Source organism: Aethalodelphis obliquidens, unplaced genomic scaffold (assembly GCF_003676395.1).
Source record: "Aethalodelphis obliquidens isolate GAN/ISIS:26980383/991018 unplaced genomic scaffold, ASM367639v1 scaffold46, whole genome shotgun sequence".
Taxonomy (NCBI): domain Eukaryota; kingdom Metazoa; phylum Chordata; class Mammalia; order Artiodactyla; family Delphinidae; genus Aethalodelphis; species Aethalodelphis obliquidens.
This window is the reverse complement of record NW_020837990.1, coordinates 1062700-1124230: the sequence shown is the minus strand read 5'-3', so window position 1 is coordinate 1124230 and position 61531 is coordinate 1062700. Positions and strand designations below refer to the sequence as shown.

The window sequence follows — 61531 nt, the reverse complement described above, 5'->3', positions numbered from 1 at the left end:
ATGATGAAAAATCTGAAAGAGAAATTAAGGAAACACTCCCATTTACCATTGCAACAAAAGGAATAAAATGTCTAGGAATAGACCTACCTAAGGAGACAAAAGACATGTATGCAGAAAATTATAAGACATTGATGAAAGAAATTAAAAATGATACAAATAGGTGGAGAGATACACCATGTTCTTGGATTTGAAGAATGAACACTGTGAAAATGACTATATGACCCAAAGCAATCTACAGATTCAATGCAATCCCTATCAAACTACCACCGGCATTTTTCACAGAATAGAACAAAAAATTTCACAATTTGTATGGAAACACAAAAGGCCCTGAATAGCCAAAGGAATCTTGAGAAGGAAAAACAGTTGGAGGAATCAGGCTCCCTGACTTCAGACTATACTACAAAGCTACAGTAATCAGGACAGTATGGTATTGGCATAAAAGCAGGTACACTTTTCTAGTTAGGTACCGGAGGCTTGTAGAACATCCCTCTGCCACAACAGTCATGGCTGAGGAAAACTCCCACTTTCAAGCTCATTCAGAAACAATGCTCTAGGAGCTCTATCTGTCCCTTCACAATTCTTTCTTTCATTCCATTTCTTTGTGAGATGAACATTGGGTTCAAAAACTGGGCTCTGCATCATTAGCTGTGGGATCTTGATTAAGTCATGTAACTATTTCCTTATCTATAAAACAGGATGAGGAGACTTATCTTTTAATAGGAATTAAAGTACAGATTATGGAGTAATCTGTTATGGAGTACAGATTTTCCTTCTGAGAGACAAAAGGGAGGAGTCAAATTACCACGTTGAAAGAGTAAATCCCAGTAGGACAAGGTTTTGCCATATATTATTGTTTGTGTTTTGAAAGCAGGAAATATATCTTCCTTTGCAAAGGGGAACCCCTGTTTTGCAGTTAGACAGAGAATCCTGACATTACATGTGACAATCTATTCTGTAGCCAAAAATAGTATTGGTTAATTTTTAATCACAATCCACAGATATGTAGACAAGTTGATAACAATTTCAATTACATTTCTGACAAAATATCAGTTGACCAATACCATAAACAGAGGCGTTTGTTATTGGTGTGTATTGTGAAAGGTGAGCAGAATAGTGTAGCTGATACATTCTCAAGCATTCTCAAGAATAAAGAACCTTAGTTCAACAAAGTATTCAATTGCTATATATATGAATATTGAAAATCTAGAATAAGAGTGATTAATAAAGGAACTCTGAAAAATTCTGGAAATATTTACAAGTTTAGCATACCCACAATTTTTCTCATTCCTTCTCTGTTTTATGAAATTGTAAGTAATAAATCATTGAAACAGGAAAGGGTGCTGTGTAATGAAACCAAGAAAGAAAAAAATTGGTTAGACAGCATACCCCTCCGTGGCTTACCTTGGATGGGAAAGACACAAGAAAAGAAGTAAGTAGTGTTATCCTTAGATGGGAAAGGTTATTGTCCCATTGTCTCCAACTTGTATAGGGTTACTAAGGGCTGAGAATGACCCTCTAGTCCAAGAATAGGCCCATGGGGTTACATCATGTGCCAAAAAAAGAAAAGAAATTAGAGAAGAAATCCTGCCAAGAAGAATTTAGAAAGACAGATGAAGAAAAAAAAAGAATAGTAGGAAGAAGATAAAGTGGAGCAGGAAGAGAAGGAAAAGACAAAAATGGAGGTATAAATGGTTCAGCTCAGTTTGTAATTCTCTTCATGGTTTTCTTCAGAGCAAGTTTGACATCCTTGTTCCTGAGGCTATAAATGAGAGGGTTCAACATGGGTACTACATTGGCGTAAAACACTGAGAAAAATTTCCCCTGACCCACAGACCCAGCAAATGATGGCTTGACATGAATGAGCAGCCCAAGTCTATAGAATAGACCAGCTGTTATTATGTGGAGCCATGGTGCTGAAGGCTTTGGACCAACCTTTATCTGATGGTATGTGAAGGATATTGAAAAGAATCAAGGTATAAGAAACAGAGATAATGAAGCTAGATACCATGACAACTGTACCCACAACAACAGAAACCACAAGTTCATTGGCATAGGTGCTGCTGCAGGAGAGCTGGAGGAGGTGGAAGATGTCACACAGGTAATGGTTGATGATGTTGGAATCACAGAAGATCAGCCTGATCATACACCCTGTGTGGACCACACCACCAGCAAACCCCATCACATATGAACCAGACATAAGCAGAGAACAGACCTGAGGGGACATGGTGACTGTGTACAGCAGTGGCTTACAGATGGACACATAGTGATCACAAGCCATGGCTGTCTACATATAGCACTCAGAGTTGACAAAAAATCAGAAAAATAATAGCTAAGACATGCATCCTGTGAAGGAGATGATGTTCTTCTCTGAAATAAATCTCTTTAGCATTTTGGGGTAAAGACACATGAGTAACAGAGATCAATAAAGGACAGATTAAAGCCGAAAAAATGGATTAAAGCCGAAAAAAAATGGATTAAAGACCTAAATGTAAGGCCAGAAACTATCAAACTCTTAGAGGAAAACATAGGCAGAACACTCTATGACATAAATCACAGCAAGGTCCTTTTTGACCCACCTCCTAGAGAAATGGAAATAAAAACAAGAGTAAACAAATGGGACCTAATGAAACTTAAAAGCTTTTGCGCAGCAAAGGAAACCATAAAGAAGACCAAAAGACAACCCTCAGAATGGGAGAAAATATTTGCAAATGAAGCAACTGACAAAGGATTGATCTCCAAAATTTATAAGCAGCTCATGCAGCTTAATAACAAAAAAACAAACAACCCAATCCAAAAATGGGCAGAAGACCTAAATAGACATTTCTCCAAAGAAGATATACAGAGTGCCAACAAACACATGAAAGAATGCTCAACATCACTAATCATGAGAGAAATGCAAATCAAAACTACAATGAGATATCATCTCACACCAGTCAGAATGGCCATCATCAAAAAATCTAGAAACAATAAATGCTGGAGAGGGTGTGGAGAAAAGGGAACCCTCTTACACTGTTGGTGGGAATGTAAATTGATACAGCCACTGTGGAGAACAGTATGGAGGTTCCTTAAAAAGCTACAAATAGAACTACCATATGACCCAGCAATCCCACTACTGGGCATATACCCTGAGAAAACCATAATTCAAAAAGAGTCATGTACCAAAATGTTCATTGCAGCTCTATTTACAATAGCCCAGAGATGGAAACAACCTAAGTGTCCATCATCGGATGAATGGATAAAGAAGATGTGGCACATATATACAATGGAATATTACTCAGCCATAAAAAGAGACGAAATTGAGCTATTTGTAATGAGGTGGATAGACCTAGAGTCTGTCATACAGAGTGAAGTAAGTCAGAAGGAGAGAGACAAATACCGTATGCTAACACATATATATGGAATTAAAAAAAAAAAAATGTCATGAAAAACCTAGGGGTGAAACAGGAATAAAGACACAGACTTACTAGAGAATGGACTTGAGGCTATGGGGAGGGGGAAGGGTAAACGGTGACAAAGCGATAAAGAGGCATGGACATATATACACTACCAAACGTAAGGTAGATAGCTAGTGGGAAGCAGCCGCATAGCACAGGGAGATCAGCTCGGTGCTTTGTGACCGCCTGGAGGGGTGGGATAGGGAGGGTGGGAGGGAGGGAGACGCAAGCGGGAAGAGATATGGGAATATATGTATATATATAACTGATTCATTTTGTTGTGAAGCTGAAACTAACATACCATTGTAAAGCAATTATACTCCAATAAAGATGTTAAAAAAAAAAAAAAAGACAGATTAAAGCCGAAAAAATACGTGGGGGTGAGAAGGTGCGAATTTAGACAAATTAGATTCATCAAGCACAAACTGCCTACCACAGTGACCATGTAGTTCACCAGAAACAGGAAAAACAAGAGTAGTTGGAGTTCAGGTTGGTCTGTGAATCCCATAAGGATAAACTCAGTCACAGAGTAGGCATTTTCCATAGCCATTAATTGCACAATTGTGATCTGCAGGAACAGGGGTAGAAACTGACATTAACAATGGACTTTTCCTCTTTGTTTTCCAAGGGAGAGCTGGATCTGCTTGTTTATAATCTCACTTATATAAAGACATACATTAAGACATCCAAAAAGCAATGATTGATGATTCCTCATTTTCTCCTTTCTACCCTTACTACCATTGTTTGTCTCTGTTCAGAAATCATGCTGGTAGACTCCCAGTGTCTCTGCATGTCATTTTCTCCCTTCTCCCCTGTGTCCGTTAAGGATCAGGGCTGAAAAGAGCAATTAAACAGGTAGTGTTCCCCACAACCATTGATTTATGTAGTTTGGGGTCTGAAAAGAAAAGGGGGGGTTGATTCAACCCTCACCTTTTTTCTGAATGCCTCACTGCCATTGAACCTTAAGGCCCCTTCTGCCTTACAGTCCTAGAGGGTCAAAGTTTCTGACAATGAAGGAGGCAGTATCCACCAGCACGGTCCTCAGTCTTTGACTTGCTAAAAGAGGTATGCTGGGGAACAAGCCATAATTTCTATTTGAGAATTTACCCAGAAGGTCCTCTTCACTTGCAAGGAGGAAAGCAACCTTATATGAGCTCCAAAACAATCAGTTGATTCAAATGAGATTCTTTTCCATGCCCTATAGTTCTGGGAAAATTGATTGGAAGCACAGAAAATTATTCTCTCCCTCGTGATTTCCTTTCAAGTTAAGTGAGCCCACTGAGGGTAGAAATTACTGAGTTTGTGTTTCCATCCTGTATCATAGATCCTTGGAGACACAATGTTCTACTCAGTTTATAATTTCACAATGAGAATTCTTAACCCCCAATGCAGAAAAATGGGTGCCCCTTTTGTACTTTCTTCATCATCTCCTGGTGTCTATGCACAGTTCTAAAAAAGGAACATATGGGGCATGATCACTTGCCTTTACTAGCACTTTCCTAGAGCCTCTGGGATTGCATTAGTGAAATAGTGTATCATAGCTTTAGCACTGTCCGTGCTTATGGATTTCACCTCTGTAAAGACATGTTGTAGCAAAATGGTTAAAAGAATGGGCCCCTTAAGTCAGACTTAGTTTAAATCTGGATGTTAAACTTCTTAATTGTAAGACCATAGACAATCATATAACCTCTCTGATCCTTGTATAGTTTTATATACTTATCCCTATGTATATAAAATGAGGCTAGCAAAAGAGCTGTATCATAGGGCTGTTTTGTGGATTAAATTAGTTAAATCACCCAAAGTTTATTAGGAACATGCCTGACATATAATAGGAGCCTGAGAAGTGTTCCCATTGCTATTAATCCATATTCATTATAGCAGGATTTCTCAAATTAGCACTAATGGTATTTTGAAGTGGATAATTCTTTGTTGTGTTCTGTGTATTATAGGATAGATCACATGGTAGGGCACAAAACAAGTCTCAACAAATTTTAAAGGACAGAACTTATATCAAGCATTTTTCCAACCACATGGTATAAAACTAAAAATCAATTACATAAAGAAAAATGGGAAAACCACAAACACATGAAGACTAAACAACGTGCTACTAAAAAAGCAATTGGTCAATGAAGAAATCAAAGAGTAAATCAGAAAATACTTTGAAACAAATGAAAATGGAAACAACACAATCCAAAATCTATGGGATGCAGCAAAAGCAGTTTTAAGAGGGAAGTTTATAGTGATACAAGTCTTCCTCAAGAAAGAAGAAAAATCTCAAGTAAACAACCTAATCTACCACCTAAAATAATTAGAATAAGAAGTAAGAAAGCCCAAAGTCCAGGAGAAGGAAGGAAATAATAAAGTTCAGAGAGGAAATAAATAAAATAGAAATAGAAAAAACAACAGAAAAGATCAAGGAAACAAAGAGCTATTTTTTTGAAAGATTTAAAAAAAAAAAAAAGATAAACCACCAGCCAAGCTCACCAGGAAGAAAATATAGAAAACCCAAATAAACAAAATAAGAAAGAAGAGAAAGAACAACTGATACGACAGAGATACAAAATATCATAAGAGAATGTTGCAGTTATATGCCAAGAAATTGGACAACCTAAAAGTAATGGACAAATTTCTAGAAACATACAACCTTCCAAGATAGAATCAAGAAGAAACAGGCAATTTGAACTGACCTAGTAGTGAAATTGAATTTGCAATTAAATGTCTCCCGGCGGGGGGAAAAAAAAAAGCCCAAGACTGAACAGCTTTACAGGGGAATTCTACCAAAAATATGAAGAAGAAATAATACCTATCTTTCTCAAACTGTTCCAAAAAATGAAGAGGACAGAATATTATCAAACTCATTCTACAGGGCCACCATTACCCTGATACCAAAATCAAGCAAAGACACTACAAAAAAGGGAAGGTAGAGGCCAATATCTCTGACAAATATAGATGCAAAAATCCTCAACAAAATATTAGCAAACCAAATCCAACAATATATAAAAAGGATCATACACCATGATCAAGTTGGATTTATTCTACAGTCACAAGGATGGTTCAGCATTCACAAATCAATGTGATAAACCACATTAAGAAAAGGAAGAATATGGGCTTCCCTGGTGGCGCAGTGGTTGGGGGTCTGCCTACCGATGCAGGGGATACGGGTTCGTGACCTGGTCTGGGAGGATCCCACATGCCGCGGAGTGGCTGGGCCTGTGGGCCATGGCCACTGGGCCTGTGCGTCCAGAGCCTGTGCTTCACGACAGGAGAGGCCACAGCGGTGAGAGGCCTGCATACCGCAAAAAAAAAACAAAAAACGAAGGAATAAAAATCACACAATCATCTCAATAGACAGAAAAAACATTTGACAAAATTCAATATCCAGTCATGATAAAAAACACTTAGCAAAGTGGGTACTGAGGGAACATATCTCAACATAATAAAGGCCATTTATGATGAATCCACATGTAACATCATAATGGTGAAAAGCTGAAAGCCTTTCCTCTAAATTCAGGAACCATACAAGGATACCAGTCTTGCAACTTCTATTTAACACAGAATTGGAAGTCCTAGCCACAGCAATCACACAAGAAAAAGAAATGAGTTATCCTAATTCGAAGGGAAGAAGTAAAATTGCCACTATTTGCAGATGACATGATACATTATATAGAAAATGCTAAAGTCTGCACCCCAAAGCTATCAGAATAAATGAATTCAGCAATGTTGCAGGATACAAGATTAACATACAGAAATCTGTTGAGTTTCCATACACAATAAACTATCAGAAAAAGAAAGTAAAAAGTAATTTAAAATAGTTTGAAAAAGAATAAAATACATAGGAAGAAACTAAACCAAACTAAACCAAAGAGGTGAAAGATGTATAATATGGAAAATATAAAACACTGATAAAGGAAACTGAGTATGATACAAAGAAATGAAATGATATCCTGTGCTCTTGGATTCAAACAATTAATGTTGTTAAAATGGCCATACCACCCAAAGCAATCTAAAGATTTAATGCAATCCCTAACAAAATACCTATGATATTTTTCACAGAACTAGAAAAATTAATCCTAAAATTCACATACAACCAAAAAAGGCCCCAAACTGCCAAAGCAATCTTGAGAAAAGAAAAACAAAGCTGGATGTATTACCCTACCAGCCTTAAGACTATACTACAAAGCTAGAGTAATCAAAACAGAGTGGTGCCTGCACAAAAACAGACACACAGATCAATGAAACAGAATAGAGATTCCAGAAAAAAACCCACACATTTATTGTCAATCTACAACAAAGAAGTGAAGAATATACAGTGAAGAAATGACATTCTTTTCAACAAGTGATGCTGGGAAAACTGGACAGCTACTTGTAAAACAATGGGATGAACATTTCCTGACCATATACAAAAATAAACTGAAAATGGATTAAAGACCTAAATGTAACACATGAAACCATAAAAATCCTAGAAGAAAACATAAGCAGAACACTCTTTGACATAAACTGTAGGAATATTTTTTTACATCTGTCACCTAAGGTAAATGAAATAAAAGCAAACATAAACAAACGGGACCTAATTAAAAGCTTTTGCATAGCAAAGGAAACCATCAACAAAATGAAAAGACAACATACTGAATGGGAGAAAATATTTATAAATAATATGACTGATAACGGGTTAATATCCAACATATGTAAACAGATCATACAACTCAATATCAAAAAAACAGAAACAACACAAGTTAAAAATGGGTAGAAGTCCTGAACATTTTTCAAAAGGAGGCATATAGATGGCCAACAGACACATGAAAAGATGCTCAACATCGCTAACTGTCAGGAAAGCGCAAATCAAAACAACAAAATATCGCCTCACGCCTGTCAGAATGGCTATTATCAAAACTCTACAAATAACAAATGTTGGAGAAGATGTGGAGAAAAGAGAACACTTGTACACTGTGGGAGTGTAAATTGGTGCAGCCACCATGGAAAACAGTATGGAGGTTCCTCAAAAAAATTAAAAAATAGATCTACCATATGATCCAGCATTTCCACTGTTGGAGGTATATCTGGGAAAAAAACAAAAACACTAATTTAAAAAGATACATATGCCCCAATGTTCATAGAAGCACTATTTACAATTGCCAAGATATGGAAGCAACCCAAAGGCCCAATAGACGAATGGATAAAGATATGATAGACAGATAAAGATGGAATATTACTCAGCCATAAAAATATTGAAATTCTGCCATTTGCAGCAACACGAATGGACCTAGTGAAATAAGTCAGACAGAGAAAGACAAGTACTGTATTATATCACTTACATATGGAATCTAAAAAAATAATACAAATGAATGTATATGCAAAACAAAAACATGTTCACAGATACAGAAAACAAACTACTAGTTACCAAAGGGCAGAGGGAAGGAGGGAGGGGCAGATTACGTGTATGGGACTAAGGCTTAAAAACTACTATGTATAAAATAAATAATCAGCAAGGATATATTGTGCAGTGCAGTGAAATATAGCCATTATTTTGTAATAACTTTAAATGGAGTATAATCTATAAAAATATTGAATCACTATGTTGTGCAAATGAAACTAATATGATAGTATAAACCAACTATACTTCGTTAAAAAGGAAACATAAATCTTAAGTGTATGGCTCAATGAATTTTACCTGTATATGTATGCCCATATAAAATATAATTCAAGATACACATTTCCTAGAAAGGTTCCCTTGTTCCCCTTCTCAGTCAATACCCATCCCCTCCCCAGAGGTAACCACTATTCTTCTTGCCCTCCAAATACACCTGACATTCTAAATATACAAACAGAAAAGCGCTGGAGAAATAGGGAAATTAGAGAAAACAGCATCTACTTTAAATCTGTTTATTATCTTATTGGGTAGACAAGGTGTTATGGTCAAGTGTTGAAATCCTAAAACCCCCAAAGGTGATGATATTGGGAGATGGAGCCTTTAGGAGGTACTTAAGTCATGAAGATGGAACCCTCATAATTGGGATTAGTACCTTATGAAAAACATCTCACAGAAATCACTAGCCCCTTCCACCTTGTGAGCATATAATGAGAAGGGAGCGACCCAGAAAAGTGCCCTCACCCATTTATGCTGATACCCTAATCTTGGACTTCCAACCTCCAGAACTGTGAGAAATAAATTTCTGTTGTTGATGTCATTGAGTCTGTGGTATTTTGTTACAGCAGCCTGAATGGACTGAGGTACAGGTTTAAATAAGCGCAAAAAATATTGAAAAAAATATAGTTTATTATCATTAATATACACCTTTTTTCATCATAAATCTCATTAGATAAGTAAAACAATGTCTAACATATTTCTCCTAACTTAATGTGCAGTATTTTCCTTTAAAGTGATAAATAACAAACTATGCAGTAAGAGCTATATGCTCTTTTTAAAAATATTTGCTGTCATTGTAGATAATAACGAATGCAAGTTTTATAATAAACCAGTCAGCCCCCTTGCTAGGATCCTAAGGTACATATGTATTATTCCTTTAATGGTACTTTATTAACACCATCTTTGGCAATAAAAGGTGGAGCTACATGTATTCTCTTCAATATTAAATGAACTGGGCTGATAGAGGCTCTCAGAAACAGGTGGTAAATTGTATAGATTTTGCCATTCTCAAAGGGAACAAGAAAGGGCAAAATATAAAAAGAAAGTTGATAAGAAATATAGAACAAAAGGAAAAGATCAGAGAATCTGATGATATTTCAAGCTATATACTAGTTTGTATTAAGACATTTTATTGAATCCCGTTCCCTATAGCAGCAAGAGTATCGACAAGAATGAGAATATTTCTACAGTATTTGGCACTTCTGTGTTTAGATGAGTAAGATATAATTTTAACTTTCTGTGATTTATGATTCACCATATTTGTCCAGATTAGGAATAGCTCAGAAGATGGAAGTATGAAAAAAATTTTTTTAAAAAGGTCAGCATATTTATTCCTCTTATAAACATGTTGTTATTCAGTAAACTGATATGAGGTGCAGGAGATACAGAGGCCAAATATGAGACAAGATCAGCAATGAGGGAAGTGATAAGACAAGTCCATACCACATATAAAAATATCTGTAGAAGCAACATGGTGATAAATACAGTCTTCTTGAAAGACACCAGTAAAAATAAAAAGTTGAATTTCTTTACAATATCGCTGATTCAAATTAGAACATGGTTCTCCTCTGGATTCTTAAACAGGGATTTCCTCAGTGTAACTTTGATATCCTTGTTTCTCAAAATGTAAATCAAAGGATTGACCATGGGCACCACATTAGTATAGAAAACAGAATAAATTTTTTTCAGGTCCATAGATCCAGGAGAAGAATATTTAAGGTACATGAATGCTGCTGAACCAAAAAAAGAGAGAGCAATGATGTGGGAGCTACACGTGCTGAAGGCTTTCGATCTTCCCTGAGCAGATTTGATATGAAGAATGCTAGTAAGGGTGAAGATGTAAGAAACTAGGATGGTGAAACTGGGTACTGTGATATTAATACCCACAACAATGAGAACTACCACCTCACTGACATAAGTGCTGGTGCAAGAGACTTGGAGGAGTGGGAGGATGTCACACAAGTAATGGTTGATGTTAACATTGCAGAAGGTTCGTCTAAGCATGCACCCTGTGTGGGCAGAGGCTCCAGTAAACCCCATCACATACACAGCCAAAGATAGCACCAAACAGACCTTATGGGATATGGTGACCTTATACAGCAATGGAGTACAGATGGCCACATAGCTATCATAGGCCATTGAGGTCAACATATAGCATTCAGAGATGACAAAAAATAGAAAGAAAAACAGCTGAGTCATGCGCCCAACATACGAGATGATATTCTTCTTGAATTCAAAGTTCATCAGCATCTGAGGGGTGAAAACAGAGGAGTAACAGAGATCAATGAAGGATAAGTTGAAGACTAAATAGTACACGGGGGTGTGGAGGTGAGAATTTAGACCAATAAGAATGATCGAGCCCAGGTTGCCCACCATGGTGACAATGTAGATCATTAGAAACAGGTAAAAGAGGGGCTGCTGGAGCTCTGGATGGTCTGTTAATCCAGCAAGTATAAATTCAGTCACTAAGGAGTCATTTCTAGCCAGCATTCTCAACTTCGGAAATCTGTGAGAATAGAAGAAAACTACATTAATAGGGAACTCAGCTCTGTCCTTACAGACTCTCTTTTATATGAGCTTTACGAGAAAGAGACTCAGACTGGCAGCAATCACGTCTTCCTTTGCTTCACAGGGTCTGTAAGTACTGCAACACATACCCCTCTACATTTAAATCACTGTCTTTTGTTGCATGAGCTGCATGGGACAAACAACAGCTTTATCTTTACTGGAAGACAGAGGGATGGGGTAGCTGAGGAACAAGCCTACCTGTTGATGGGCTTTGGTGGTGGGGTTGTATCCCCATCTCTCCATCCTATTCATCTGACCAGTCACTTTTTAGTTCCTACTCATGTTTCCATCACTCTACGAGTTATCTCAGTTCCCCTGTGATGACCTTCAAGAAAGAGAGAATTCCCACAGGGCAGAGACCATAACCATATTCTGCTTCCTAGAAGGGAGTTGCTAAGAGTCTCTCGGATTTTCAGGTACTTTACTACAAGATTCCATGAAGTCAACAATTGATAACAGGTATGGAGGAGAGCCTTGGTGGCCTAAACTTTATACTTAACCATATACTGCATTGTTTCCACATATTCTCCTCCTCTATTCCATCCTAGCTGAACATAGAATGAATAAAGGAAGGTGGATGTGCTTTCCCAGGTTTTGTAGGATGGCATGAAAGCGAAATAAATTAATTTGGGTGCTGATTAAATTATCTGTTGTTAGTGAATATATATCAAGCTGTATACTTATTATGACATGTAAACTTGTACAGTATATATATTTTGACAAAAAAAATTTTTCCCCACACACACTGTATTTTATTTTTACAAGAGAGAAATAAACTGACACCAAGTATTGTAAATGGATGCAAACAATGATTGCAATTACCAAACACGAAACACTCTCATACTATGTCATAATATTGACATTCAGTCCAGTGATCCTCCACTGTAACAGCTCCTTTACTTTGCAGTGAAAATTGATTTGTATATTTTTTGCCTCTGAGTCCTTGTGGGACTTTTTTTTTTTTTATTCAAACAGAAAGTCACAAAAATTGTAATCATCCTCAGCAGTTCACTCAGTCCCATGTAATTAATTTTTTTAATCTCGATCTTTTGTTAGCACTTTTATGAATTCATCAGTTTTCCATTAGAGTTTTGAAAATGCTTATTCATTCAGTTCAGCAGTATAGTCAGTTACCAAAAACCTGTACTTGTCAGAGTCTTTTCCATGAATTCCTTGAAGATGAAACCCTTTTATAGGAACATTTTTGTGAAAGCATCAGAGTACACCCAGAACTGTCTGTAAATGACAAAAGACTTAAAAATGACCACGGTTAAAGACTTGATGAAAGTTCATAATAATGCAATTGACAAGGAAATTTAGTTATTTCTGAGATATACATTTTAAAGTAATAACTAGAATTATGACTTATAACATTATACCAGAACATATAAGATTTTTAGAAATTTCATGTAAGGTCTGAAACATTTATATTAACATATTTCCATACAAATAACTCTGGCAACCATAGACACTACAGAATTAAACATAGCCAAAATCCTAGCCAGGATACCAAAAATTCTCACCCTAATAGCCATTAACTAAGTGGTTAGTACCTGAGACAGCACATTATCTTTCAACAAAATATTACAAAACAAAGAAACAGTCTTAAGAGGTAATGCAAGCCACAGAACCAGACTCAGATAAGAATGAGATGTAGAAGTTATTGAACAGGAAATTAAAATGTCTATAATGAACATCTTAAGGACTCTAAGGGAAAAATAGACAACGTGTAAGAATCAATGGGTAAACAGAGAGATGGAAACTCTAACAAAAACTATCAAAAGAAAATGCTAGAAATAAAAGGCACAGTAACATAAATGAAGCATTCCTTCTATGTGCTCATCAAAACCCAACACAGTTTAGAAAAAGAACCAGTGGCTTGAAGATCAGTCAATTGAAACTTCCCAAAATCAAATCCAAAGAGAAAAAGAGTGAAAAACAGGACATTCAGAAACTCTGAAACAACTTCAAAAGTGAAAAAATATGCATAATTGGAATATCAGAAGGTGAGAGTGAACGGCTGATCCTCCTCTTCCTTACATTTTCTTGAGAAGTGATTTATATAACTAAGTTAATTTACACTTTTAAATCATTTACATTTCTTTTTTGATTTCTTACTATTATCTCCATAGCTTTATATGTTGTTTGCCCTTATGAGGATTTGGCATCAATAACTAACACAGATTTCATTCAGGAGAACACCCTTTTACGCAAAGTCTTACTCAGTGCAACTTGGACATCTTTGTTCCTCATACTGTAAATGAAAAGATTCATCATTGGCCCCACAATGGTGTAAAAAACTGTGGATACTTTATCTCGATTCAGAGACACAGCAGGAAAAGGCTTCAGTTACATGAATGCTGATGATCCAAAGAAAAGAGAAAGCAGAATTATGTGAGAGCTGCAGGTACTGAAGGCTTTGGACCCACCCGCTGTAGAACAGATGCAGAGGATGTTGGAGAGGATCAAGGTATAATAAATGGAGTTGGTGAGACTGGGCACTATGACATTGGCACCCACCACAACAAAAACCACCAGCTCATTGATGTAGGTGCTTGCGCAGGAGAGCTGGAGGAGAGGAGGAATGTCACACATGTAATGATCGATGATGTTACCATCACAGAAGGAGTCTCAGCATGCACCCAGTGTGGGCCATGGTACCCACAAGCCCCATCGCGTATGCAGCCACCATCTGCGTGAGGCAGACCTGATGGGACATGGAGACCTTGTAAAGCAGGGGCTTACAGAAAGCCACATATCGATCATAGGCCATTGACGTCAAAATACAGCACTTTTCAATAACAAAGAAGGAGAAGAAACAAAGCTGAACCATGCACTCTGCTTAAGAGATGACGTTTTGGTTTACAAATCTCATCAGTATTTTAGGGGTGATGACAGAGGAGTGGCAGAGATCAATGAAGGAAAAGTTGAAGAGAAAGTAGTACATGGGAGTGTGCAGGTGAGAGTTCAGACCAATCAGAATAATCAAGCCAGTGTTCCCCACCACGGTGACCAGATATATTCCTAGGAAAATGAAAAAGAGAGGCAGCTGGAGTTCTGGCTGTTGTGTTAAACCCAGCAGGATAAACTCAGTCACTGAAGAGTCGTTCCCTGGGGCCATTCTTCCCTAGGACATATCTGTGGGAACAGGACAAAGGGTAACATTAAAATGAGTACCCAGCTCTCTCCACCCAATCCCACTATAATGAGGTTGAGACCCAGAATAGGAGAATGAACCCAAGCCAACCCTCTGTGTGCCTTTGTTTTCTCCTTTGTGTAAAGGCTGAGGGAATTTTTAAAGATAATATATATCAAAAACACTAACGGGCAAGTTCTACAGGGATAAGATTCAGTAACCCTGTGACCACTCATGACTACAGCATCTTTGCTCCACTTCTGCTTTGATAGCTTACCAGGCCCACCTAATGATCAATGACTGTCTCAGCAGAGAGAAGGTGTGTCATTTCAGGGAGTCCTTGGCTTTCTGAGATGAGGTTTGGAAGAATAACATGACAGATAAAATTCAACACTCACCCTTTCACATGGGGACCTCAATCCTGCTGGATTAACTGAGCTCAGAGAAATAAAGTAACTTCCATCCTCCCAGACTGTCCGACTTCCACAAGCTCTCAGAAAGGTCCCTGCTGAATGCGACATAGACTCAGATCAAAGTTGCTAAGCTCAGAGAAAAGAATATAAGTTCCATCCTCCCTGAATGTCATAAAGAGGACTTCCACAGGCTCTCAGAAAGGTCTCAATGTCTCTCCCTGACTGCCTAGACTCAGATCAAAAGGCAGATTTGGGTCAATACAGGAAGTTTTCAAATGCCAAAATCAAGGTCAGCTCACTATGAGAGGCCATTAGGAACCATTCGACATTTTTACTTCTTTTCTGACACAGGATTGAAATAATCTAAGTGCAAGCTTAGAGTAATATGGCAATGGCTGGCAGAATGGACTGGCATAAGAGAGACTGGAGGCAAGGTGACTCGCAAGAGGCAATTACAATAGTCAATGAATGATAAAAAATTCCCTGAATTAACAGTGCTATTGTGAGCAATTCCAAGAAACAAACACATGCAAGAGACACTGAAAGGAAAGAGTCATCAGAACTTCTCACAAAGGGGATAGAAGTAGACCCAAAAAATCCCAAAGATATTAGCCTAGGTGCTTGGTTAAATTATGGTGTTAACTACAAACAGAGAGAATTCAGAAAGAATGGAAATATTCATAAACAATAGGCATTCAGCTTTGAACATGGTGATCTTGAGTTGCCAGCTGGACAAGCAAGTCGAAGTATACAACCTAAATAAGGCTAAATAATGCTCAAGAGGAAGACCAGAATCTGAGAAAAAGATTTGGGGACCATTTCCACAGAGGTTAAAGCCATGGAATCAGGTGAACTCAATGAGAAAGAATAAAAAGAAAGAGAGCAGAGAGGCAAGAAATACATGTGGGAAATCCCTCATATGGGTTTTACACGTAGGATAGTTGAAAACCTAATCATTACAAAAATGAGTCCCAATTATTATCATCAGACCCTTAGAAATTACAAGGGGACTAAAAATTCCTTAGGGCAAACTTGAAATGTGTCTCACAAGACAGAAATTCTTGGGCTTAGCCTTGATGAGGACCTTAGAGATTCATTAAAACTATTTTATTTCCTGGAAATGTTAAGAACTCTTATTTAGGTGATGCAAGAACCAGAAACACTCCCTTTAAGTTTATATTACATCAAATCACATTACAAGAAAAGTTTATAGCAAGGTACTAAATTAGAATTAAAGGTCATTCTTTCACTTTTAACACAAGTGTAAATACAGGCAGAGAATGAGTGTAGAGATACTCTGAGCTTGTTCTTACATTGCAAAACTAACCCATTACCCTCCTTTCTTCTACCTACGTGATGGTCACAGTAGCCTGATCCTTTTCACTGAGATATACCATGGTATCTTTTGTTAATTCCTGGCTCCTTTTTAAGTAACTCAAGCCCGTTATGTTCTAATTTATCAATGTCAGTGGTAATTTAAGTTTTATACCATACTATATTATCATAAAGATGTAAAAAATGTAAACCTTTTTTAACTAAATAGAATTTTAATTTGCAGTATTATGTCACACTGAGCTAAGCTGCTGCAAGCATCTGGAATCACTGGCTAATAATATATTTTTAAATGTAAATATATAATGGAAAGAAAGTTAAATCTGTAAGTGTCAGGAAGAAAATGGGAAGGCAAAATCTAATTCAGCAGATCTTGGGTGGGGTCCTAGATTCTGGTCCTGATTCTGGTTTTTTTTGTTTGTTTGTTTGTTTTGTTTTTTAAACAAAGGTCAGTAGAAGTGAAGTGATCCATGCAAGATTTGACTGTTAGTGACAGAACCTGAGGTAAACCCAGGTCTTCTGACTGGAAGTTCAATGGATAAACAGCATGGTAGAGCTGAAGGAAGAAGCCTCTACTCTTTTTTTAAAATTAATTAATTAATTAATTTTTATTTTTGGCTGTGTTGGGTCTTCGTTTCTGTGCGAGGGCTTTCTCTAGTTGCAGCAAGCGGGGGCCACTCTTCATCGCGGTGCGTGGGCCTCTCACTATCGCAGCCTCTCTTGTTGTGGGGCTCAGGCTCCAGATGCACACGCTCAGTAGTTGTGGCTCACGGGCCTAGTTGCTCCGCGGCATGTGGGATCGTCCCAGACCAGGGCTCGAATCCATGTCCCCTGTATTGGCAGGCAGATTCTCAACCACTGCGCCACCAGGGAAGCCCTGTTTGTTTTTGAAAGGTGTAAAGTCTGTGTCTAAACTCATGTTTTTGCAAATGGGCATCTGATTTTTCTAGCATCATTTGTGAAGAAGACTACCATTATTCCATTGATTGCCTTTGCTCTTTTGTCAAAGATCAGTTGACTATATATTGTCGGTCAACGTCAGGTTCTCTCTTCTGATCCACTGTCTTTTCTTTCATCACTACCACACTGACTTGATTACTGTAGTTTTATAGTGAGTCCTGAAGTTGGACAGTATCTGTCCTACAACTTTGTTCTCCTTCAGTATTGTATTTGATATTTAGGGTCTTTTCCCTTTCCATATAAACTTTAGAATCAGTTTGTTGATATCCACAAAAACTTGCTGGGATTTTGATTGGGATCACATTGACGATACAGATGAAGTTAAGAAGAACTGACATCTTAACATAATTGAGTCTTCTAATCCACAAACATGGAGTATCTTTCCATTTATTTAGATTTTTTATTACTTTTATTAGAGTTTTGTAGTTTTCCACATGTAGATCCTTTATATATTTTGTTAGACTTATAATTAATTATTTCTTCTTTTTGGAGGGTAGGGGTGGGGTGACAATATGAATAGTATTGAGTTTTTCATTACAAATTCCAATCATCCAGTGCTTGGTATATAGGAAAGCTATTAACCTTTGTATGTTAACTTTGTATCCTGTGACTCTCCTCTAGCTACTTATTAGTTCCAAGAGGTTTTTTTGTTCATTTGTTTGTTTTGTAGTTGTTGCTGTCAATTTTGAGGGACTGTCTACAGAGACAATCATGTCATCTGAGAACACAGACAATTGTATTTCTTTTTTTTCCAATATGTATTTAAAAACGGTTTAAAGTTATCATTCCAAGAAGCAATACAGGCTCAAATATTAATAAATTTGAAAAAATGTATCTCAACATCCTTTGTCCTAAGGAAAATGCAAATTAAAATTATAATGAGATACCACTGCATACACACTAGAATGGCTAAAATTACTAACTGTCTATACCAAGTGAACATGTGGATGTGGAACACCTGGAACTTTCATATACTGCTGTTAGAAGAGTAAAATTATATAGGTACTTTGGAAAACAAATTGGTATTTTCTAATAAAGTTGCACCATATGTAGCATCTGATCCAGACATTCCACGGCTATCACATATACAGAGAAGTTAGTGCATATGTCAGAAAAAATACTTGTACAAGGATGTTCACTGAGGTTTTATTTCAATAGCCAAATTTCCATCAATAAGAGAATAGATAAGGAAATTGTAGAAAATACATTCAGTGAGATATTTCTCATAAAACAATGTTCTGATACATGCACCAATATGGTTGAAATACAAAAATCATTATGTTGAACGAAGATGGCAGACTCAAAAGAGTATAAACAGTATGACTTTATTTATAAGATTTTAAATAACAGGCAAAATTAAAGTGATAGAAATGAGAGCAATGGTTACCTCAACTGGTGTATGGGATTTGTCTATTGACTAGAAAGTGACATAAGGGAAATTTCTGGGGCAAGCTGTAGACCTCATATTTGTATATTTTACTATATGTAAACTAGACCTCATAAAATATAATTTGAAATGTTTTTATAAAACTTTATAAGGAAAATTTGTGTAAAAATTTATACAGCTCAATAGTTTAAACAATATATTGTTCAGTAGATCTCTCAGGACTTACTATGGAAAACTAGTCTGTGTTTTTGTAACACATCTCTAATATCTACTATCAGTATGCGTAGGCCAATCCACACCTTTCCATACCAACCTTAGAGGCTTAATACTGGACCAGATGGGTCAGTAGTCTTACACAGGATTGGGCTTGGGTGTTTCCATAAAGAATATTCTGACTTATATTGAATCCATGTCTCCAACCTGGGGAAATTCAATGAAGTTGACATAAAGAAAGAAAACCGAGAAAAAAAATAATCAGATACAACTGGGACATTAATCACTTCCCATTTAAGCTTGTGCTCCATGAGCCCTGCCAATTATTACAGTGTGTTTGTGTTTCTATCACCAATAGTGACAGCCAAGCTTCAATCTCTTTTTATCTTTCTTATAAAAAATTTACAAATGAGTAATTTCAGTTTAAAAATATGGCAACATTTCATGTTTAAAATAACAGGAAATCCAACTAAAAACTAGCTTAAAACTTGGCATGCAAAAAGCAGGAAAATTCAATCCACAATGAGGAAAAACCTCAATCTGTAGAAACATACTGAAAATAACATATTTTAAAATCAGCAGATAAGAAAAAAAAGAGCTGTTATTAATATATTCTATATATTCAAGAAAAAAAATGTCAAGGCATGACAAGGCCCATATTGACTTCCTTGATCTGAAAAATACAACGTGTGAAATGAAAAATACACCAAATCCAAAAAAATACAGAATCCAAAAATAATCATGAGAAAAACATTAGAAATCCCCATTGAGGGATATTCTACAAAATACCTGACTAATACTCTTCAAAACTGTCAAAGTTATCCAAAACATGGGAAGTCTGAGAAAATGTGACAGCCAAGAGGAACCCAATGAGACATGACTAATCAACACAATGTGGTATCCCGAATGGGATCCTAGGATAGAAAAGGGACATTAGGTAAAAACTAAGAAAATCTGGATAAAGTATGGACGTTAACAATAATTATCAATATTGGTTCACTAACTGTGACATATGTATCACACTAATGTAAGATAGCAAGAGGAACAAAATATGAAATATATAGTAACTCTCTGTATTATATTAACAATTCTTCTATAAATCTAAAATAATTCTAAAAAATTTATGTAAAAATAAATGTGTTGAATGGAGTTAACACCACATCAGAAGAAACGATGAGTGAACTTAAAGAACAGCAATAGAAAGTAACCAAAATGATATCCAGAGACAACAAAAAAAGCCTAGAAAAGAATGAACAGAGCATCAGTGAGCCCTAAGACATCATATTATGTAATTAGAGTAACCGCATATGTAATTGGAGTCCCAGACAGCAGAGAGGAGGAGTGGTAGAAAAATATTTGAAGACATAACAGCTGAAGACATCCACCTAAAGTATCACTATACAGTGAATGCCCCCTTACCACCTAATCTAATTTGAGAACAAAGTTGACTAAATAAGCTATTTAACAACTGTCATTTCTGGTATTGTTGGGCTAGGCTATTGGGTCTACCACCCACTCAAAACAGCTAAAAATACTGAATAAAATATTCTACAATATTCTATTTTATGAACTGGTTTGTGATTACATAAATTTTGCATTATTTATTAAATTGAAAATGTATGTATTATGAAGTTTTCAGGATATATTTGATGGTAAAATCAGAAAAGTTGGTATATTCATTACCTACTATAATAATGTAAATTATTCAAACATCAAAAATATCTCTTAAATGAGATTTATCATTTTTTATTAAATAACATTCCCAAATAAAATATACTCATAATTCTAAATGAAAATTGGTACTTGCTTCTGGAATATAATTTCTTTGTTAACAGGCTTTGTGCTTGAAATAGTTATTTGCAATTCTTGAGCAAGAATTTTTAATGACTGTATCTCTAATTTCTTTTATAATCATCATCAATGAGAAATTTTGTATGCACAGTGGTAGAGTTTAGATCATTCTTACCACCATTTAAAACTTTGCCGTTGAAATCATATTTAAATAATGTGAGTTATTTTCTTTTTACTGACAAATTTAATGTTCAACAAATTTGGAACTAATTTCGCTTTTTCATTTCAAATATTTCAAAATAACAGAGAAACCCAATTTGCAGAAGGCTTGTGCATTCTTAGAGCAATCACACTTCAACTAGTTTAGATGCCACGAAAAGGATAAATTGGCTGGAGATGGACAGAAGTACATGAAATGGGGAGCCAGAGACTAGGGCATCTGCCTGGAGCTGCGAACATCAGGACTCCTTGCCTGGCATCCACCACAGGCCAAGCACTGTGCTCCTGGGCACCTGAAACAGACTCCCCCAGCATCCCTGTGGGACTCTGAACCCTCTGCGTGTGGCTGCTGTAGCTGGTAAGCAGGTGGTGGAGTGCCTTTTTGGTCGGGCTGTTGAAATAGAGCAGTGAGTGCCTCACTTGGCTGACCATTCTTGACGCTGGCCAAAGTATGGTATATGCCATCACGTCAGACACATTCTATTCTTACCCTTCCGAGAGCATCTGTCTAGGATATACTCTAGGCTCGATGCCTTTAATGTGAATTCATCTGGGGATTCCGCATGAAGAAAACAAATATTTTTCCCAATTAAAATTGTATTTATGCAGCATATACAGAAGGATAATAAAGCCATATCTACCCATATCTTCAAGAAATTCATCAAGTTGTGGACATAATACTTCCAAATATCCTAAAGGTGTTTTAAAAATGCTTGATATATTGAAATAATTTTTACTTCAAATTCTATAATTATAGTTATTTTTAAAACACTACAATTGAATTTTTAATCATTTTAGTTTTATATGAGTTGTGATTTTAATAATTTTAAATGATCATTTTTGCCATGTTGATCAAAAGAATATAAAGTCAACCTGATTCACAGACCGAGCCAGGCATTTTACTGACTCATACTGCCAGCAGAGTGTGCTGGGAAATTGGATATCACATTCAGACTACAAGGCATGTGTCATGCCTGCAACTATATTTTGCCTACATAAACCAACATAATCCCAAAAAGTGTGTGAAACTGGTAAGTCATGAATATACATGGCCTTTTATTTGGCTGGCCAGGGCCAACCATTCATGGAGGCGTGTCTCTCTCCACGCATTTTGTCTGCTTGGTTCTACTGCATTTTAACCTCAGATGAACTCTCCCCATTTAGTGAAAACAGGACTACTAGAATCCCTAGATTTAATCTTGCCAATTCAGTAACTACAAGAAGAAAAGTTTGTTTAAATAATTTTGGCAGAAAAGACTGTAGTCAAATGACTATTTCTGACTAATCACTGTCATCAGGGTTTGGCATGTGCTAATTAGACAGGATATATCTTGTGAGATGGGCAAGTCAGTCCAACAAAATCACATAAAATGTGTTCCCTGTTTCAGGGCTTCCCTGGTGGCGCAGTGGTTGAGAGTCCGCCTGCCAATGCAGGGGATGTGGGTTCGTGCCCTGGTCTGGGAGGATCCCACATGCCACGGAGCGGCTGGGCCTGTGAGCCATGGCCGCTGAGCCTGCGTGTCCGGAGCCCGTGCTCCGCAACGGGAGAGGCCAAAAAAGTGAGAGGCCCACGAAACAAAAAAAAAAAAAAAAAAAAAAAAAAAAAGATAATTGGATATATAGACATTGCAAGGAGGAAAGAGCAAAAGATGAAGCAGAGAAAACATAAAGACTAATAACCTATAAAAAATAGCTACCCAGAACTGATAGAACAAACAGAAAGAATAAGAAGCATAACCAGGTTCTAGAATCTAAGAGGAGAAGCTCTATAGGATTGGTGCTTGGATTAATGGAGGGTTTGGAGATGCCCCACAGCTGGTCCTTGGACCTCTGCAATAGAGGCTCCAAGAGGGTGCAAGGCCCAACATGGAGGGAGACCAAGAAGAAGGCCTGACAAGTGCTTGAGCCACTCAAGGGGCAAAGTCTGGGCAATAAAGTGAGGGAGGATACTACAGCTGTTAAGGAGCTGTTGTCCAGCTATTCACTATACATAAGGGGGTTTACCAAGTTAGGCACATTTCCATGTGCTTATTGGCTATTTACATATGTTCGTTTGGGATGTGTCTTTCAAATCATTTGCCAATATATGATATGATCTTTTTATCACTGAGATACATTTTAATTAATTTGTTATATATTCTGGATACAATACCTTTATCAAATATATGTTTTGCAAATATTCTTCCAGTCTGTGTCTTGCCTATAAATATTTTTTTGATAAACAGAGTGTTCTAATTTAAATGAAACTCATTTTCTCTTTTTTTTCTTTTAGATTTAGTGCTTTCCAGAATATGTTTAAGAAATCTGTGCCTACACTAACATACTTTTCTGTTTTCTTCTAGAAGGTTTATGTTAAAGTTTCATGTGTATAGCTTTGATCTATTTAAAATTAATTTTTGTGTATGATGTGAGGTAGAGATCAAAGTTCATTGTTTTCCTCATGAGTAGTTAGTATTTCCAGCATCAATTGCTTAGAATGATTTTTCTTTACTTACGGATTTACACAGTTGCTCAGTTAAAAATCAGTCAACTATATAAGTGAGGATCTGTTTCTGAATATTCTATTGTGTCCCATGGATTTATCTATATTTATAACAAAACCAATCTGTCTTGATTACCATATCCTAAAACTAAGGTTTAAAATCAGTTAGTGTTAAGTCCTCTATGTCATTTTAGAGTTCTCCAAGAAACAGATGCTAAGAAATGATTAGACTTCCAAGACATTTATTGTGGTAAGTGCCTGTGAAGGATAAAATGGGAATGAGTGGGAGTCAGTGAGAAAGCCTTCAGACCAGGATGAAAGTGTGATACCTACGAAAGGAGAGAGAGAAGAAAGGATTGGGTAGGAAAACCTCAGACCACAGTGCAGTTCAAAAAAATCTCAAATAGGATGATAGGAAGTCCCTAAACAAAGACTGCCTATCACAAGAGATTCACGTTACACAGAAATTGGCCAGGTCCGGTATGACCCACCATGCTAAGCCATTGGCTGAGGCCATCTTAGAGTAAGCATGGACTCTGCCTGAACACTATGGTGGATCCAAAGGAGTATCAGCTATAGACAGTCAATGATGCTCCTCACAGGTGGCTCTACTGAAAGGGAGTTAGCAGCACCTCTCTATGGTTGCCACACTTTACTCCTCAAAAGAAATTATACCCCAAAGTTCTTTCTGACTTATTTTTTGTTATTGTCATTTATTACTATATTTTATTAATTATTATTTATAACATTAAATTTATTACTGTTATTATTCAAACAAGATAATCCAATTCAACAAGAATATTTTTGACCTACCACTATATTTGATACTCTAAATATATGAATGGAAAAAGCATTGGAGAAATAGGGAAATTATAGGGAGAAGCATCTAGGTAAATATATTTATTGCCTTACTGGTGAGACGAGGTTTAAGTATGTTCAAAAAATGTTGCTAGGAATATGGTTTACTATATTAATACACAACTTTTTTCATGATACTTCACTGGATAAGTGAAACATGGCTAAAATGTTTCTCCTAACACCATGTGTAGTATTTTCCTAAAGTGATAAAAAACAAAATTGACAGTAAAACCATGTGCTTTTTTCAAAATATCTGGTGTCATTTTAGAGAGTAATAAACACAAATTTTATAATAAACCACCCATTATGCTTACTGGGATCCTGAGATACATATGTATTATTCTTCTAATCATCCTCTCTTAATGCCATGTTTGGCAATAAATGGTGGTGTTATATGTATTCTCTTCAATATTAAAGGCATTTGCCTTATAGAGGTTCTCAGAAGCAGGTGGCATGTAAAACAGATTTGGCCATTTTCAAAGGGAACAAGAAAAGTAATAATAATAAAAGGAAAAGTGGTATGAAAAATAGAACAAAATGATAATATCAGAAGGATCTGATCCTACTTTAAGCTATATATGCAATTTGCAATGAAGACATTTCTTTGAATTCTTCTTCCTATACCAGGAACAATATTGTTTTAAAAGACAATTATTCTGCAGTGTTTGGGCACTTCTGTGTCTAGAACAGCAAGCTCTAATTTTAACTTTATGTATTTATGAAACTCACCATATTTGTCCAGATTAGGAATAGCCCAGGAGACAAAGATAGTATGAAAAAAATCAGTTCATATTTTCCTCTTATAAATTTGCTACTAGTTATTTAGGAAACTGGTACAAGGTGCAAGAGATAAGTAGGAAAAGTTAGACAAGCTATAAGGAAAGTGATGAGACAAGTCTATTATACCACATATAACACAATCTGTAGAAGAAACACAGTTATGAACAAATATCATCTTGGAAGACAATAAAAATTGAATATCTTTACATTATTGTTTGTAATTAGAACATGTTTCTCCTCTGGATTTTAAACAGGGATTTTCTCAGTGCAACTCTGACATCTCTGTTCCTCAAACTAAATCAGAGGACTGAGCATGGGTCCCACATTAGTATAAAAAACAGAAGAAACTTTTCCCTGCTCCATAGATCCAGGAGAAGAATATTTAAGGTACATGAATGCTGCTGAGCCAAAAAAAAAGAGAAAGAGCAATGATGTGGGAGCTACACGTGCTGAAGGCTTTCGATCTTCCCTGAGCAGATTTGATATGAAGAATGCTAGTAAGGATGAAGATGTAAGAAACTAGGATGGTGAAACTGGGTACTGTGATATTAATACCCACAACAATGAGAACTACCACCTCACTGACATAAGTGCTGGTGCAAGAGACTTGGAGGAGTGGGAGGATGTCACACAAGTAATGGTTGATATTAACACTGCAGAAGGTTCATCTAAGCATGCACCCTGTGTGGGCAGAGGCTCCAGTAAACCCCATCACATACGCAGCCAAAGATAGCACCAAACAGACCTTGTGGGATATGGTGACCTTATATAGCATTGTAGTACAGATGGCCACATAGCGATCACAGGCCATTGAGGTCAACATATAGCACTCAGAGATGACGAAAAAGAGAAAGAAAAACAGCTGAGTCACGCACCCAACATAGGAGATGATATTCTTCCTGAATACAAAGTTCATCAGCATCTGGGGGGTGAAAACAGAGGAGCAACAGAGATCAATGAAGGATGGTTGAAGACTAAATAGTACACGGGGGTGTGGAGGTGAGAATTTAGACCAATAAGAATGATCGAGCCCAGGTTGCCCACCATGGTGACAATGTAGATCATTAGAAACAGGTAAGAGAGGGGCTGCTGGAGCTCTGGATGGTCTGTTAATCCAGCAAGAATAAATTCAGGCACTAAGGAGTCATTTCTAGCCAGCATTCTCAACTTCGGAAATCTGTGAGAATAGAAGAAAACTCCATCAATAGGGAACCCAGCTCTGTCCTTACAGACTCTCTTTTATATGAGCTTTACGAGAAAGAGACTCAGACTGGCAGAAATCACATAAGTCCTCCTTTGCTTCATAAGGTCTGAAGGTACACACCCCTCAACATTTAAATCACTGTCTTTCATTGCATGAACCGCATATGACAAACAACTGCTCTATCTTACTGGAAGATACAGGGATGGGGTAGCTGAGGAACAAGCCTACTTGCTGATGGGCTTCAGTGGTGGGAATGTATCCCCATTTCTCCCCCCTATTCCTCTGATTCATCACTTCCTAGTTCCTACTCATGTTTCCATTACCCTACTAGGTACCTCAGGTCCCCTGTTTTGACCATCAAGAAAGAAAGAATCCCTACAGGGAAGAGACCATACAGATACTCTGCTACCAGGAAGTCTCTCATAGTCTCTAAGGTTTTCAGATACTTTACTATAAGAATCCAGGAAGTTAATAATTGATAACAGGTATTGAGGTGAACCTTAGTAACCTAAGTTTTCTACTTAACCATATATTCCAGTGTTTCCACACATTCTCCTCCTCTGCTCTATCCTAGCTGGACAGCGAATGAATAAAGGAAGGTGGATGTGCTTTCCTAGGTTTTGTAGGATGGCATGAATGAGAAATATTAATTTGAGTGCTGATTAAGTTAGTTATTAAGTTTGTGAAAACATTTCAAGCTGTATACTTATTATGATATATCAACTTTCCTCTGTTTATACATTTCAATAAAAAAATTTTAGAAAGAAAACACAAATTTCTTCTGATGTTGCTGTCTGGATTTGTCACTTGGAACTGCTACAGTTCTCCTGCTCCCAGAATGAAGATGGAGTCAACACAGAGTGTATGCTGCGAACAATACAGGCAGTAGAGTCAGAGCTTCAGACTTTGGAGTTTCTTGTTATTCAATATAAATAGTTCTCATTTTTCAGCAACAGAGGGAGTGAGCAAGTATACAAACTTGGGTATCTCACTCTCCATCCATTGAGGGAACTCAGTGCTGACCCTTTATACGTGTTTTACCTCCGCTGTCCTGAAAGAAGAACTGGCCTTGGAGATATCAAAGCTGAGCAGATGTAGTCACAGAATCTTCTTCCTTCCCTGGAAAAGAGTCATAGCATAGATCTCACAGTATGAATGTTCCAAGAGTCAGTCTATGATTTAGATCAAACTTGTGGTTATAAATTTACTAAGAGATCATGAAGGGAAACCACAGGCTTCACATCTGAGCCACAGTGTCATAGAGCACACAGCATTTGCTTAAGGCTTATAATTCTTTTGGACCTGATTAGAAATTCCGGTATAGGGGTCCCCCAGGACTTTCCCATCATTATACGCTCTGCAGGGGAGAAATGTGTCTGTGTTTACACCCTAATTGTTACAGTAAATGTTAATTTCCCATCAGGGACTATACATTCCCCAGAGCATAGGAGAAAGGATCCTCTGCTGTCTCTTATAAAGATGCAAATAATTAATGTCATTGAAAATTCACTAATTATAATTCTAGGTAACATAAGTTTCAAGAATTTGAGTTCATAAAGATATATGACCATTTCAGAAAAGTTTATTATGGCCCTTTATAATAGTTGAGTCTCTTTAAATAATCAGTGTTTATGCAAATTTTATAGACATAAACCAAAGAATCTTTTAAATTGATTTCAGAGATTATTGTTTAATAAAACACTATTTACTACAAAAATTATTCCATGGAAATTTAATTACCTTGAATTGTTCTGATTCAATATGCTTTTAATAGATTAAAATCAAATGTATAAGAAAAATCACTGTAAATAAGCTTCTATTACAAGGAAATATGACTTTAAAATTCCTATGTATGTATTAGCTTATGATCATGCTTATGAGAAAAAAATCTAAGTTTTAAAAAAATTTTAAATTATTATATATTCCCAGGAAATTTCAAAAATAATGGATAGAGTCCCCTGAAATCTACCCAGCTTCCTACCATGGTGACATCTTTGACAACTGTAGTATAATAGCAAAACTACAGACATTATTTAGCTTTGAGCAATTTTATATGCAGTATGTGTTTCTGTCGTGTGTGTGTGTGTGTGTGTGTGTGTGTGTGTGTGTGTGTAGATCTATGTAATGTCATCACTTGTGTAGATTCATGTAACTACCACCATCATGATACAGAACTCTTCCACTAACATAAAGGAACCCCTTACACTACCTCTTTATAGTGACACCTATCCCCTCCCACCTTCATCTGTCTTGCAGCAACCACTAACCTGTTCTTCATCTCTATAGTTGGGTCATTAGGAAGACAACGGATGAAACTATACAATATATAACTTCTGAAATTGGCTTTTTTCACTAAGCATGATGCCCTTAAGTCCATCCCAGTTGTTGCATGTATCAACAGTCTGCTCCTTTTATTGCTGAGTTGCGTTCCATTTTATACAACCCACATTTATTCAAACTTCTGTAGTAATTTTAAAACTACTAGGTTCTTGTTTAATGCAAAACTAAATCTGTTTTATTTATGGAAAATGTTTAAGGGGCAGGGGATATAAGATCACAGTTCAGACTGGCTCTTCTTATAATATTCTCTTTTTAATCAGTTTTATTGTGGCATAATCTGGATACAATAATATGCTCTCATTTTAGGAGTACAGTTCAGTGACTTTCAAAAATAATACAGTCATGTAAAGACCACCATGGTCAAGATCTAGAGCATTTCCCTCACCCCCAAAAGTATATTCATCTCCCTTTGCAATCCACCCCCTTTTTTTTTATCATGAAAGGATGTTGAAATTTCTCAAATGCTTTCTCTGCATCTAGTGAAATAATCATATGATTTTTATCTTTCATTCTATTAATCTGGTATAGCACATTTATTGATTAGTGTATGTTGAACCATCCTTGCATCCCATGGTTAAATCTCGCTTGATCATGGTGTATGATCTTTTAATGTGCTGTTGAATTGATTTGCTAAAATTCTATTGAGAATTTTTGCATCTATATTCATCAGAGACATTGGCCTGTAGTTTTCTTTTCTTATACTGTCTTTACCTGACATTAGTGTGAAGGTAATTCTAGTTGTAAAATGAGTTTGAAAGCTGTTCTTTCTTCCATTTTTGGAAGAGTTTAAGAAGTTTTGGCATTTATTCTTGTTTAAATGTTTAGTAGAATTCACCAGTGAAACCATCTAGTTTTTGGTCCTGGGCTTTTCTTTGTTGGGAGGTTTTTGATTATTGATTCAATCTCCTTACCCGTTATTGATCTGTTCTTTTTTTTTTTTTTTTTTTTTTTTTGCGGTACGCACGCCTCTCTCTGTTGTGGCCTCTCCAGTTGCGGAGCACAGGCTCCGGACGTGCAGGCTCAGCGGCCATGGCTCACGGGCCCAGCTGCTTCGCGGCATGTGGGATCTTCCTGGACCGGGGCACGAACCCGTGTCCCCTGCATCGGCAGGTGGACTCTCAACCACTGCGCCACCAGGGAAGCCCTATTGATCTGTTTTGATTTTTCTGTTTCTACATAATTCAGTCTTGGTATATTGTTTGTTTCTAAGAATTTATCCATGTGTTCTATAGTATTCAATTTATTTGTGTATAATTGGTCATAGTAGTCTCTTATGATCTTTTGTATTATTGTGATATCAGTTGTAATGTTTCCTCTTCATCATGATATCACTGCTGTCTTTGTCTCTTGTTAGAGCTGTTAAAGTTTATCTTGTCTGATATATTTATCACTGCTGTTTTTTGGTTTCCACTTGCATAGAACACCTTTTTTTATCTCCTCACTTTCAGTCTGTATGTGTCCTTAAAGCTGAAGTAAGTCTCTTATGGACAGCATATAATTGGGTCTTGTTTTTTGTTTTGTTTTAATCCATTCAGCCACTCTTTTCTTTTTGACTGGAGAATTTATATCATTTACACTTAAAATAATGATTGATGGGTAAGGACTTACTAATTCCATCCTAATTGTGCTCTAGCTGTTTTGTAATTCCCTTGTTCTTTTCTTCCTCTCTTGCTGTCTTCTTTTGTGATTTAATGATTTTCTATTTCCCTTCTCTTTATCTTTTTATATTAATGTAGGCTTTTGCTTTGTGATTACCATGAGACTTACAAAAAATATCTTATAGATATAACTCTATTTTAAGGTGATAACAACTTAACTTTGGTAACACACAAAAACACTACCCTTTTACTCCCTTCCCACATTTTGTTTTTGATGTCACAATTTACCTCTTTTAATATTGTGCATCCATCAGCAAGTTATTGAAGTTATAGTTATTTTTAATAGTTTTGTCAACCTTTACTAGAGTTGACTGGTTAACACACCACCGTCTTATAGTATTATATTCTGAATGTGACTATATACTTACCAGTGTACTGTATACTTTTTTACATTTCATGTTACTAATTAGTGTTCTTTTGTTTCAGCTTGAAGAACTCCGTTCAGCATCTCTTAGAGCAGGTCTAATGCTGATTAATTCTCTCAGCTTTTGTTTGTTTGGGAAAGTCTTTATCTCACCTTCATTTTTAAAGACAGCTTTGCTGGGTAAAGTATTCTTGATTGGCAGGGCAGTTTTTTCTTTCAATACTTTGAGTATATTATCTCACTCTTTCCCGGGCTGCAAGCTTTCTCTTGAGAAATCTGATAGTTTAATGGGGGTTCACTTGTATTTGAGAATTATTTTTCCTCTGGATGATCTTAAATTTTTGATTTTAGACAGCTTCATTATAATGTGTCTTGGAGAAGATCATTTTGAGTTGAAATATTGGGGTGACCTATTAACTTTATGAAGTTGGATGTCCAGATATCTCCCCAGATTTGGGAAGTTCTTAGCCATTATTCCTTTAAACACGCTTTCCGCCCCTTTCTCCATCCTTCTCCTTCTGGGACTCCAATAGTGTCTACAATGTTTCTCTTAATGGTATCCCACAGTTCATATAGGCTTTCTTCACTCTTTTTCATTTTTTTTCTTTGTTCTCTACTGACTGCATAATTGCAAATGTCCTGTCTTCTACTTCATAGAATTGTCCTTTTGCTTGATCTAATCTGCTTCTGCTGTTCTTATCACATTTTTAAATTTCATTCATTGTAATTATTCAGCTCCAGGATTTCTATTTGGTTCTTTTTTATGATTCTATTAAGCTTCTCATTTTGTTTGTCATGATTTCATTGAATTGTCTTTCTCTGTTTTCTTGTAGCTCACTGAGCTTCCTTAAAACTGTTATTTTGAATTCTTTATCAGGCAAACTGCAGATCTCCATATTTTTTTTGGCTCTGATTCTGGAAAATTATTGTGCTCCTTTGGTGATGTCATGCTACACTAATTTTTCAAATTCCTTGAAGACTTTGCTACTGTCTTCAAATCTGGAGAAGCAGTCACCTCCTCTGGTCTTTCTGACAGGCTTCAGGAGAGAATTACCTTCTGTCAGCCCTGCTAGTAATTCTGAGGCTTTCTCAGATCTTTTCTATGGTGCTCCACACTTGTTTCAACTTACAGCAGAGTTCTTATGCTTGTATGCCTTCTTTCAATGCTGTAAAACTAGTTCAGTTACTGATAGCCTCCTCTTTGCTTTCCCTAGGGTGGTGCTGCATGCTCAAGTTTGTGGTTTCTCCCAGGCCTGCACAGTTAGGCCAGAATTTGAGTTGGTCTTATAATCAGTCAAAGACAGGGCATGTCCCACTACTAACTCTTTGTGAAAATTCACAACATCATCATTATGTGCCTGTGTTTGTGTATGTATTGTGTTTTATTGTTAACAACAAAACGTGCAGAATCTCACTTTAGGAGATGTCTTATGCAGCATGGTGTGGGAGGATACAGACAGGAGGCTCTTAAGAGTCTTGGCTGGGGTCCCAGTCTTTGGCCTCTCCATGGGGAGAATGCCTGTTAGGGTTTCCCTTAGCAACAGGCCTGGAATGGTCTGCTTAGAACAGTGACATACCAGGCCACATGAAAACAAACTAAGGAGCAAGCATATTAAGGCCAAGAAATGCTCAAGTTCATCCAGCTCCCCAGTGACCTTTTCCACCTGAACAAAAGTCCCTGGTGTCACCACTCACTGGGCAGTGGCTTTGGTGGACAGAGAGCTAAAAGGGAGTGAAAGCGACAGTGTCCCCCAAGCCCCACCATCCTCCCTTCTCCATGCTGGGAGTCAGAACTGCTGCCTTTGCTCAGTGGCCTTGTTTCTTAAACTCTTTCTCTCTTGGGATTTCTTAAACTTAAAAACAAAACCAAAACAACAACAAAAACCTATTTGTAATGAAATAGCAGAAACACTAATTTCACAGTGCTAACACCTACATGTTGAGGGGGGGATTGGCTTTTGGTACCAAAAGGTATCATTCCAAATCAAAGTTACTCTCTGGAGGTAAAAAAATACAAGAAAGTTAAGAGGACAGATTTTGCAGGTTGGTAACAAAGAGGAAAGTCTCCAAGAACAGGGTAGAGATGGGGTCTGCTGGGCACCTGTATGGCAAGGACCACTCCCACCCCATGGGGTGCCAGGACCCCTCCAGAGCAGTGGGTTGGGGCTCAGCAGCCACCATACTCTGCCTTCACCTGTTCAAGAACGAGCGCTCCACATTCAGCCCCTTTCCGGGCATAGCTGGGGATGGTGCCTGTGAACACGTGTCTGTGGGGCATGACAGGGACTCTTCGTGAGGCTGGGGCATCATCCATCCGGACCAGGTTTTATCGTGCGCAAAGCCTAGTGCGCTCACTCCTCACCAGATGCTGGCCACAGCCTTGCTGGAGGAGGAGGCCAGGTCTGCTTCAAGGGCTTGTCCTATCGCACTTGCCAAGAAAGGCATTTTTTGAAGCTGGCTCCACCCCTCCCTCCCAAACTGCCTGCAACCAGCTCGCTTCCTCACAGCAAAAGGATGGGCCGTCAATAAAGGTGTCTGGAGGCAGGAAGGGAGGCAGTGAAGAAACCGGAATACAAGCAGGACAGGAAGTGAGCCCCCAGCTGCTTGAGGTGCAGGTGGGAGAGAAAGGGTCTGAGGAGGACAGAGAGGACGGGGGCTGCCAGAGACAGCAAAGCAGCAGCAGAGTGAGGAAGCTGCAAGCTCGGGAAGTCGTGAGCAGAAGGGAACCCCAAGACCACGGAAGGCCCTCCCTACAGGAGGCCCGAAGAGAATGGGGAACTGAAGTACAAAAAGGTGACCCCTACAAATGGGGGACTGAGGCACAAAGCGATGGGACCCTGAAGTGAATGAGGGCCCAAAGGGGACCTGAAGCCCAAAGAGACGGTGGAGGCAGATGCGTAAGAAGGGGAGGCTGAGAGCCCAGACACTGAGGTGTGAGAAGAGATGGGAGTTGGGGGAGCAAGGCCTGGGGCGGTGGGGCCCCAGAGCCCCAAGACCGGAGAGGCCGATGGGCGAGAGGCAGGGCATCCACCGGTGCGCCCCAAGGGGAGCCGCGCTCCGCCATGTTCAGCGGCTTCCAGGCTGCTTCGGCACGAGGGCCAGGTGTCCGTCTGACAGGCGGCAGTGACGCGGGAACCCCGGCCTGAGCGGCTGGCCGGGAGACGCACTTCTTGTTTTAGAACATACCCAGGGTTATGGACGGGCACTTACTCAGCTTGCTGCCCCTGGTGTCCTTCTTGGCCAGGCCCTGGCCCGGCGGCCCCGTAGGGCCTTTGCTTCTCCATTTTGCGGAAGACCGGAGGCGGCAGCGGGCGGGCTCTAAGTGCGCATGCTCCTCACACGGCGCCACAGCCGCGGCTCCTCCGAGGCGGGTGTGTAGCTCGGCGGGGCTGGGGTCCCCATGCTGCAGAGCAGAAGACGGACGAAGCTTTGTCCTTGTGGCACCGTCAGGGGCCAAGCCACGGGCAACTGGTGGGCGGCCTAACTGGGGGCTGCAGTGGGCCGGGGCGTGGGCTGCACGGCGCTTCTGGTGCTAGCCGCTGATTTGCCCCAGGGTGGCTTCCGTGCCGTCCATCTCGCAGTTGCCGCCTTAGGAGGCCTTGGCGGTGGCCCAGGCCACGCGTGCCCGCAGGCCCCACTCATCTCCCGTGACAGCCTCCGAGCGGTCACCCAGGCCCAGCCGGCCGCCCGGGGCTCTCAGGCTGCCCGTTCTCTAGCGCCGCTTACTTCGGGGCCCAGCAGATGCCGGAGACCAGGGAGCCCTCGCGCAGGACCTCGCAGGGGCCGCTAGCCGCCTCCTGCGCCCGCCGAGTCTTCAGAGATTCTCCGGAGAAGGTAAGAGTGAGGCTGCGCCTGCGCTCAGGCACAGGGCCTCCGGGACGCCCTTGGGCTCCGGGAGGCTGCGGTGGAGCGAACCTTGGCCCGCGCGTCGCGTCGAGCGGCGGTAAAGCGGCGGCGGCGGCGGCGGCGGCTGTGGGAGGAGTCGAGCGGGTGGAGCCGGCCGCTCTCGCTGCTGCGGCGCTGGCTCCCCAGATCAATATTCTTCTTCATAAGCAAATCAGCCGGGAAAAGGTATTTGAATATAACAAAATTTCTTTTATCTACAATTTATTATTATTCCGTCAACCCCAGTATACGTGGAGTAGGGTTTCAGAGTTGGAAACACATAGCCCTGTGAGAAACAAATTCAGCAACTAGAGTACGGTGTTTATACACAGTTCGAAGAGCCAGGCAGAATTTGGCCTTGGGAGGAGTCCTGTGTAAAATATCACAGACTCCCATTGTTCTTACATAAACTACAACACTTTCTGAGGCATCAACATTTCTGATTGTTGTGTGCGTTGGTTGATTTCCAGAGTGTTGAAATCATTGTGTTTGTCAATTTTGGCCAAGTTTGTGGATGTTCTTGTGGAGAAGATTTGCTGACCTCACTCAACCATAAGTTCCACTGAAGAAGGTCCTTTTGATTTGACTTACCCATATTTTTCAGGAAATATAAAGTATGTTTGTAACTTCTAATAATTTTTGGTGGAAAAATCCAAAGTTGTAGCAAATGAATTTATGTTACATGAAACAGGACTTATTGGGAAAACCAATAGTGACATTGTTTGCCAAAGAAGAAGCTAGAATATTCTCTTTTGAGAAGTAAGGTACAAAGATTACACAAATTTCAATGATTAACTGAGAATTAAAACACCCTGAAATCTTGTACTGCAAAGTTTATTCATATTTCTAACTTAGAATTTAACCCATTTGACAGATAAGTGTTTTGCCAGTTAGATCATACTTTGGCTGATACATGTGGGGGAGTAATATAGTATCAGGGTTTATGTGCACAAACAATAGAAAGTGACTCTAATTCAGTGCTGTATGTCAATTATACCTCAATAAAACTAGAAAAAAATGACTAGCTCTTTTAAATAGAAAAGAGTTAATATAAAGAAGATTGGGAATTCAGACAATTGGTTTGAAGTTCTAAAACCAGGGTTGGAGAATAGGCAGATGTGGCAGGTATCCGCATCTATAAGGCATCTTATAGACAGCTTGGTAGACAGAGGTTCTGCAAGAGTGGGGCAGGCCAAAAGGACTGGCAGCTGTGCTACCACTGACAAAGGATGCTCACCCAATTCTGAGCAGTTGGCAACACCCACATCATGTAGTGTAGCTGTGGATATGTTATTCACTCAGTGTCAGGAGAGCAGAGCAGGTCAATGATTCTGCTAGTCTGAGGTTTTGACTTGCGGCAAAGCGTTTAAGGGAATGGGCCGTCAAGTCAGACTTTCTGAAATTTAAACCCAGATGGATTCTTCACTTTCTAATTGTGAAATTTTAGACAATTTATGTGACCTCTTTCACCCTTGGTATCCTCATCTGTGAGATGAGAATAATTGTCTTTTGGCATAAATGACTTACTACATGTAAAATGTTAGAACACTGCCTGGAACATAGAATCTGATAAGTTTTTGTTCTTCTTCTCCTCATTCATATTCACCTGAATGTACAGCCTGAACCTGTTCCCTACCTGCCTCTTGGACGGTTCTGTTTTATGTCTGTTTATGTTCCTCAAGTTAAAGTGCCCCAAACTGCAGTCAGCATTTATTTGGCGATTCTCAGCACTGCTCCTCCTCTGGTCATTAATTTATAAGCTTTTTTTCACTACCACCTAGGCAACAAATAAATTGTAAACATCTTCTTCTCACTCAACTTCTTCATCCAGCCTCCAAGTCCCAGAGAACTTACCTCCTTGAAATCCTGGTCTGGCCTTTCTCTCTCAATTATACTGATTTGATAAGCTTCTCCTCATCTCATGTTTAGATTACTCTAATAGTTTCCAGTGTGAGTTCCTGTGGAACCTTGCCTCCCTCTCACCACACACACACACACACACACACACACACACACACACACACACACGCCTCTCTTTCTTGCAATATGGTTATAACTGTAAATTGTTAGATAAATCTTGGCAGTTAGATTATTAAACAGTATTTATAGATAGTGCATAAAATGCTATTTTTGCTTTCATTTCCTATTTTGTTTTCCTTGAAGTGAATATTTTTAGGTGCTTTCATTTGCTTAATATTCTGTGGATTTCTGTGATTTATCCCTAACCTCGTGCCCATTTGTACAGATCTCCTCTCAGTATGTACAGCTGTAGCTATATAATGTTAGCTGGTAGTCTAAAAGTGTTATCTTCTTTAAGATGTCTTTCCAATAAATTTATGATCCACTCCAGTGACGACAGGATGCCCTCTTAACTTTGTTGAAGATTTAACATCTTGAGATCCCCCTTCACCATCTTTCTGGGGGTACTCTTCACCTCTTACCTATGTTAGGTCCCTGTACCTATGTTATGTTAGGTCCCCTATTCTCTGGATCCTATATCTTCCTGTTTCTTGGTTTCCTTCTTCTTTTTTTAAATGAGTTTTATTTTTTAGAACAGTTTTAGATTTATAGAAAAATTGAGAACACAGTACAGAAAATTACCATATACCCCACATTCTGTTTCCTGTATTATTAACATCTTACAGTACATTTGTTACAATTAATAAACCAATACTGTTATTTATCAATAACTAAAATCCATACTTTATACAGATTTCCTTAGTATTTACCTAATGTCCTTTTTTTTAGCATCTTTATTGGAGTATAATTGCTTTACAATGGTGTTAGTTTCTGCTTTATAACAAAGTGAATCAGTTATACATATACATATGTTCCTATATCTCTTCCCTCTTGCGTCTCCCTCCCTCCCACCCTTCCTATCCCAACCCTCTAGGTGGTCACAGAGCACTGAGCTGATCTCCCTGTGCTATGCGGCTGCTTCCCACTAGCTATCTGTTTTACGTTTGGTAGTGTATATATGTCCATGCCACTCTCTCGCTTTGTCACAGCTTACCTTTCTCCCTCCCCATATCCTCAAGTCCATTCTCTAGTAGGTCTGTGTCTTTATTCCTGTCTTACCCCTAGGTTCTTCATAACTTTTTTTCCCTTAGATTCCATATATATGTGTTAGCATACGGTATTTGTTTTTCTCTTTCTGACTTACTTTACTCTGTATGACAGACTCTAGGTCCATCCACCTCACTACAAATAACTCAATTTCATTTCTTTTTATGGCTGAGTAATAGTCCATTGTATATATGTGCCACATCTTCTTTATCCATTCCTCTGTCAGTGGACATTTAGGTTGCTTCCATGTCTTGGCTATTGTAAATAGTGTTGCAGTGAACATTGGGGTGCATGTATTTTTTTGAATTATGGTTTTCTCTGGATATATGCCCCAGGTGTTATTTTTGAGAAGACTTTCAGGAAGCCAGAAAAAATGACAGCTGCCTAGATCTGCATCTCCCAATATTTCTGGTGAAAGCGATACAGAAGAATAAGATGAACAAATAAAAATTTGTAAAAACAATATCCACAGCATAATCCAAAGACAAAAATATGTCCGAACTTCAAAATAACTATAAATTAAGAGAGAAAAACTCCAAATCCCAGGAAGCAGTCTCTCTCACTCCTGCTCTAGAGACCTCAAGCTTTTGCAATGAGCAAGAGCAGGTGGAAAAAGCTTAGGAAAGAGAGAAGAGTTGTGATTGTGATGGATCTAATTTGATCCAAAACCATGGTCAGAAAGAGTTAAGTTCACACTAAATGTGAAAAGGAAGAATCTGTCTCGAGAGATGAGAGTGAGATAAAGGATATGCAATTTGAAGTGTCACCTCTTGGTACCTTGAGAGAATAAAAAAAAATGAAATTATAAAAGTACTATGTGTGGAGTAAAGAAATAATAGACACTAATAACAGAGAGGTCAAATACAGATAAAATTTGTGTTGTAACAGTGTTAAAAATAAAATCTTAAAGACTAGAACACGGAAAAGAAGAAAAATAGGCAAAATCAAGCAAGCAATGAGATTCTTCACTGGGTTGGTCTCTCTCCAGTCCCTTCTTGAGAATGATATTCTCTTGAAATCTCACCCAGAGTTAAGCAGTTGAGGGTGAGATCATTTTCTTGGCATCACTCATGTTTGAAAGATGCATCTCTTTTAACAGAATACTGAAATTAAAAGTACAGGCATTGAGCAGCACATATTGAGTCTTTTCCTTTCTTTTTATTTCTTCTCCTCATTTTGGACTATAAAAGCTCAAAATACCTGTTGGGTAGTCTTGGGTGAAGGGTGATAATGTTGATGCCTGCCGCGGGTTGACACTGGAAGTTACAAAAGTAGGTACCTAGATAAGAGCTACTCAATTTCATGTGATCTGAGTATATGGAAATGGGCGGAGGAGCCCCAAAGAACAAGCTAGTCCTATGTGGTCTCATGGTAAGCCATTTTCCCCTTGAGTTATACCCCAACTCTTAGTAAGGTCCATTTTGAAATTCCAGCTAAAATAAGATCAAGCAAAGGAGTGATCTTTTCATGGCATGAGTCAGAATAATAAAGGTGGAGATACATATTCATGAGGAACAGAGTAGAGTCTTCTGGTCTACACAAGGAGAAAGTCTGTCTGAGAAAAAAGCCAGGTAGAACCAAGCATATTCAAGTAATTGAAAGAAAGAGACACAACCCTCTGGATTCCTCGGATCCATTCAGTTCTGAAGCATAATGCATCCCTGGACTTGCCAGTTAAGTGAACTTTTTTGTTTGTCTCAATATCATTTCACTTACAATGAAAAGTAATTATTTATTATAATGAAAAGGTTTTTAATTAATACATGTCACTACTGTACCTTGTACAAAGTTCTATGATAGTAATTACTCCCTTTTTTCTGTATAGCATTGTAAGAGAAATTAATTTTACATTAAGAAAGATCTGTGTTTAAATCCTGGCTCTGCCATTAGTTGTTATGACTTTGGCAAATTTCTTTTTAACATCAGCTTTGGTTTCTTCATATGTAAAACAAATACTTTTCTCAGATAATTCTGAAGATTATAAAGGATAAGTTAATGAAAGAGTTTAGTATTGTAGCTAGAGCCAGATATCTATAAATTGTGCAGTTCTCACTTTCTTTTGTTGCTTCTCTAATTAGAATGAGAGAACCAAGGGGCAGGATCTGCATCTTATTCCTTTTTGTATTCAGAGTACCTTGCAGCTTAAATCCACCAAGACCATTATTTACTCTAGAGAAAACAGGCTTGTGAAGGAAAAGTAATCAGCATATTTTACTCCTTAGATGTGCAAAGCATTTACATCCTCATAATCATGTAAACACTGAATATTAATGGAACTTTAAAAATTAACTGTACTGGGAAGATGAAGACATTAGGAGGTATATTTGCAGTGGTAGAAGGTGAAAATTGGCTAGACTTAATTTCCCAGACTTAAAGTCAATTGACAAGACATAATAGTGAAAAATCAAGAAACAACCGCATGTTATTTAGAAATATAAAGACCAAAACAAAAAAAAGAAAAAATAGAAAGAAAGACCTGTTAATAGCAGCATGAATAAAAATAAATAAGATTGACTTCTTGCCCTCTAGGAGTTTACAGTGTAAATGAAGGTACGCATGTAAACTCACTGTATATAAATGGGAGAAGATAAATGCAGAAGATGCTTCAGCAGCACACAGAGAAGGCACTTTAGGTTCCGGGAGTAGAGACAGGAGAAGAGGTCAGAATAGATGTTCTATCAGAAATGATGACAGAACAAGTCTCGGAGCATGAGTAAGTGGTATCCAAGTGAGAACAAGGGAGAAGGCATTTCAGGCAGATGAAATGGCATGAAGCCAAGAAACCAGCAAAATGCCTGAGAAGTACTACTAGAGAGTAAAATTCAAGAAGTAGACACACGGGAGAAAAGGCTGTGGACACCAAATTTGGGGAGCAGACCCTAGAAGGCTCTTTCTGAGGAATTTGCATCTGTGTTGAGAGAGAAGCTAAACAAGGGAATACAGCATTTTCACAAGTAATTCCATATAAAATGTGTGAAGAATAGATTTCCAGAGAAGATAGATGTGGCAGGCAAAATTCTGAAACAGGACCCGCCCCCCAATGTCTTTTCCTCTTGTATAATCCCCTCTTATTTGAATGTGGAAGCAACCATATATATAACGATATATCACTTTAGGGACTATGCATGTTATATGGTACAGTTGACCTTAAATTAGGGAGATTATCAGGGCAGGCCTAATGTAATCACATGAGCGTATTAAAACCAGAGAGTTTTTCTCCAGCTAGTGGCAGAAGGGGAAGTCGGCGAGATTCAAAGCACAGCAAGGATTCTCCATTTACCGCCACGTTGAAGACAAGAGGGCCACATGATGAGGAATGCAGGCAACCTCTAGAAGCTGAGAGTGACCCCCAGCTGACAGCCAGCGAGGGAATGGAGCTCTCAGTTCTACAACTACAGGAACTGAGTTCTTCCAACAACCTGAATGAATTTGGAAGCAGATTCTTCCCCCAGAGCCTCCAGAAGGGAATGCAGCCCTGCCCACATCCTGATTTCGGCCTGGGCAGAGAATCCAGCCATGTGATTCCATACCAGACTTCTAATTTACAAAACTATGACTAATAAGTGGGTGTTCTTTTAAGCCACTAAGTTTATGATAATTTATTACACATCAATAAATTCTTAATGTGAACTGATAGTTGGAGAAGAACATTGAGTCCCAAATGTGCCAATATCAACTTACTAACAAAAGATGTAAACACAGGCTCAGTAATTTCTTCCCTAAGGAGCCTGATCAAACTGTGATCCTAAATAAGGCTCATTTTCCAAGCTTCCAAACAAGCTGCTGAGATCCACAGAGAATAAGATGCGTTCACACTATTAGCCCGCTGATGGTTTGGAGACATAAAGCTGATGCATTTGCCTTGCCCTGAAGACATATGCGAATCTACAGACAGAAGGGATGTTGCCTCCTCCTTTGTCAAAACCTCTGTCTCCTTCTGGCCAGTGAAGGGAAAAGAGTACATAAGGCCTGGTAGTAGTGAAGTCTCCAGGTTGAAGGAAGTTGGGTGGCGAGTCTTCTCCGTTCTGATGTTTTCATTCCCACTGCTACAGCAGTGGAGAGATGTGGGAGGCCACCTGCCCTTCTTAAACAATCCATTGTGATTTTGGGGTAAGATTGGTTAAAGAGAATGGGTGGGAGGAATGCGGGATCGTAGGGGACACTCTCAGTACTTTTGCTAAGCCTGGTGCTGAGTTTCTGAAAGGTAGGAGGAAGAGAATAGGTTGAGCAGTGGGCACAGTGGGGATCACAGTGACCTCACTGTCCCAAGCTTCAGGAATTTCCATCGCAAGGAGTCCCGGGTACCACTCTGGACTCCTTTCCTCTCTTGCTGTATGGCCTTGGCCAGCCTACTCATCTCTTCAAGATATTTTTCCTTATCTCTCAGATGTGGACATCACTTTGGACCCCTGCTGAAAGACTTTATCCTGGATCGTGTCAGCCCAAGGGAGGTGAGGAGTTGCAGCTGAGATTTAAAAACATGGAAGGAAAGGACAGCTGAGAGAAGAAAGTTGAAAGATACGGAGTTGTCACTCTGGCTCTTCTAGAGTGCTGTCCCAGCAGTCACCCTTGAAGCCCCATGGAACAAGTCCTCGGTCTAGAAAGAAAGGATTTCAGTCTCTTCTTGATGTGACATTGTTCTCTCATTTCCTCACAGATCACACCCCTGCCGATAATGTCTGTGGAAAATGGCTTAGTTCATCCTGGTAGGACTTACAGACCAAAGTCAACTCCAGATACCCCTCTTCTTCCTCTTCTTATTGAACTGTATGGTCACTGTGGTAGGGAATTTGAGCTTAATTAATCAGATATGCCTGAACTCTCATCTTCACACTCCCATGTATTTTTTGGTCTTCAACCTGTCCTTCATAGATCTCTGCCACTCCTTGGTCATTACGCCTAAACGGCTGATGAGCTTTGTGTCAGAGAACATCATCTCCTTTGCAGGGTGCATGACTCTGTTGGGTTTTTCTTTTCTGTTTCCTTGTCCATTCTGAATGCTATGTGTTGACAGCCATGGCCTATGATCGCTGTGTGTCCATCTGTAAGCCCCTTTTGTACACAGTCACCATGTCCCCTCAGGTCTCTTCTTTGCTGATGTTTGGTTCATATGTAATGGTGTTTGCCAGTGCTGTGGCCCACACAGGGCACATGGTCAGATTATCCTTTTGTGATTCCAGCATCACCAACCATTACATGTGTGACATCTTCCCCCTCCTCCAGCTGTCCTGCAGCAGCACGGATGCCAGTGAGCTGGTGGATTCCATTATTGTGAGCACAGTTGTAATAATATGTAGCTTCATTATTTTTGTTTCTTATGCTTTGATCCTCTCCAGTATCCTCCACATCTCATCAGCTCAGGGTTGGTCCAAAGCCCTCAGTACTTGTGGCTCCCACATAATAACTGTTTGCCCTCTTCTATGGTTCTGGGTTGTTTACACATCTCAAGACCTTTTCTGATGGTTCTGTGGGCCAGGGGGAGTTCTTCTCAGTATTTTATACCAATGTAGTCCCCATGTTGAACCTCCTCATCTATAGTCTAAGGAACAAGGATGTCAAACTTGCTCTGAAGAAAACCCTAAAGAGAGTTGCGAACTAAGCAGAACCAGTATTGCTGGGTTGTTTTGTGTGTGTGTGTGTGTGTGTGTGTGTGTGTGTGTGTGTGTGTGTGTGTGTGTGTGAATGTGTTTTCCCATAATTTTCTTCAGAACAAGGTTTTTGCCTTAGATCCTTTTTTCTGTCTAATCATGCCATTTAAACATGCAAATATTATTGAGTCTCATGATTGTTCTCAGTTCCATGCTTACTCACTGAATGAGCTTTATTCTTAACAGTGGGCTCCAGAGACTCAGCTTGATTCCTACTCCTTTTCACACCACCTCCCACTTTGCTTCTTTCCATGTACTTTTCATAAATCAGCATGAATGTGGTCTGATGCGGCCACCCCTCTTTGTTTTCCCTAAAAACAATGTTAATGTAGCCCTTTCTGTTTTTTAACCATTTGAGGAGTTCCTTCTGTATAAGTTATAAATTTTCTAGAATTTCAGTACTCTTTTAGTCATGGTTTCTATAGTACTGCATTTCCAAACTCAGCAAAGCTTCAATAGTATCTATGAGATATTTATGCTTAGTTAACAGGGATCACAAGTATTAGCTTATAAGTATGGAATGTGTTAATACCAATTAGGAACTGAGAGAAATGAACCTAGTTACTTTAAATCAATTTAGTCTGACTCGTTGTAATAGCATCAGGGGTATGATGTATATGTATATATACATGTATCAGATATGTACATAATATGTAATGTACATGTACATAATTTTGTTTACATCTCTGCCTAATCAAATAGAATTTGACCACCTAGTGTTTACTCCTTTCTCCTATATGGTTAGACTAGACTCTGGTAAAATAAATATTCATGAAATTAATAATTTGAACTTGTTTGATACAGATGTTTTCTCTAAAGCAAACTAAAAGTTTTTGTTAGTAAAAACTTCCTTTTTTTCAGAAAATGAGTTTTCTTAAAATTCGTGGCCATAAATCTTCAAAACGGTGAAGAGTCTGGTTTGATACAGTAGAAGGAAATGCCATTCTTTTTTCAGTTTGAAGTATAGCCTTCTGCATTTCCGATAAGGCAGGTCTAGTGGTGATGGAATCCCTCAGCTTTTGGGTTTTCCTGGGTCTATTATAACATAGGTATCTTTCAAATTGACTATTTCAGGTAAACAGCACTCCTGTTTGCAAACTAACATGTTCCTCCTGAAGAATTTGGATCCCTTTTGGAAAAAAGAAGAACTGTTTGGCTTGGTTACAAAATAAATTAGGAAAAGCATGCAATTTTACCTTCAGAAACTAAGATAAAATCGGCATTTGTTGTACTACTTATTATATACATGAAATTTAAAACCTGTCTCCAGTGATTAATGATGTTAAGTGTTCTTTCATGTGTTTGTTGGCAATCTGTATATCTTCTTTGGAGAAGTGACTATTTAGGTCTTCTGCCCATTTTTGGATTGGGTTGTTTGTTTTTTTGTTATTGAGCTGCATGAGCTGCTTGTAAATTTTGGAGATTAATCCTTTGTCAGTTGCTTCATTTGCAAATATTTTCTCCCATTCTGAGGGTTGTCTTTTGGTCTTGTTTATGGTTTCCTTTGCTGTGCAGAAGCTTTTAAGTTTCATTAGGTCCCATTTGTTTATTTTTGTTTTTACTTCCATTACTCTAGGAGGTGGGTCATCTCACACCGGTCAGAATGGCCATCATCAAAAAATCTAGAAACAATAAATGCTGGAGAGGATGTGGAGAAAAGGGAACACTCTTGCACTGTTGGTGGGAATGTAAATTGATACAGCCACTATGGAGAACAGTATGGAGGTTCCTTAAAAAACTACAAATAGAACTACCATACGACCCAGCAATCCCACTACTGGGCATATACCCTGAGCAAACCATAATTCAAAAAGAGTCATGTACCAATATGTTCATTGCAGCTCTATTTACAATAGCCAGGACATGGAAGCAACCTAAGTCTCCATCAACAGATGAATGGATAAAGAATATGTGGCACATATATACAATGGAATATTACTCAGCCATAAAAAGAAACAAAATTGAGTTATTTGTAGTGAGTTGGATGGACCTAGAGTCTGTCATACAGAGTGAAGTAAGTCAGAAAGAGAAAAACAAATACCGTGTGCTAACACATATATATGGAATCTAAGAAAAGAAAAAAGTCATGAAGAGCCTAGGGGTAAGACAGGAATAAAGACACAGACCTACTAGAGAATGGACTTGAGGATACTGGGAGGGGGAAGGGTAAGCTGTGACAAAGCAAGAGAGTGGCATGGACATATATACACTACCAAACGTAAAATAGATAGCTAGTGGGAAGCAGCCACATAGCACACGGAGATCAGCTCGGTGCTTTGTGACCACCTAGAGGGGTGGGATAGAGAGGGTGGGAGGGAGGGAGACGCAAGAGGGAAGAGATATGGGAACATATGTATATGTATAACTGATTCACTTTGTTATAAAGCAGAAACTAACACACCATTGTAAAGCAATTATACTCCAATAAAGATGTTAAAAGAAGACAAAAAAAATAAAATAAAATAAAACCTGTCTCCAAAATGTAACCTATGCATGTGTTGGTAGAAGATAATAAAACCAAGTAAATAAATTAGGTGTGCCTGCAAAGTGGCTGTGGCATTTTTAGAACCCCAAAATGCATCATGGTAGGTAAAATTTTGTTTCTAAGAGTGGCAGCAGAAATATAACAGACATATCCCTGCTATTGTGCACAGTCATGCTTGGCTTGAACCGTGGTTAAATTGGATTGCATTTCAGTTTCCTCAGTAGGATTGACAGTTGCCTTGCCCTAAATTTTAGGCTACTAGAATGCTAGGTATCAGATACCACACTGAGAAAACTACCCTTCATCATTGGTATGTTACCTTCAAGTCTTTTCTCTTTACATCTGCAGATATATTTAGGGGGAAATGGGAGTGATATTACACATAAATTTATGCATTCTTTTTCCCAGTTTTACTGAGATAAAACTGACAAATAAAAATTGTATATATTTAAGGTATAAAACATGATTTTATATATACACACACACACACACACACACACACACACATTGCGAAATGATTACCACAATCAAGCTAGTTAACCCGTCCATCAGCTCACATAGTTACCACTTTGTGTGTGTGTGTGGTGAAAACACTTAAGATCTACTCCCTTAGTAAATTTAAAGTATAAATCCCCAGAACTTATTCCTATCATAATTGAAAGCTTGTACCCTTTGACCAACATCTTTCCATTCCCTACACCCCTTAGCCCCTGGCCACCACCATTCTACTCTTTGCTTCTATGAGTTTGACTTTTTTTAGATTCCACATGTAAGTGAGATCATGCAGTATTTGTCTTTCTGTGTCTGGCTTATTTCACTTAGCACCGTGTTCTCAGGGTCCATCCATGTTGTTGCAAATGGCAGGATTTCCTTCTTTCATGGATGAATAATATTCCAACGTGTGTGTGCGTGTGTGTGTGTGTGTATCACATATTCTTTATCCATTCATCCATTGATGGACATTTTGGTTGTTTCCATATCTTGGCTGCTGTAAATGATGTTGCAATGAATATAGAATTACAGATATTTCTTCAAAATCTTGATTTCATTTCCTTTGGATATATACTCAGAAGTGGAATTGCTGGATCATATGGCAGTTCTACTTTTAATTTTTTGAGGAGCCGCCATACTGTTTTCCACAGTGGCTGCACCAATGTACATTCCCACTAGCAGTGTACAAGGATTCCCTTTTCTCTGCATCCTCACTAACACTTGCTATTGCTTGTCTTTTTGGTAAAAGCCATCTTAACAGGTGTGAGGTGATATCTCATTGTGGTTTTGATTTTCGTTTCCCTGATAATTAGTGATGTTGAGCACTTTTTTGTATACCTGTTGGCCATTTGTATGTCTTCTTTGGAAAAATATCTATTCAGTTCTTTTGTCCATTTTTTAATCAGGTTTTTTTTTTTTTTTTTTTTTTTGCTGTGGAGTTGTATGAGTCCCTTGTATATTTAAACCCTTATCAGATCTATGGTTTGCAAATATTTTTTTCCCATTCTATAGGATGCCTTTTCATTATATGGATTATGTCCTTTGCTTCTGCTCTCTGTTTTTTGATCCCTTTCTGTCATGAGCATTTTCCTGTGTCAGTAAAGATTTCCTTCTATGAAAACACTGTTCCTGATGCCATGCTCTCTCACGCCTTTTAGACTTCTTACTGATATTTCTTCTTAGGATGGTATTTCCTCTGGAAAGTTTACTTTTACTGCGTTCTTTTACCACCACCACCATCTCTGTCTAGATTTTTCTCCTTTCCTATATGTATATATAGAATTAATAACTCGTTATATAAGGGAAATATGGCTTCTTAGTATTGGGGTCCTTTTTAATTATTTAGTTTTTGAGTCCATAATGCATTCACATGGTTCAAAATTCAAAAGCTACAGAAAGGATATACAATGAAAAGTCTCCCTTACATTCCACATCCCCCCAGTTACCTACTTGTTCTCCCAGGAGGCAGCCAGTCCTATCAGTTACTGTCAGTGCTGTCAGTGACATTTTATTCACATATAATAAAGTTCATATATATTAGCCCACTGATTTTACATAAATGGTAGCATTCTGTGTGCACACTGGTTTAACCTGCTTTTTATCTTACATATAACATTTCTTGAGACACAGCTAGAGAACAAGTAAGACTTAGGATCCAGGAAAGAGTAAATTCAGAAGACTAGTGAAGTCCCAGGATTACAGCTGTGTAGCTAGCCTAAAAGCAACCAGTCCAGACTGGAACAGTGGTTTAGGAGGGTTTTTTCCACTTAACAATACATTTTGGATATCATATCATATATATATATTTATATATAAAGATAGTCATATATGATATATGTCTTATATATATAAAGATAGTCTTAGTTTTTAGTACACCTACATAAAATTTTTGTACAAATGTCCAAAAAAGTATTTGAACAGTCTCTTTTTGATGGATAACTAGGTTAATCCCAGTTTTTTGTTATTGTGAAAAAAGGTTAAAATTAGTAAACCAGTACATAAATCGTTAGGCATGTGTATAGGTTTTTAGAGTGCATTTATTTAGCCTAAGGATATGTATATATGTAAATTTGATGAATATTGTCCAGTTGCCCTAATAGAACCTATTTCTTTGATTCATGTAAGTTTAAATTACCTCTCAGTCCAAATCCACCCTTCTGTACTTTTTTTCATGATACTGGGGCTAAGCCTCTGGAGCTTATATTTCTGCTGTGCCAGCTGGCTTACTATTCGGTTCCACCAGTATTCAATGCCAATGCCAGAAATAAAAAGCATCTTAAAAATATGAAAACAAATTGAAACAGGTTACAGGAAGATGACCTGAATCGTCTTGGCATCGATTTAATCACATGCAAGGAAAAAACAGCAAGTGCTCCACTCCCAAATGTCATATTGGATATTATGTAAATAAACAACTAACCAGAGTTGAAAATATAGGTTCACTCTTTCAGTAGATATGAAAAAAACCAAATGTGTGGGCATGTACCTTGGAGGATAATCTTCCATTCAGTGTCATGTTCATGAGATTGAGTGCCCAACTTCCCACTGGAGAATCCATGTAGGAGAGAAACACCTCCCCCATGTCCCTAGGCTCACAGAAAAGAGGCACATTGACCTAGATGCAGCCAATTGCATGCTTCCACCGGAGAAATTAATCTGATGGGAATGATGTGAACACAGTGAGACAGTTGGGAGCCATTTTGGTGGCTGCAGCATGTCCAGGGGCCGTGCCAGTTTTATGGAGCAGGGGTGTGGCGCTGTAGCAAGACTGTTCCTGCTGAATACGCCCTGCTCTTGGCCTCTGGGTTGCCTCGGTTCTGCCTTTTCTCCAAGTATAGCTTTACAGGCTCACACCAAGTGCCTGCATCCCCAGTATTCTTTCTGTAAATTACTAGAGTGACTTGCTTATCAACATAAATCCTGAGACAGGATTTTCCCCTGCGTCCATATATGCCAAATCATGGACAAACTGGCCAAAGATATGTACATGAAAAGTTAAACATTGTGAAAACTGGTTTTAGGGTGTTTTGATTCATGATTAATGATTGAAAGTGGTAGTTTTTGTAACCTCCTCTGTACCTCACTTATCAAAAGAGAAAATTCTAGCTTCCTCCTCTGGCAAGTAATGTCATTATTGGCTTTGCCAATAATGAATCCTCTTTCATGTAACATCAACCTCATCTGCTGTGATTTTGGGGTTTTGCCTCTAGAAACTGTTAGAGATAAGTTACGTGCAAATTTTCCTTCTATTAAAAAGTATGAGGAAGACAGGATCAAAAAGACTTAGTTCACCTGAATTGTCTAATTTAAGCTACTCATAAGTCACATTCTCAAGATATTTGGTGATAATACCGTGGCACTTTGGTGCCCAGCTAAATTCAGCATAATGTTAATTTAACTCACTGTGGACTCTAGAACCCACAATATTTATTCAGGATTAAATGTGGAACAGAAGAGAATAAACAAGACAGCAAGTACCAGATAATGCTCGTTGTCTCTCAGCTCCACACTCTTTTCTCCTATGTATTTCCAAGGTTAGAAACCTGTTGCCTACATATCAAAAACACCCCTGACATCTTGATACAATGGCAAATAATTTAAACATGTCCCTTGTCCTGGAAGAACTGAAAGTCTGTGGTGGAATCTGACAAATATTTATACTTACAGTGAGGATAATAGGTACATTTGTATCTAAGCATATTAAGATTGATTTAAGAGGCTGGGAGACTTAATGGAGAAAGTAATGTTTCAACGGAGAACAGAAGAAGGATATGAGTTACCTGAACAAAAGTAGAAGTATGTATTGTCAGGTGAGAAGTGTGGGAGCACAATAGGGAGAGTGAGGAAAATTCAACAAGGAAAAGCATGAAGAAAGGGCCAAAGATGGCAGAGCATGAAGCACTTCAGGGAGAGCATAAGCATGCAGTGGAATTTATTTGGCAATTACAAATTAGGATTGTAAGGAATTACAACAAAATGTTAACAGCAGTACATTTTGGATGATGTCTAAGGTGTGGCATAGAATTTAGGTTGAGGATCTTCTCAGTCCCCGCAGGGGCTCGAATATAATCAGGTGTCCAAAACTAAGGTTGGGCACCAATGGAAGAAGCTAGGGGAGATTGCAGCAGGCCAAAGAGGATGAAGGCTCGCAGAGATTTAGCATATGCCCACCAAATATTGAGTTTAGGAATAGGGCTGATATCTCTGCTTGATGGGCATAGATTCCCATATTGCCCATTTTGGTTACTTTCAGCTCAGAAGGGAATATAGATGAACCAACGAACACAAACTTCAGAACTTGTGACTGTGTATTACTGGGGAAGCATAGAAAGACACCTCCCTCTCCAAGGTAACCAGTCTGAGAAATTCTTGCTGTTTTCTACATACCTCTGTTATTTAGACGTAGAACACTAAATGAATTCACTGCTCTGATCTTTCTTTCAGTGATGACTCTCCTAAATTGCCTGAAGAAATAATTAGGGGTAATACTCATTGATTCATTAATTCAATCATTCTACAAAAAATTTTTGAACACCTATCATAGTAGGTGCTACGTGTGGGATATAATACAGAACAAAACAGAGTTCCCTACATTCATGAACTCACACTATGGTAAGGAATTGTAGTTATGAAATATCCTATTCTCCTAATTTTTATGATTGAATATCAAACAGAAAATAGATCAAAACGTGATTAAGAAAAATCAACCCATGAAGGGAGTAATTTGGTTTCACTCAGAGAAAAATGGCCCCTTTTCATTTGTGATTAATATTGTTCCTTTTTAAAGGAGAGAAGTTTTTTTGGTATCACCCCATCTTTCCCAAGTATCATCAGAATTACAATTGTAATTAACAAATGAAACGCACCAAATAATTTATTTCATTATGAAAGCTAATGATAATGGGTGTTTGCTAATGAAAATGTTCATGATGGGATTTACTCTGACTCACAGACGCTCCTAATAACAGTAGAAGAGGAAAAGTAAACTCTTAGCTAAGATCACTGAGAAAACCTGCCTGGAAGATTTTGATCTTCCAGCACCTGTTTCTAAAACTTTCTCTTCTATGTAGGATGGACAGAGTTGGAGGTTAAGACAGAAACCCAATAATGTTAAACTTGTTTAGTTGGCTAAAAGAACACAGATTTGGGGGAAACCTTTATGATCTAGGGCTAGGCCTAGATTTTTAAGACTTGACATCAAAAGCACAGTCTATAAAAGGAAAAATTTGTAAATTTAGACTCACCAAAATTAAATGTTTGGCTCTGTCAAATACCCTGTTAAAAGGATAAAAAGACACAGAGATAGGGAGAAAATATTTGCAAGCATATATCTCACAGACATATCAAGATTATGTAAAGAACTCTCAAAAACTTAAAAGTAAAAAAAAAGAAACAAGTAGAAAATGAGAAAAAGACATGAGTAGACATTTCACTAAAGAGGACATGCAGGTGGCAAATGAGCACATGAAAAGATGTTCAACATTATCAGGAAAACATAATTAAAACCACAATGAAACAACATTACATATTTATCAGAATGGCTAAAATAAAAGTGACAGCACCAAATGCTGACAATGATATAGAAAAACTGGGTCAGTCGTAAATTCCTGGTGAGAATATAAAGTATTATAATCACTCTGGAAAACAGTTTGTTTCTTCTAAAACTGAACACGTGATTACCTCGCAGTTAGAACCTTGGGCATATATCCCAAAGCAAGGAAAACTTTCTTCACACAAAAGTGTGGATGAACTATTGATACAGGCAACAACCTAGATGAATTTCAAGGGAATTATGCTGAGTGAAAAGAGTCAATCCCAAAAATGTTACATATTATATCATTCCATTTTTATAGTATTAATTAAATGAAAGAGTAATGCTGGTAGAGAGCAGATTAGTGGCTTAAGGATTAGCGTTTAAGGCTGGGAATGAAGTTTAAGGAGGAAAATGAACATCATAAGTTAAGAACATCACAAGGGATCTTTTTTTTTTTTTTTGTGGTACGCGGGCCTCTCACTGTTGTGGCCTCTCCCGTTGCGGAGCACAGGCTCCGGACGCGCAGGCTCAGCGGCCATGGCTCACGGGCCCAGCCGCTCCGCGGCATGTGGGATCTTCCCGGAGCGGGGCACGAACCCATGTCCCCTGCATCGGCAGGTGGACTCTCAACCACTGCGCCACCAGGGAAGCCCCAGAAGGGATCTTTGTGGTGATAAAACTGTTCTGCATATTGGCTGTGGTATCGAATACACAAGCCTACGTATGTGATAAAAACTGTACAGAATTAAACACACACACAGGGACTTCCCTGATGGTGCAGAGGTTAAGAATTCACCTGTCAATGCAGGGGACATGGGTTCAATCCCTGGTCTGAGAAGATCCCACATGCTGTGGAGCAACTAAGCCCACGCACCACAAATACTTAGCCTGCGCTCTAGAGCCAGCAAGCCACAACTACTGAAGCCTGCATGCCCTAGATTCTGTGCTCCGCAACAAGAGAAGCCACCGCAATGTGAAGCCCACGCACCGCAATGAAGAGTAGCCCCCACTTGCTGCAACTGGAGAAAGCCCGCGCACAGCAAGGAAGACGCAACGTAGCCAAACACACACACACACACACACACACACACACACACACACACACACACACATACACACACGCATACATGAATGAATAAAAGTAAAACTGGGAGAATCTGAATAAGATCAACGCACTGTATCAGTGTCAATATCCTGGTTGTGCTATTATACTATAGTCTTAGGATGTTACCATTGGGGGAAATTGAATAGAGGATACATGGGATCCCTGCATTATTTTTATAACTGCATGTTAATCTACTATTTAAAAGGTTTAATTTTTTAAAAAAGATAAAAGATATAGGCTTTTATCTCAGAAACAGAGAAATTAAGGCATTTAAAGGAATTTGTAAATTTTATTCTCCTTGAAACTAAAATCTTAGGATATCGCCCATTTAGATTAATTTTATTGTTATCTTGAATTTAACTTGAGATGAACAATATCAATGTAATCAACGTTGTATGTACTAGAACAGCTTTCTTAAACTTTAGTGTGTCCTTAGCACAGATTGTTATGGGGCATCCTATGTGCATGTTGCTCCTACCTGAATAAATTTCCCCACTAATAAAGCCACCCAACACACCAAGGGATTCCAAAGATTCAAAATGGGCCCACTAGAAGTGTGTGTTTTTCATCTCACATCAGTACAGGTTGATGAAAATAAAGTTACATTCAAACAACTTAGGCTCAGTATTCAGAATCAAAGAGTTGGTAATATATGCCCGATCCCTACATGCTTTTATGACTCATTCTCCTTGTGTGTACGAGGTTGCCCATGCCCAACAGGGCCAAAATCCACCTTTCTTCCCTACCCCTTCCACTACTTCTGCATCCAAATAACTTTTTAGTTATTCTTCACCTGGACTATCCTTCCAGAAATTTCTCTTCAGTTCTCTCCATTCTCCAAAGCATCCGTACTCTTCCTTTCCAGGGAAGATTTCTACCAGCTTTATAGCAACGAAAGCGTCATACAATCCTGAACATAAAGGAGAAAGGAAGACCAAGGCTTCAAAATACTCAGTTTCTGGGCTGCTTAAAGATTTAGGAACTCCATCATCTCCATATCACATATCACACATCACATATCACAGTGATTGGTGATATGACCCACTCAAGTGAATCACAGATGTTTTTAATCTGTGATTCACTTGGATTTTTATTATTTAGATTAAGCCTACAATTTCATCTAAAACTCAATAAAGATTGTGTTATTTACCAAAGCAAGTAAAATCAATACTTATTTAGCAGGAGTTCAGATGAACCCAGAGGAGATTCATAATGTCTGATGAAGTTGTGGATTTCATTCATTCATGGTGAGATGATCTGATTTGGCTCCATATTTATTTGTTAGGATGAATGCTTCATGAGGACTAGAACCATATCTGCATAGCTCAGTGCTGTATCCCCAGTGCCAAATGCAGGGCCCAGTACATTATAGATGCTCATTTAAATGCTTCTTACAGGGATATGTGGAAAAGGATAAAAGCATTGAAAGTGGCCACCATCCAAAGCAGCAGATGTGTGTGGGAGGTGGGAAACGAGGGACCAAGGAAGGGGAATTCTGTGTCAGGGCCTGGTAACAGCCTTGGAGAATGTGGCTGTACTACCATGGGCTGGTCTCTGAGCTGTGGCAAGAGAGGGCAGCAGGCACATCTGACAGAAACTCAGGGGCAAGAGCAGCTGATCTTCTGCTCTGCAGAGCAGTGTATCCTCCAGTCTTGGGGTACAGGGAAGGTTGCAGAAGGGAGTAGTGTGCTGCCAGTGAGACGACTGGTTCCTGAGCACAAGATCTTTCTGGAGATTCCCAGAAATTCTTGAGGAAATTTCACAGGAGTTGAATTCCTGCATTAGCTAGTGGAAGTACAAAAGCAGAAGTGGAAGCAGACAAAAATGATCTATTTTAATGAATCATTAGTAGTTTTTAAATCTTAGAATTAGAGGTCATCTAGTGCAACCACCCCCATCCATGGTGAAATACCTTTTAAGACATTTCTGGCAAATGATCGTTCAGCTTCTTCCCAGTTATTTCTAGTCATGATCACTTGGAAGAAGAGCCATCTCAGATTATAGATATCATGAATCTGACAAGACCCCAGACTCTATTAAATGGGTATAAATCACCTGCAAAACACACAAACCCTTTAAAATGTTGCAAAGCAGTAAAACAATAATTGCTTTTAATTTGCGGAATATTAAGTTCCTGTGGGGAGCAGGATTATAATTTAAACTTCGTGAGGCTCTTCTTGCCCTCTAGAAATTAATTAACTTGGCGAGGAGACAAATCACCCAATCACATTGCTATTAGAGGACCAGTATGTATAGGATTTTGAAATACCTATATTTGTTTCACAAAAAATTGTGAAATTTTAATTATGATAGTTATAAGCTTCTTAATGTGATTTTTAAATACAAAAAAAGAAAAAGCCAGGTCAGTGCAGGAATGGAGACACAACTCAGAAGAGAAACTTTTAAACACTGAACCAAGTAATTACTTAAGCAGCCACCAGGTTGTGCTGGTGACTCAGTGAAGTTGTTTTTAAAAAAAGTGAATTTAGTTTAAAATTTATATTTTGCATATTTTTAGGCCCCTAAATGTATAACCAGAGATTTTACATAACTCATTATATAAAATTTTCAATTCATTGTTAAAACACATAAACTTTAAAAAAAGATGTGTTTTAGAGCAAAATTTAAATTAAGCAGGTTGAATATATTCAATTTGCAAAACTTATTGGATGCTTACTACGTTATGTGGTGAAGAAAGAATGGATGAGACATGGTAATCACAATATAAATAACATACACAAATATAAACTAATTATTCCAATTTAACAAATAAGTTGAATCTAAGCTCCGAGTATTTTTTGTTTTGTTTTGTTTACTGCTCTCTCCCCCAGACCTGGAATATAGTAGGAATACAATAAAAAGTTGAGTGAAAGAAAGATTTTATAAGTTAGTGATTATATAATGTATATTTATAGAAAGTGTCTGAACATAAAATCTAGTTTTAAATGCTCACCAATATAACTTATGATCTAAATTTATTCCTATAAAACAGTGTGTTTAACCATCTTAAAACCATTTGATAAAAATTTAAATTTTACAAATCCCAAGGCTCTGATATATGCCTCCAAGGAGTAATTTTATTTGCCATTCTTTAGAATAAGTGGTGTTAAGAAGATAAATTCTTTTAGGTATTCTCGCCAGAGTATTTTATATCACTAAATTGCATTATGACATTATTTGTACTTAATTTACTTTCAAATATATAAAATAATGTGACGATAATTTTTTTTTTAACTATACACAGTGTCCCTAAAGATTCTGACCTATTCCCAGAATGAGGTTGATCCATTCTCCAGTCTCGTTAGAGTTATTGTTGAAAACAAAGCAAGGTTAAGTGTTCCCTTGTAGCTGGCTTTCTTCATCCAGCCCTGGAGACAAACTTTTTAAGGACATGTGCAAGTGTCTATTTTGGACTCTTAAACCAAAGTAAACTATATCTCACTCACAGGGATTTGGGGCACCAACACTGTGTCCATCCTCTCTTTCATGCTGATTTGCAACCATTTCTCCAGATTGTCATGCTCTCTGGTCCTCTCATATTTCTCTATTTCATATTCCTGTTTCTTTACATTCCTTTCTAGAAAGCGATGTGTACTTGTGCAAAAAAGCGTAGGAGTTGGAGTCCAATAAAGTGGAGTTTAAAAATAGGATCTACCACATTCTCGTGACCTTCAGCAGATTCTTAACTCTGGAATTCAGTTTACTCCTCTATAAAAGATGATAGCCAGGAGAATACACATTATTTCTACCTTCTAAGAAGCTAAAGGCAAGTGGGAGTTGCATGGAAAGGTACAGTCCACTGCTAGGAAATTTCTCTGCCACATTTCTTTCCTTTTTCAAAGAGGAATAAAAGATCTTCATTTGCACTAGGGAGCTGTTTTGCACAGTTAAGAAAACAAAGAAACTTCATGCTGCAGATAGCCCTTTGGCCCTTAGCTAAGGACAATATACTGTGGTTTTTGCTCTTAAAATTGTGAAACCCAGAATATTTGTCCAGAACTTGGAAACAGCTAGAAAATAAAAGGAGCTATAAATACAAATGAATAAGACAGTGAAATGTTACATTTTACCTAATATAGCATGAGTTACTCAGGGCCAGGAAAGAAATATGACAAATGAAATGTCTCTGTGAATTTAGTCCGAAGAGGGCAGGCAGTTTGATGAGCATTATATATAGCTAGAAATAAAAGTAAATGGAGTAAGTCCAATAGGGTTTTTAGTTCTAGCTGAGAGAGAGAGAGAGAGAGAGAGAGAGAGCGAGAGAGAGAGATCGATCCAAACTTCAAACTGGCTCTATCAAGATCTATTTTATAAGGTGAATTTAATCACAATTGTATGATGAATTGATATCTTCTCAGCATCTATGGAGATGATCATATGATTTTTCTCTTTAGCCCTATTAATAAATAAATTATATTAGTAGATTTCCTAATATTGAACCATCATGCAGCCTTGTAATAAACCCTACTTAGATATGATGAGCTACTGTTTTTTTCTGCTGCTGAAATATCTGCTACTATTTTATTTAGGATTTTTGTATTGATTTCATAAATGAGGTTGGTCCTTTTTTGTATGCAATCTTGTGGATTTTGGCATCAGTGTTATACTTATAAAAGTAATTTTGGAGTTTTTCTTCTTTTTTTAGGCTTTAGATCAGTTTAAATAGTATTGGAATTATTTGTTCTTTGGTAGAATTCTTCTGTGAAACCATTTGGGACTGGTATATGACTCTTGACAACTTTATTTTATGGAATTGGACTCTTTAGGTTTTCTACATGTTACAGCATTAGTTTTACTGAATCACATTTTCCTAGAAAATGGACTTTTCATCCAGGCTTTTTAATTCATTTGAATAGAGCAAAACAAAGTAGTTTGAAGTTTTTTATTTCCTCCATTTCTAATTCTCCCATATTTCTTAAATTTAGTATTTGTTCCCCTTCCTTTTTTTTCTGAGTTTAGAATAGATAGTAGTTGATCTATTTATTAATTCTACTATTTTCTGTTTTCTAATTCAGTATTTTTTATTTTAACTTTATTAATTCCTACCCTCTGTTTTCATTTTCTTGGTTTTATTATGTTTTTTCCTGATTTATTAAGTGCTTAATTTATTTTCATTGTTCTCTTTATTGATACAGTATTTAAGGTTATATGTTATATTTCTGCTTTAGCAGTACACAAATCCCATGAGTTGTGAAATGTTGCATTTTCATATCCATTTTCTAGATGTTTTGTAATTTTGCAGTTTTCTCTCACGTGTAAGTACCTTTAAAGTTAGTTTTTATTATTTAGATAATAGAGTACTTTTTTTTCCTTGATTACTTATGTAATTAAGTTTTAGTTTTGTTACACAGTGATCAGATGACATTGTGCTATTTCTAATATATAACATTTATTGAGGTTTGCTTTTATGACCTAATAGCTATTCAATTTATGTGACTGTCTTGACCTCTTAATAAGAAGATGTGTTTCTAGTTTCTAGGAAACAGAGCTACACACACACACACACACACACACACACACGTACAGATGATTTATATACAGTATATCATGTAAATGATATATATAAATTATATTTTTCTGATTCTTATATATAGACAGGATTTTCTATGTCTTTTTCTGTTTTTTCAGTAACCTTGTTTTATCATGAACTGAGAAAGATAACTTAAAGTTTCCTTCCGTTAGTGTGTCTTTGTCTTCTTATAGGTCCTGCTGTTTTACTATTTAGGGCATAGAGAGTCACAACGCTCACATATACATTGTAAAATTTACCCTGTAACATTATAGTTTTCTTGCTTAACAGTTTTGGCCTGACTTCCATTCTAGTTGATACCCATATTATTGATACTTGTTCGTTTGTTCATTTGTTTGCATTTACTTAGTATGTCTTTGGCCACTATTTTATTATCAATCTTTCTGAATCACTTGGTTTTAGATAGGTTTTTGCATGTAACATGGATTTGTATTTCGCTTTATGGTCCACTCTAATCCTTTTTCAACTAATAAAGAGGTGAGGACTTTTACATTTATTTATATATGTTTGCTTTAGTTCTATCATAGTATTTTATGTTATGACTTCTCATTTTATATTTACATTATTTTACGTCACTAACTACGTGATTTGCCTTTCTTCCTCCTTATGTGTGTGAAATTTTGGTTTGTACTTTTGTAATGGTGCATGCTTTTATAATAACTTTATTAATACCCTTACTGTGTCTGTTATCACTATAATTTAATGATACAACTAATACATTTCCTCTTCTTATCCTCTCTGCTCCCTTTTCTCCACCATCAAGTTTTAGCCAAAAATAATTCTTCCTTAGTGTCTATTTTACACTATTAAATATACTTATTCTTTTATTAATTGTCAGCTTGTAAATACTCTTGTCCCTCCTCCAAGGAGATGTCAAATTGTTCTAAGTAGGCAAATGTCCTAATTCGGATTCTCAGTTTTCAGAAAGTAGTATCAATCAAACCCTCCTCAGCTTATTTATTAATTAGGGCATGTGGTTGTACATATTAATGGAAAAAAGACAGTTTGAAGTCCTAGTGATCCCATTAAGTGAAATCTTGAACTCTTCACCTGTGACTTAGTGAGAATTTAGTGAATATCAGTTGAACCCATAAATGGTTGGGTGAATCTTAAAAGATAAGCAAGTCTTCTTGCTGTTCTGTGAAATTATGGATTTCCTAGCCTAATTTTTCTTGTCATATTTCTCTGTTAGCTGTCAATGAGCCCCGCTGTCCGTGGCCCTATTTAAGTTGCATTTTTAAAATAAATTTATTTATTTATTTATTTATTATTTTTTTTTTTTTGGCTGTGTTGGGTCTTCATTGCTGCGTGCAGGCTTTCTCTAGTTGTGGTGAGCAGGGGCTACTCTTTGTTGTGGTACGCGGGCTTCTCATTGCGGTGGCTTCTCTTGTTGCAGAGCACGGGCTCTAGGTACAGAGGCTTCAGTAGTTGTGCTTTGCGGGCTCTAGAGCGCAGGCTCAGTAGTTGTGGTGCACAGGCTCAGTTGCTCCGCGGCATGTGGGATCTTCCCCGACCAGGGCTCAAACCCGTGTCCCCTGCATTGGCAGGCGGATTCTTAACCACTGTGCCACCAGGGAAGCCCTTGAATTGCATTTTTGTGTGCCCTCAGTAACTTTGTTCTTGGTATGGTTCCCAATGGCAGCAGAGTATATGCTACCCAAAATATACCATGCTGGTATAAGGATTTTGAACTGAATCCTTATTTAGAAAATACTATTTAGAAAAAGTAGATATAAGAAAATCTCTCCCTATTTACCTAAAAGCAGCACATAAATGTGTAGAGGTGTTTCTCTCTCTTCTCTACCAGAAGGGACAGAAGTTAGGGACAGAAGTTAATCACTGGAGACAACTCTAGACCCTTCTAAACCCAGAGACCTCACCAGCAGAACCTACATTAAAAAACATTACTAATTAGACCTTATCCTCCATTAGTTTTCCCCATATATTTCCCACAGTTTACTACCCCAGAAGCTCAAAACCCTTTTCCTCTATCTTGTAATTTCTCTACAAATTTATTCTTTGTTAAGATGCTATTTAAGCCCAAGTTCTAACCACCCCTTGGAGTTACTCATCCCTGAATACTCCTGTGTGTATGTACACCACGCATGTTAATACACTTCTGTTTGTTTTTCTCTTGTTAATCTCTCTTTCATCATTCTAATTTTAGGGCCCTAGTCAATGAACCTAAGATGGATAGAGGAAAGTTTATTTTTCTCTCCTACCATTTCTAATAAACACCTACAAATCAAGAGGGAGCGTCTCAAAGCATAAGAAAATAAGAGCTTCAATTACCAGAAGTCCCTTTATACTAAAAAGACAAAGATAACTGTAATGTGAGAGATTTAGCAATATTAATAACTCTGTCTCTCTCTCTCTCCCTTACACTTGAAACCAAGTATAACTAAGTAAGGAAGCCATAATAGGGATGGAAGGTGCTCACTTCTGAACTGCTCTCTCCTGGCAAGTGGAACCAATTCTGTCCTTTGGTACACATTGCTGATTGCCTACCCAATAGCCATTTACTGTTTCTTAATTAATAACAAAATCCTAACGTTTTTCCTGGATGGCAGTCTTCTGAAGTTGAATGCCAAGTTTCCCAGTCTCCCTTGTAAGTAGGGGTGGCTAGTGAGATGTCAGTGAAAGTCACTCATTGAATAAGCAAAGCACCCTTTGCCCTCCTTTGCCCCTTTGTCTTCTTGCTGGTTGGACTGTGGACAAAATCATATGAGGTCTAGCAGCCATATGGAAGCCATGATGCATCCACGAGAATGAAGTCCCTGCTAAGAAGAGAAGAAAGAGAGAGACACTGAGTTCTTGGTGACTCTGCCATATCAGCCCTGGACTCCCTACTTCTAGATGCCTTTTATGTTAGAGAAAAATGGACCTTCATGTGTTTAAGCCACTGCAGTCACACTTACGTTATCAGCAGCTGCAGCATTTAGTAAATGACGGATTTCTTTTATGGAAGTGTGAGGGGAGAGAGGGCGATGTTTGTCGATCTAAC

General features: G+C 38.0%; 2 protein-coding genes and 3 pseudogenes across 2 annotated transcripts; 1 reads left to right on the top strand and 4 right to left on the bottom strand.

Annotated features, from left to right (window-relative positions):
• Window positions 1-1698: 1698 nt before the first annotated feature.
• On the bottom strand, window positions 1699-3990 carry LOC113606950 (olfactory receptor 143-like; annotated as a pseudogene).
• A 6633-nt stretch (window positions 3991-10623) lies between these two features.
• Window positions 10624-11568, bottom strand: LOC113606949 (olfactory receptor 8B3-like). Its single transcript, XM_027081835.1, has one exon. The coding sequence runs from the start codon at window positions 11566-11568 to the stop codon at window positions 10624-10626; it is 945 nt and encodes a 314-aa protein (XP_026937636.1).
• A 2268-nt stretch (window positions 11569-13836) lies between these two features.
• Window positions 13837-14782, bottom strand: LOC113606988 (olfactory receptor 147-like; annotated as a pseudogene).
• A 10656-nt stretch (window positions 14783-25438) lies between these two features.
• Window positions 25439-26378, bottom strand: LOC113606987 (olfactory receptor 8B3-like; annotated as a pseudogene).
• An 8146-nt stretch (window positions 26379-34524) lies between these two features.
• On the top strand, window positions 34525-43333 carry LOC113606948 (olfactory receptor 143-like). Its single transcript, XM_027081834.1, is given in 6 exon segments — window positions 34525-34854; window positions 39813-39931; window positions 42122-42185; window positions 42432-42707; window positions 42709-43143; window positions 43145-43333. Coding segments are annotated over 6 exon segments (1413 nt in total).
• The last annotated feature ends 18198 nt before the right edge of the window (window positions 43334-61531 follow it).

Excerpts from the sequence above, each read along its gene's own strand:
- LOC113606949 (XM_027081835.1), bottom strand. The coding sequence starts at position 11,568 with ATGCTGGCTAGAAATGACTCCTTAGTGACTGAATTTATACTTGCTGGA.